This window comes from Electrophorus electricus, chromosome 17, assembly GCF_041902795.1.
Source record: "Electrophorus electricus isolate QZ-2024a chromosome 17, ASM4190279v1, whole genome shotgun sequence".
Taxonomy (NCBI): Eukaryota; Metazoa; Chordata; class Actinopteri; order Gymnotiformes; family Gymnotidae; genus Electrophorus; species Electrophorus electricus.
This window is the reverse complement of record NC_137513.1, coordinates 1,244,241-1,314,672: the sequence shown is the minus strand read 5'-3', so window position 1 is coordinate 1,314,672 and position 70,432 is coordinate 1,244,241. Positions and strand designations below refer to the sequence as shown.

The 70,432-nt window shown below is 44.8% G+C and overlaps 4 protein-coding genes across 4 annotated transcripts; 2 read left to right on the top strand and 2 right to left on the bottom strand.

Annotated features, from left to right (window-relative positions):
• Positions 1-134: 134 nt before the first annotated feature.
• ypel2b (yippee-like 2b) lies at positions 135-3,335 on the bottom strand. The gene is made up of 4 exons (XM_027032387.3): positions 3,149-3,335; positions 2,684-2,727; positions 2,335-2,443; positions 135-1,668 (listed from the first exon to the last, which is right to left on the bottom strand). The coding sequence occupies exons 1-4, from the start codon at positions 3,263-3,265 to the stop codon at positions 1,579-1,581; spliced, it is 360 nt and encodes a 119-aa protein (XP_026888188.1). The 5' UTR covers positions 3,266-3,335; the 3' UTR covers positions 135-1,578.
• On the bottom strand, positions 3,335-14,490 carry gdpd1 (glycerophosphodiester phosphodiesterase domain containing 1). The gene is made up of 11 exons (XM_027032388.3): positions 14,042-14,490; positions 13,556-13,598; positions 13,243-13,378; positions 13,017-13,062; positions 12,580-12,701; positions 12,347-12,436; positions 12,116-12,249; positions 10,321-10,380; positions 10,168-10,219; positions 6,569-10,034; positions 3,335-3,378 (listed from the first exon to the last, which is right to left on the bottom strand). The coding sequence occupies exons 1-10, from the start codon at positions 14,175-14,177 to the stop codon at positions 9,891-9,893; spliced, it is 963 nt and encodes a 320-aa protein (XP_026888189.1). The 5' UTR covers positions 14,178-14,490; the 3' UTR covers positions 3,335-3,378; positions 6,569-9,890.
• A 3,067-nt stretch (positions 14,491-17,557) lies between these two features.
• Positions 17,558-21,121, top strand: tmem120ab (transmembrane protein 120Ab). Its single transcript, XM_081700219.1, has 12 exons — positions 17,558-17,626; positions 17,755-17,873; positions 17,961-18,077; positions 18,180-18,239; positions 18,720-18,815; positions 18,919-19,008; positions 19,156-19,221; positions 19,443-19,504; positions 19,594-19,686; positions 19,846-19,910; positions 20,123-20,191; positions 20,638-21,121. Exons 1-12 carry the CDS (start codon positions 17,558-17,560, stop codon positions 20,752-20,754), a joined length of 1,023 nt encoding a protein of 340 aa, XP_081556345.1. The 3' UTR covers positions 20,755-21,121.
• Positions 21,122-21,590: 469 nt separating this feature from the next.
• tyw1 (tRNA-yW synthesizing protein 1 homolog (S. cerevisiae)) lies at positions 21,591-65,914 on the top strand. Its single transcript, XM_035534245.2, has 16 exons — positions 21,591-21,787; positions 22,349-22,479; positions 22,723-22,851; positions 23,682-23,783; positions 24,655-24,849; positions 25,113-25,391; positions 26,223-26,336; positions 32,320-32,443; positions 37,118-37,170; positions 37,259-37,377; positions 39,005-39,114; positions 41,562-41,739; positions 44,137-44,272; positions 49,127-49,237; positions 56,223-56,390; positions 64,292-65,914. The coding sequence occupies exons 1-16, from the start codon at positions 21,781-21,783 to the stop codon at positions 64,511-64,513; spliced, it is 2,178 nt and encodes a 725-aa protein (XP_035390138.2). The 5' UTR covers positions 21,591-21,780; the 3' UTR covers positions 64,514-65,914.
• Positions 65,915-70,432: the final 4,518 nt, after the last annotated feature.

Below are 70,432 nucleotides of genomic sequence, written 5' to 3'. Positions count from 1 at the left end.
TGAAATAATGTAGTGCTACCAAAATAAGTGCATATCTGCATCTGCATCAGTTTCAGTGATCAGTAATGAGTAATCCAACTGCACTGAGGTCTACTGAAAGCTGTAGCTCTATTAAATAACAGAAGAGCAACACATGAGGGAACAATGTCCATGTTTATTCTCATTGAGGTGAAGCTCCAGTACGTCATTTTCTCATCCTTTTATAAAAGACACGAAAATCTAAACATATTCCAAGAGTAAAAAAGGTAGTAAATACTGAGCGCCCTGGCAGGCCTTCAGACGAAACACACGGTTAATAAATACCAAACCTTACACATGTCTATTTACAGTCTGAAAATGCAACATATGCCATGATGCTTTCCATAATTCTAAATGAATACGTTTGAATATATTATCTGTCATATGAATAGTATGAATGTGTTTCACCCTCAGGAGGAAAGCTGGGATGAGCAGACTCGTCACACCAGCTCTGGATCTTCTCAGCAAGGAAGCCGAATTGTCGACATATGGGTTCTTTGGTTGATTTGGGGGACACCAAAACCAAAGGTGTTTTCACTGTTACTCAGGGTTACTCACTGTTACTCTTTAGTTTGTGTTTGTTTGAAGAACCCTTCTTAAAAGGAAACAGTATTTCAGGTTTACAGTATTCTAGACTAAAGGACAGCTGTGAACCCCTCACCTTTATACCAATACGCTGCTGCTAAAAAGGCCATAATTAGGTAAAAAAAAGAGCTCAAACCTTACAGACAATAGGGACCAGCCCAAGGGCCAACAGTGGACACAGATGTGGGAGCTCCAGTACGTCGCCATGGAAACGGCTACGTGCACAAGTTAGCAGTTTTAGCAACGCAGGGGAAAAGGCCAGCTATACAGAATGGGCAGGATTTTACGGGCATGTCAAGAAGGCAGAGGCAGCTCAGGGGCAATCTCTGTCTACAGCTCAGACTCAGACAACCAATGGGACTTGTTCAGCCATTCATACGGGTCTCTCTCATTGGTGCGTCTGTCAGAGCCCTATTCATACGGGTCTCTCTCATTGGTGCGTCTGTCAGAGCCCCGTTCTGAGCCCTGTCCTCACTGGCTTCACTGGCAGGGCCCACGCGCAGCCGCATTTAGGAGAATCACCATAGCCCCCCTGACACACACACACAGGGCTGTCTAAAGCTCTCAGTCCAGGATGGGAGAGACATGCAAGTGTTGGTCTAGGTGTAATTATCTACAGGAGTGTGGGTCTTGCTTTATGAGTTATATAATGCACTTGTGTATTCGCACAGCCATTTATTCCGCTGAGATGCGCTCGCGCACACACACACACACCACACACACTCTAGCTGGGTCTTTCCTCTGCATCTGAGACCCTTTCTCTTATGCCCTAGCCCCAGAGGTGAGGAGTGAGTGTGTGTGTGTGTGTGTGTGTGTGTGTGTGTGTGTGTGTGTGTGTGTACGGGACAAAAGGCAGAACACAGGAGGCAAGGTAAAATCGAGCTGGCATCACTCATTCATCCGCAGGTCCAGTGCCTGAACTGGCTCCGCCCAGATTCCGCCCCAGCCTGTTCCTGAGGCCACTCCCCACGGCTTTTAGTCCCAGCCGTTGTCCTTGATCATGTGCGCCAGTTCAATGATGAACTTCCCTTCCTTGTACTTCTGACTGCTTTCGAAGGCGTGCTCCTGGAGGAGGGAGGGAGGGGCTGTCAGACCTGGACAATCTGTGAAGCATTCCAGCATGAGCTGGAGGCAATTCTGATCTTCCTGCCAAAATGACGTGCTAACTAACAAACGCGCATCAGAACGCGTTTGCTCAGGGCTGCTTCATGTCTCTGAACGGCATGTTGTTGCTGGTGTGTCTGAAGCACACGACTGGGCAGTGGGCAGCCCTGCTCAGGTTTCACGGCGAGGCTGTTCACTGGGTCGCTCGGCCACTCTGACACCGAGGCAGTGGGCTGACACACAGGGCGTGCTGACACCTGACCCACTTATAAATAAACAGGCTGCCTCAGACTCTGTGCAGGAGGCACACGGCCTAGAGACAGCCAGATTGAACGGCTCGAGCTCGACGTGGAATCCGGCGTGGCCAACACGCGGCAGTAAAATCAGCAAGTGGCGCAGCTGCCGGGCAAAAAAACCAGACGGCACACAAGACGCGCAAGCCACCGACGGATGTGTGCTGTGCCACTCTGTCCACCCGCAAACACACCGTCCTGCCTGCACCAAATCAGAGCAGGACAGCGTGCAGTCCGCCACGAGTACCGCTACGACGGCCCGGACGGCCCATGTGTCGCTTGTGGAGAGACGAGGGGCGTAAACGCAACTGTGAGTTTGTCACTGCTAACTCACATATTTCCATCCCAGAGTGGTTTTGCAGTTCTCACAGTAGATGTCAGCAACAGCATGGAGGCCAGTGAGGAGAACTCGCTCTTCAGCTGGTCCACAACCCACATTCACCCTATGAGAGAGAGAGAGAGAGAGAGAGAGAGAGAGGGAAAGAGAAGAGAGCAAAACAAATACAAGCATACAGAAAAGGGTAGGCACAGAGAGAGAGAGAGAGAGAGAGAGACAGAGAGACAGAGAGAGAGAGAGAAAGGAGAGAGAGAAAGGAGAGAGAGAGAGAGAGAGAGAGAGAGAGAGAGAGATTATATAAGAATATGAGCAGAGGTCCAAGCTCTTCATGATAAACTGTACTTACACAGAGTTGAAGAGATAGGCTCTGCCTTGACTTCCTTGGAAAGACTGCAGGGGGGAAAAAGATTATGATTTTCACACAACAGATTTTTTAAAACTGAACCATCTTTTTAGAACTGTGTACACTGTGAGGTGTGAGCTGGCCATCTCTGCGGCCTTGGCTGTCTTTGCCTCCGATTGGTTTGCCAAAACAAAAACAAAAAAAGCCAAATGTTTGCCGGGTGGTGTTCAGGCTGGTGTTGGTCTCAGCACAAACCAGCGCTCCAACCAACACGACCTGATCGGCTCCAACACCGTTTTAGTTCAAAGCAGGAAACTAAGACACTCTGAGACTGAGATTACCGTTGACCTCAGCAGGATAGGAAAGAATAAACAAGCAAAACAAACCCAGCCACTGTCTGCCGCCAGAGCACTTCTCCATTAACACGGTTCTGTTCTTTCCCTAGCCGAGTCTGGTAACCGCGGTTACCTTGGAGATGAGCTCGTCGTGGTTGGCCAGGTGGGCCCTGCAGTGGATACAGCTGTATGTGCGGTGACAGGTGGGCAGGTAGGCCTGGAACGTCTTGGAGCGCGTCATGGCGACCATGGGCGGGGTCGGCGGGCGGTGCGGGAAGGGGCTGCCGGCCCAGGTCGGCTCGCAGGGGAAGCACCGCAACACGCAAGTAAGGGCCGTGGTGGGGCGCGGGGGGGGACGCACACCTGTGGGAACAGCACACCCGCATTCTCACGTCACCAGCTTACAGAGCAGACGCGCCGGCCTGCCGGGTCACGTGGGAGAGTGGGGGGAGCACGTGTGTACACTTCATGCGTTTGGCCTGCTCGCTGAGTGGCAGCTGTGGTGCGGATGCCGTGCTGATCTGCGCAGGGGGGGGACCAGGCGGCAAAGCCCAGCACCACAGTGGCTCATGTATTCTCACTATTGTTACTCAGCCAGAGGAGTGGGGCCGAGGCATAAAGGGGCTACTGAGAGAGATCTCACACACACACACACACACACACACACACACACACTCACTCACACAGAGCCTCCTACACACCGGCAGACAAACTCATATATCCACAAGGACGCTTGCATACGGACGAACTGTAAGCCTGCCCTCTGCAACCTCGTCCTGAGCCTATCACCCCATGACCATGCCCTGTGCTGATCACACTCTGAGCTGACCACACCCTCAGCTGACCAAACACTGAGCTGACCACGCCCTGAGCTGACCACGCCCTGAGCTGAGCAACACGGGTGGGTTTCGGTACTCGGCCAAGGGCAAAGCCACACCCACAATTCACCCAGAATGCCCTAACAGCTTACAGTGCTTTGTCAGCCAGAAGATGCCGTGTTTGCTGTTATTATCAAAAAAATGGTTGTCTTTACAGGGAAAAATCTATGTTTGACTGAGGGCCAGTTCATACCGCCTTCCTACTGCAGCAGGGGCCATGGGAACCAGAGACGTGTCCCCAACACCCCAGGACTGCTGCAAGGATCCACTAGTACACAACCATGAAAACAGCTTAGCAGGGAAATGTTATGAGGGTTATGAGAGGCATGCGAATTCCTCTCCAATCAGTTTAGCCAAATTCCATTTTATAGTGAGACCTAAAATGACAGAAGAATGAAATCAGGGAAGAGCAATCTGAGAAAACGTACTGCCCTGCCTTCGCACCGCAGGACTTCTGGGTGGCCCGTAGTACGGATTCATCATTTCATGTCTTATTTCAATTACAGAGTGTTTCTGAGTTTCTTTTACAAGATTTAAACAGTATGTACTTCCATAAAGACACTCACATACAAAGGAAGAGGCAAAGAGTGTGAGGGAGGCAGACAGACACAGAAAAACTCGCGAAGTCTCTGGCAGCAGTAGGTTTAACTACTGGTGTCTGGCAGAGCTGTAGACCCCAGACAGACAGATGCCACAACACCGGAAACAAGCCCCTGAACACCAGCAACAAACTGAAAACAAACAAAATAGCGTGTATGCCAGATCATTCCCATAACACAACAGAGTGGGCTGTGGTGGTTGTATACTCACAAACCATTGTGACCTGTCATCGCTGAGCCCTGTGGTGTCATAACTGACAGAGCATCCTTGATCAGTGTTGCGCGATGGAAGGTGACCAGGACAGCTGACCCCAGCTGACACAGGGCTCGTGCCTCTGATCAGACACAGCGACGCTAAGTGAGCACGCGGCCCTGAGCAGAACGGCATCACCCATTTCTACCTTCTCCACAAAAGTCTGTACTTGGAAATCAGTTTAACATGACTTCATATTAACAGCTGTTTTGTTGTCATAAAAGTAAGATCTAATACGTCTCTGAGCGGTTGACAGCAGTCGGACGGCCACCACAAGCTTCCTCACGTGAGCGGACCAGTGAGATACCAGCAACAGAAGCGCTCGGAGTGCGACGGAAGCCCTCGTGCTTCCCCTTCACAGCTGGGAAAGTGGAGTAGGACCAACAGCTGATGCGTTGCATGACAACAAAACAAAACAATCAAAAACCGCAACCAGTTAAACTGCTTCCAGCTATGAGGTGCACTGCAGATATTTAGAGCCGTTTTCCCCTGTCCCATCTGAACGTGCAGACTGGAAAATGGTCAGTTTCTGTTTTTGTGTTTTTTAGAGGAAGAAATGTATGGGAGTGTCACGAAACATCGGACGAGTTAAAATGTGTGTTTTAGTTTGCAAATGTGAAACTATAACGTTATTTTCTTCCGCTCTCAAGCTTCTGTCTGGGGGAACAATCTGGATCTGGTTAGCGCGTGTCCTGGACTTGATTAATAACAGGTTGTGTATTAGGATAACTTTTATCTTAAACATTATGACAGTTCCATGTACTATGGCCTAATATTAATCTATGTGCTCGTTTCACAGCAGTTTAGCAGTTTTCTGAGTGTTTGTCTCTGGTTTGGTAAATGCAAAACTGTTTGGCGGAGGAGGCGTGACTGCATTCCAGGTCAGCTGGCAGTACCGGACACACATGTATATACTACCGGACAGTATGTGTATACTGCCGGACAGTGTGTAAGACAGCCTGCTAGGCACAGATGTGTGTGTAATGGACAGTGTGTAAGACAGCCTGCTAGGCACAGATGTGTGTGTGTACTGGACAGTGTGTAAGACAGCCTGCTAGGCACAGATGACACTGCTGCATAACCTTGCCAACCCAAACATGCAAAACACAGGCAATCAAATCCAGACTTCAAATACACCGCAACCCATGTGCGGACGGACACGAGCGGAGAGTTATACCGCATATATGTACAGACACAGAAACGTGACCTTCTCTGCGCAAGCAATTATACTTGACAGGCGTCACACTCGATCCTCCGCACACGCTGCAATGCACGCGCCAAGTTCTGTAAACAAAAGGTTAACCGGGTTTTGTGTGTATTTTAAAGAACACATTACTGCCTGGCGGAAATAACCTGCAAGAATGACCACTCCTAACATGAGCTGTGCCTTTTCAACTATACTCCACAACAGCATTACTAAAATGACGCAGGTTGTGCTGCAATCGAACTAGCCCAGACTATCTACGCAGTCATTAAGATTTGTTTTGGTACCCAAGGAAAAATCGACACTCAAGCGACAGACACCAAACTGGTCTGGAACGCTTCATCTGCAGAGGGGCCCGCGTGCGCTTTCCTGACGTCGATGCTGGTGGCGCAGATCACAGCGCGCTCGTGACGCTGGTAACGGTCTGTAATAACAAACCATCAGCACTGCGGACTTCGCCATCCCCACGTACATACATATATACACCCAACGAAACACAACAGACACCCCAGACACGTAACTGATGGAGGACCATTACGGTCTCCAAACGTTTTTCAGTAAAATCTCAGTACCTTAAAGTTTATGGTTTGGCAACACAGATACGTGACGCCAGTGTTACCTTTGAAAAGTAGAAAAGGGCCCTAGAAGACACCTCCTTCCCTGTTAAACGAGGTCTTTTCTGTAAATGAAGGCTTTCGGGTTTCTTTCAACGCGAATGTTGTGGGTCTCCTCTGCTCGCGCGGACGTGGTGTTCTGAAGCACGGCGCACGAGCTAAGTTTGACGCGCTCGAGCAGGATCACGCCGCGCGCGCGTCTCCCGCAAACTGACAACTGCCTCCACCAACCAGGAGCGCGCACAGCGCGGCAGCGATGCTCTGATTGGCCAAAGGGTCGACGAGGCGGAGCAGTTATCTGCGACCCACCTGGTCAAGCGAGCTGCCTCGGCGGAGCCTCCGTTAGCGCAGCGCAATGCTGGAGTCGTTTTCTATCAGGGAAATATTGTTTGGTCGCACGATCGCGTTTGCACTGGCCTACGCGACGTGTGAAATATCAGTTCAGAGGCAAAAAAAAACAAGATTTCTCAGGCTTGACATCCTTAATTGAACCAGGGGTAAATCAACCAAAGGGCGAGAAGTTAAACAACAGATAGATACATACATATTTAAGGCAACGTAGGATGCGATTTTAGAAAAGTCGAATAAAGTTTTAGCTCATTTTAGGAATGCTGGCCAGTTAAACAGGTCCTACATCGGCATCAAAGAACGGACGATAACGTCACCTGCTAAAGATGAACGTGAACACGAAGCGCCCCCTGGTGGCCATTATTAATTATTAGAACAAGATCTAACCCGTCGTTGACAACATGAAATGTCATTATCATGCCATTAACGAGACAAGGTGTTTTTAAACACCTTCATTTAAAAAAATGGGGAAAATACATATCCCTGCAATATTTGGCTCAATACAGCACATACAGTATACATTCAAGCAGTGTTCTATTGTGCTGAACATGTTTCAAAATAGTGTTGTGAGAATTAAAAAAAAATTCTAAAAGTACACACACACTTTTAAAGAAGCAGAGAAACAAAAAAAATATGTACTTTAAATAGGTATGTTGAAAAAGATTCAGAATGCTTGTTTTTTTAATTGCCATTTTAATGTACTATTAGACAAGAAAAGATAGAATTTCATCTTATAAATTTATTTGGAGGGTATAACTTACAAGGTTTATGATTGCACTAACCAACCATCAGTCATCTGGGGTAGGGCTTCCTACTCCATAAGGTTACATTTTGCACTATGCAAAATAAAACAAATTAAATTCCACAAAATCTTTAAAATCAGCAGCAATCAACATTATTTAGTGAAATCCTTTAAATTCATAATTGCTTCTCGGAATGTGCAACTGAATCTTGTTTCAGGATTAAACAATAAACAGAATGTAACTCACGATGTGTCACACACAATTCCTTGGTCATATTGTAACACTACCTATCTGTCTCCTGCATGCACAACTGGCCTTATACATCTGTGCTTTCACTTTTTTGCTATGTGATTTTTGGCCAGCCCCTTTCCAAGGTCATCAGAAATCACAGGATGCTGACCTGCCAGAAAACCCTGCACAGAAAAAAACTGCTCTCTGTGCCACCGGTCCCAGGCTGAAGGAATAGCGAGTTGCACAAAGCTGTCTGATGATGTGCACATCCCGCACAAATGGTAAAACATTCTACCTTCAAAGGCTTAAGCGCTGTGCGCAGCTGCCGCTAGAGGGCGCAGGTGCAGTAACTAGTTAATTCGACGCATATAAGACGACATCAACATTCCTTTCAGTACTCTCCAAAGCGGCAGAGGGACACTAACGGTTGGCGCCTCCTGCTGGTGTGCACTTTATACAAAAATTAGAAAGCCAGCAAAATTAGTATTACATCGTTTCCTCTTATAGCAGACAATATCTTAGAGGAATAACATCATAATAATAATAATCATCATCATCATCAGACTTTTTTGTACAGACATCATTCAATGACGACTCAATCTGAATGTTATACAGCCACAACATTAAAACCACTGAAGGTGACGTAAATTACACTAATTATCTCGTTTCAGTGGACCCCATCAAGGGGTGGGATATATTAGGAGGGTAAGTGAACACTGAAGGTGATGTACTAGAAACAGGAACAATAGGCAAGTGTGAGGATCTGAGTGACTTTGACAAGAAGCAACCTGAGATGGCCAGACGACTCAGTCAGAACATCTCCACAACGGCAGGTTTTGTGGGTGTTCCTGGTATGTAGTTGTTCATCCCCACCAAACGTGATCCAAGGAAGGAGAACCATGGACCCGCAAGGCTTAGCGATGTGTTCCAGCCTGATGTGCTGCCACAGAGGCCTACCTCAACATACAGGACCGGAAGGAAGTGCTGCTAAAGTTCTGGAGTTCACGCCTGGATGGGTCAGAGACATTTTGGTGGTACATGGGGGACCTACACAATACTTCAGGCCGGTGGTTTTAATGTTCTGGCTGATCGGTGTAAAGTATCACTTTCCCCAATTCACCATTAGCATGTCTGACTTTCCTTCACCTTTTATTCCTTAAGTCTGATCAATTAGCATGGCGTTGTGCACAGCTGGACACCACAGCAGGGCGGCAGGCAACACCTGCAAGGGACCCTGGCTCGGCCTTTGACAGTCTACCTACAACTTTTACTGCCTACGAGAAAGGCGCAACAAACCCTTACAGCTAATCATTTAAATACAATGAAACACTTTCACAAAGCTAAAGAGGTGCTGTGGAACTGTGCTTACTGTAAACCCACATTGATTAATTACTCACTGCTGTACAGAAGAAATGCTCGTAATGACCACATTTGCTTGTAAAGTTTAAATGTCAACTACTTATTGATCCTAAAGTGTGTGATGTTTTCCTGGTTGCATCTACGCCGTGTACAGGACTCAGATCACATGACTACCTATGTCATAAGTAACAGAATAAAAAGTTAATCTCCAGCATTGTCGGCAAGTCTAGAAAAGAGCTGCAGCTTTCCTGTCACAGTATTTCAAAATCCAACAATAGCTAATATGATTTCTTAAGCATTTATGGAAAATATTCTACATACTATCTTTTTAAAGGATATATCTGCAATGACACTCTGGTGAAACAGAGCTCGAAATAGACGCTACACTACATATTGGTACAAAAGTGATTTTTTGATGATGTGTTCCTGCCACATGATCTACTGGCTGGTTGGAGATAGCTATTAAACATCTGAGACAGTCGATCTTATTCAAGTGGTCATCACGTTCTCAGCAGCCTCTCCTGTTACATCACACTAATGCAAATGTGCAAAAACAAGAGAGGAAGATACACTGAAAGGCCTACAGAAAAGGTAGGGAAAAGGCAGTAGAAAACAAACAAACCTACACTGGAGCTATCTGGCTGCTTTAAGAGGTTAACTCAGGTTTTGGAAGGTCGGTCTTCTCCATGAACTCTTTCAGCTTCGTTGGGTAGTCAGTCATCACACCTGTAGCTCCGAGGTCAAAAGCTCGTTTGAAGTCGTCCTCATCATTGAGCACCCAAACATATACCTGTGGCAGGAAACACGCGTACAAACGCAGGCGCTTCAGTAATGGTCACTTTAAACCCAACTTTACACACAACCTGTCATAATGAATTATCTTAAATTGCTGTTACTGTTATTGTTGAAAACGCGATGCCAACCTGTATTCCTCTAGCAGTTAGATGGTCAAATAAAGCTTTTCTCATGAGCAGGCTGTGAAAAACATTCGAAACACACACATTAGGTCCACGTCAGTGGGTGAGAAACACAGAAAGGCAGGGATGACCTCTGACATGACCTGGATTGGAACCCACCTGTCTGCAAGCCAAGTGATGAAGCGTTCACTCCGTGTGCTCTGCCTGGGGTCCCGTAGTCTAAAGAGAAGTGAAATCATTAACAAGGACCCAACATCGCTTCAGCGGCAGTGCGCCCTACTGCTCGCCTTTCAATTGCAGCTGTGCCATGTGTGGCTGGTTTATGATGTGTTAGCCTGTTTTCATCTGTGGCAGTAAGGTGCACAGCGCACACATCAGAGAGGAAATCAACCTGCCTCTCTCTTCTGCAAAATGGATTCCTGCATTCAACTTTCCAGCAGTGACTGACGTGAGAAAAAATGAAGAGCACTTGGGCTTTTTCTCAGGGTTTCCACCAAGTCCTGCACAGAGGTCCTTCAGCAGCTGTTACTCTTGCTGGATTCATGTACACGCATCAGATTTAAAACCTTGATCGCATACAAAGCCAAAAATGGACCAGCCCCTCCATACATGACACTGGTCAAAGCCCGCTCCGTACCTCGCGTACTTCCAACCTCAAGTACGGCTCGGCTTGAAACACTGTGCTTCAGGTCTCATAGAAGACAAGCATCGAGACTATTTGCTGTCCTGGATCCCAGATGGTGGAATGAACTTCCGCTTGCTGTCCGGACAGCAGAGTCCCTTGCAGTCTTCAAACGCAGACTGAAGACGTGTCTATTCGTGGAATATTTAAATGTCCACTGACCCTGCTCTTATATTGACTAGTAACTATTAATTGTTAAATTAAACTAGTAATTATTGTAGGGTATTGTTGATTACACTGATGTTGTCTAACAAACTCTAGTTCTTATTGTTTATTACACTTATCATTGTTTAAGATAGAAGTACAAATACATAAGCTCTAGGTATCAGCATTGATCCCTGTATTCTACAGTATTCTAGTTCATTGGTATGTTGGACTCTAACCTACTGTACTGTACTAGGATGTACTCTATGAGGAAATGACAAAGCACTTTTGTAAGTCACTCTGGATAATAAACGTTGTAATTGTAAATGTGGTCTTATCTTACAAAGTGGACAGGGCCAAAGAAGCCAACCTCATTTTCAACACCATTTTCCAACATGATATTCATACCTGATGTAAGAAACAATATCATACAGGTTTCACTGGTACACGTGAACATGTGAATGTATTAACGGTGCATGGGAATGTATTAATGGTGCGTGTGAATGTATTAACAATTAAACATTTCTTAAACAGCCACTGCTGAACGTTAAACAGTTCGTCATTGCTTCCTGTTTGCTCTACACGCAAAAACAAAAAGAAGAATCCTGCTTTGATTTATGACAATATGATACTGAACAGAACATTAGAGATTTATAGACAATATAGTCTCCATGTGGCAACACCAGTATATCATCAACCCTGTAGCTGTGTAGGTGACTATTTGAATGATACTGAATGTGTAGTCTTCACCAACATCTAAAAATATCTTCTGCATTATACTAACAAAACAACAAACATTAAGCATTATTAGACTGTAACAACACTGTTCACTATGAACAGACAATGCCGGTTTTCTGCTCTCCACTCTAATCCCTCAGTGACACCGTAAATGCCCGGTGGCATTCTGGTCTTCTGGGTGTGACACTCTTGTTCACAAACATTCAAACACAGACAGCCTTGCTGTAGTCTACATTTTGGAACCTGAAAAATGGCTGAATATAGTTCATAAGAGAACCTACATTATTTAAAGACTAAGGTTCAATTTTATTTTGTGTTCTTAAAAGAACTAAGCGCCGTGACTGCATTTCCTGACTCGAGCGCGCGAGTGCGGCAGCGGCGAGATCTCACTTGGTGGTGATGGAGGGCATGGGGATCTCCAGGAACTGCTCCTTCAGCGGGACAAAGGGCAGGAGCCCGGTGTAGAACATCCCCAGGAGGAGCAGGACACGGGACAGGCTGAACAGCACCGGGATCCGTGGGTTCTGCCGGAGAAAGAGGACACGCGGCGATAGCACGCGGCAGCATTGGGCTTACTTCAACAGACATGAATGAAGCCTGCCGCTTAGCCAGGGCTCTCACCTCTTTGTAACACTTCTGCACTATTTGATCTCTGGAGTTGCCCCATACGGTCAAATGCTCTCTGTCATATTTTATGACCATCTCAGAGACCTTTAGATGATATAAAGTCAAGATGAGCCTCTCGTGACACCAGCCAATAACCACATCTCCTTTACTGGCACTGGTCTTCTCTCATATGTCACAGGAATGGCACCGTTATTGCAGCGGCGAGACTCTGGGGACGGACCACACACCTTCCTAATGAGCCTGTCGTCATTCACTTTGATGTCTATGTTAATGGGGAGGCTCGGGAAGGCCTCAAAGACATCTCTCAGCAGGGGGATGCGACGGCTGCCGCCCCCTTCAACGAAGCACTCTGCACACATGAAGACTTTCACCAACAGCCCATTCTCACACTGTAACAATGTAAGCAAACATGTTTGCTCACCCAAAAAAAAAAAAAGTTGACCTAAATGGTTTTCCTTATAATTGGCAGCCCACTGGATCGTGCCGGGTCAGGCCACTGGATCGTGCCTGGTCAGGCAGTCCAAACATGGCTAAAAAGCTGGCCATACTGATGTTTGGGTAACTCTAAATGGCACACAAGTCCTGAACACTAATCAGACTACTGCATATCTTACTCATGTGAGACCACAGGAGTAAACCTGCATCTGAATTCCAAACCACTCACCTCGCTTGAAAGTAACCCCAAGCTTACACAAGTAAGGTGGAAGATCCTGAGAGAAACACACACACACACAAACACACTTTTTAAAAGTACATATCATATTCCACTTCTGCACCAATAAACACGTTGTCATGCTGGTCAACGTAGAATCTAACGCAAGCAGACTGCAAATGTCAAAGGGTCACCGTAAGAGACGGATCAAAGGTCCCCAGTGCCTTCTCGCACTCACAGCATAGCGCACATCTGAAATGTCTGCGTCAACACCAGTCAGTCTCCTCAGGTTGGAATCATGTAGCACCACCACCTGCTCGTCCTTGGTCAGATGGCAGTCCAGCTCCAGCATGTCAGTGCCAAGCTCCACAGCACTACGGGTGGGGTGGGTCGAAAAAGCCAGAACAGGAATGTTTGCTTCAGCCAATCAGTGAAAGGAGGGGCCACAGATAACAGGATCTAACAAACAGTTCACTTTACACCAAATGTTCTTTTCTTAAGAAGACTGTGCAATATATTGCAATATAATGTGACTGGTGGGGAAATCATACTGCCTAAAGGCTGCCATTGTGTTCTCCAGGTTCTCCCCGGCACCTGCGACCAGAAGAAGACAAAGTCTAAGGCAACTCATCAAACCAGGCGTGTAGTTTATTTGCTCCACAGTAGCAGTCATACTGACTTGGTTGTTTAAACTGTTAATGTGGGTAATATACGCATGAACTTTAATCAAGGCAATAAGACAGGGCGAAGAATATGGTGCCATATCTGGAGTAGGTTTGTAGCTGGTACGTAGTCACCCAGTTTAAGACGACACAAGTCCTTCTGAACACGAACTCAACGCAAACAGGCTAAGAATCAGCTGGAAATGTCACTCTCTTCAGTGATAATTAAACGTAGCTGAAGAAAAGCCAACCAGCGATACATGTCAAGTATTTTTGACAGAACACAGCAATCGAAACAAGCAAAACCCATATTTTTCCGTATGTTTCAGACGCATGGGGAATGGCGAAGGGGCCGTCTAGTGGAGACCCACTCACCGCCGCGGTGCGATATGTGTCTGCTGCGGAATGTCTCTCGCCTTCTCCGGTGAAGTAGTGACGGACATCTCAGTAATAGCGCGGAGGTGAGGACATATCCCGTAACCGTCGACAAAACATACACCACGGCACTCATATCTATGATTACTGCCACACAGTACGACAGCAGGCAGGCAGGCTGCAGTAACACGGTGCACGGTAGCCAGCTGGCCAAGTCTGGACTAGATTACATCTACCACTATGTACTCAGCTAGAAGCAGTCGGCTTTTAAACTGCTCAATACATTATTTCATTCTCTCATAAAACAAACGAGTGCAAACATATGCTAAAAAACTACTTCTTAATTTTCAGAAAGTGTAAACGTCTGAATTTTACCTGAGTCATAACCTACTAATTTCCCCGCCTATGGGTAGCAGCTGGACGGTGAGGACATGCCCCAGTTCCGCATGCACTGCGCACTCGCTTGTTTGGGTTTAGAAGCTTTCTGATTGGCTGAATGTGAATAACACGCACCGACCAATCAGAATAGACTGTATATAATCGCGTGTCTATAGCTAGTCTGCAGAGCTTTGTTTTCTGTCTAGGAAACATCCAGCTGCTATATATTGTGAACTCTTGCATTAGATAGAATGCACTAGTAACTGCCACGGTTGGTGAGGGTTAGAGTAGCATACTCTGTTCTGTAACTATTCTGCTATCTTCGATGGAGGAACTTCATGGAAACAGATGGGCTCTCTCCGCATGACGTTATCATCTCCACACCTGTCAGTCCACGCAATGCCAAGCTAGAGCAGTCGGTTTAGATGAAGAAGCTCCATCTCTCTTTCCTTCGCACTCGTACAGGGCAATGCAGACAGTGCCGAACCCCGTTTCAGAACCTGGGTTGATACACTCCTCAGAAAGACATACTGAACTCTGCAGGTGCAGCCTGGTCTGTTCTGGAAGGCCAATATTTTAGAGCAGGGAGTTGATTGTATCTCTGTAGCAGTGCTGTCTGTCGAAGATAGATTTAAACAATCTAGTGAAATAACAAAAGAATAGATTAGTTATCCTGCCCAGGATGGTATCACCATGGTTCTTATCAAGAGTGCAAGACTAATGAATTCAGCAAGTACACTTCCAGATACTCCCCTTTAATTCCTCCACATACTCCCCTTTAATGCTGCTGCCTACCTCATTTTTGGTAAAGAGCAAGTTAACTGTTTCATTAGACTTTCATTAGGTGCAAATGTAATATTTTAATTAAGTGGTAGAAATCTTTAAGAGGTTATTTAGTCTATTCCACGGTCTGTTAAATAAGCATACAACTTTGATTTTGATTCAGAGAATAATGCATTGTAGCATTAGACCAACTGTACTGGATTTTTAATATGGGTTTAACAGAAAATAATCTCTAGAAATGCAGAAAGATTTATGCTACGCTGGGAGAGCATCAGTAGGTGTACTGAAGGTAGCCAAGTCCAACCCTATCAAACCACACACTCGCTGTATTTTCACATTTAAGTGTTATGTTGTTTGGTTTGTGCAGAGATGATGGCTGATAGCTGACTGCAGTAGGAGCTGGTAGGTTTCTCAGCACTAACCTTTTCTAGCATTATAGGCTCATATGACACAAAAAAGATCCATCCACTTTTACAAAAAGATGAATACTGTACAGCCACAGATGCAACATAAGTGCATTTTAAAGAACGTATTGCTTTTGAACACACCTCTTTAACAATAAGGTTACACACAGGGTGTATAACCTTATAAAATTAAGAAACTATAAAGAACATTCCTGTAATACGCTTTGTTAGGAACACTGAGACACTGCCACGCGTCCCTGGTCTCATACTAATCACACACCTGATTACCATTCTCCTCATTACTGCTCCCTATTTAAGCTCCCTTCCTTGGTACTCTCTTTGTGAAGTATTGCCTTTCCATGTTGCATACCGAGAATTCCAGGTACGTATTTGTCTTCCTGGTTTCCAAATCCCGCCTGTGTTTCAAACCTCGTCTCCTGCCTGACGCCTGGACACCTTCCAGATTGACTACGAGGACCTGCCTGACTCCTCTAACCTGCCCTGTTCTTCAATAAAACCTCTTGCATTTGGATCCTCTCCCTCGTGTGTGTGCATTCGTATCACCCTTGCAAAGTATCAGCACCTTTTTTGTATAACAAAATGAGCAGGCTTGTATGTCATGAAATGACAGTAACCTAAAACAGTGTAGAGTAATATAATTTCACTGTAAACAGACAGACATCCAGCAAGCGTTCCAAGTTGTGTAGATTTGTAGAGCACCAGAAAAGTGACAATCTTGTTACTTCTGTTGAGGCAAATGAGTCAACAAAGTCAGAGACAAACACACAGCGCTCTAGTGATTCAAAGCTCTGGGAAACCTTTTCCCATCTATATCTCAGAGGGGAAAAGATGATCCCCTGCTTGGACTCGGCTGGCTGGTTAGCAAAAGGAAAGCTGTACATGATACCAGGTGCTATTTGGCTCTCCCATGCTGTGGTGTACGAAGATGCATATCTGACCTGCGTCTGAACTCTATGACCTCCTCAGCAGTTACCACAAAGACTCTTTGTAGGCTAAGAAAGTGGTTAAGGCCCAGAGGCACAATATGTGAAGTATTTGTAAAGTACATATTGTGAAGTATATGTGTAGTAGAGTCACTGAGGAGAAGGATACTTCCTCTCGCAAAGATAATTTCATTCTATCAGACATCTGCAAGAACAAAAACATGATGCCTTTTTTATTTGGGTTAGATGATGTAATGACATAGTCAGACAGAATGTTCTGAGAAGGGAGAGCAACCAGCTGATCACACTATTAGCACAGACCTCTCCACCCATGAGAAGTTCTTTAGATAACCACTAACCAATGTAAACTTCAGCACATATTCTTGCACAATTTCATATATTATCTAACCAGCCTTTCATAACAAAGACACAAGTCAATGCTTGGGAAGGGTAGCCCCCCACAAATTGATCAAAAGTAGAAGCTTTTTCCTCTGAAGGTTTGCAAAAATCTTGCCCAACAGACAAGAAGAGACTCCAGTTTCTTCACTTGGATTTTATAGCTGTCTGGGTTTTATTGTTGTCTTTTACATAAGTAATGACATAGATTAATGTATTGTTTAACCAAGGTGTATTACTGGAGTGGTGGCTTCACTCAGACAGAAGCTGCACAGTACATGCCATAACTTTAGTAGATTCTACAATTAATAATGGTTAAAACCACTCACTTTGGATCGTGCTTGGATTTACCTTCAGTATTATAATTTAAGATCATACTTGTAAAACCATTATTATAACAATGTGTAATATATTCCAGACACAAGCGTGTCAAAGGTTGGCAGAGTTGCAGCTGTCAAAGTTCACCATCAGTCATAAAAAGTCCATTCCAATCTGTTGTCTTCAGTTGTGCTGTTTTGTCAAAAAGCTCTTTAGGAAACTAGCGTTGATTTGGGATTTATCTGCAGCATTTACTTCAACCGCATCAACTTTCTGCTCTGAAAAAGATGCAAATGACAGCTACACTAACAGAAGCCCTTCAAGAATGGGAGAGTCACCAGAAAGAGTTCCAAGTGATTCAGGTAAGACTTCAAGCTTTGTCAACCAGAACACAGAATCCAAATAACAACATTCTCTTAAAAAAAAAAAAACAATCTATAGGAGTTTGCCTGTAACATTCAGTATAAACACTCATAGCAGTTGTCCTCAGGAGAACCATCAGCGTTACATGCAGAATCTCCATGAGGTCTCTGAGATGCAGAGTTGCATCTCTGCCACCATTGCTCATCAGCGGAAGAGTCTGAAGGACTTCTTGCAGTCTCTGAAGACGTGAGGAGTGAATAAGTGTCAAAGTTCAACTCTTCCTGCTTTGCTAATGGTTTAATCTCAATTAAAATGTTTTTTTTAAAATTACATTTGCAGCAAAGGGTTAGCAGAAGAAGAAACAAAGCATGTGGAAGAGATAAAAGAACATATCCAGGAGAGACAAAGTATCCTCTCTCAGATGGAGGCTTTCCTTCCAAAGAAAAATGGGTAATGTGGTATTATCAGCTAGTCATACGACTGTCTTCACAAAATGCATGGTTTATGGGGTGCTGTGAATTCCGTCTCCTCTTTAATCCCTCTCTCCTAAAGGATATATCTCTGCCTCGTCCTCGGGAATGTGAATGTCAATCTTCTAAGCAAACGATTAAAGTAAGCATCATCTAAATCATTCCTTTTTCCCGGCACGTAGCCATTATGGATGTAAGACATCTAGGCTAATGCTTCAGTCCTGGAGCCTTGCTGTCCTCTGCAGGTTAGCACTTTACTTGCTTATAAAAAAAAGAAAGAAACATGATCCATCTCACAAACAGCTCAATAATGAGTAAACAATGACCAAAGAAGTGCAAGGGTATTGTGGGTAAAAGGCAAAGGAACCCTGGTTTGGAAAGGATTTCTGTATTACCTGAGTTTGGACAGTAGGCAGAAGGATTTCCAATGTCAGCTGGGTAACATTTATTGGTACTGTCGGGAGGGGTGGGGAGGTATCAGTTGCAGATATGCACTGATCTGTGAAATTCAAATGTAGCCTCCTGTGGACTGTTTGAAAATACAAAAATGCCCATGATCCTTTACGTCATAAAGTTGCATGAAGAATTGAAGCATTCTGTCTTCCCTGTCACTGTACCGCAGGGCTGCCTACAAAGATGAGTATGAGAAATTCAAGCTGTGCGTGACTGTAATCCTGCTTTTGCTGGCTTTCACGTGTCGCTTTTTCGTCACCTACAGGTCAGCCTGCATTCCTGAAAGATCCTCAAATAATCCTTACTTAGTCTAAACATGTGGACCATTCATGTCAGTTCCACTGGGCTTGTTGCTTTGTGTCATGTAGATTTGTGGACGCACTCATGAACTTCCTTCTGGTCTGGTACTACTGCACTTTAACAGTCCGTGAGAGCATTCTCATCAATAACGGGTCCAGGTCAGTTAGTCACCTGGAGCTTATGGAAATGCTACAGTGTTGTTGGGTCAAAGGCTCTACCAACAATCAATTGAAGATTTTACTTTAAACTGGTTATCAGCAGCAGCAATCGAAAGAACAGTCCAATGTTGCTCATGGTTGTTTCAGGATCAAAGGCTGGTGGGTAGCTCATCACTACATCTCAGCTTTTCTTTCTGGGGTCATACTGACTTGGTAAGTAACTTAAACAATTATTCATGTTATAGCCTACCTCTGTGTAGCATCTGACTGCTTATGTTGTCCAGACACACGACTGTTATTGCATTTCCATGTACTTCATATTGATAAAGCATAACTATTCATCTCTTAGACCGTAGCTATAGTAGTCCTCTAATTTCCATGTACTATGGTTAGATTGAGAGACTCCTGAGACGCTGTGTAATTTTCTTCCACAGGCCCGATGGTGAATTGTACCAGATGTTCAGGAGACAGTTTCTTTCTTTTTGCTTGTACCAAAGTAAGTGGCCAGCACATTCATGTCAGCACTGACCTTCTAGAAATGATTCTGCAGACGTGAAGTGAGTTGTGTCCTTCCGGCTCCTGCAGGCTTTGTGCAGTTCCTGCAGTACTACTATCAGAGTGGATGTCTTTACAGACTCCGAGCACTAGGGGAGAGACACAACATGGATTTGACCGTAGGTAATGAAGGAATTCAGTAGGTCTTTTGTCAATAGGGCATATTATTCTTTTCAAAATGCCCATAATTATCTGTCCTTGTGGTGGCATATGTAGACTCAATTAATAAAGCTTTAAGGTCATTGTTCTCTGAATACAGTGATGAATTCATCTGCTTTGCAGAGGGGTTCCAGTCATGGATGTGGCGGGGTCTCACGTTTCTATTGCCTTTCCTGTTCTTTGGTCACGTGAGTGTCTTTCTCTCATAGAGTAAGTAGACGTTTATGACAGAAGAAACTGTCATAGTTTCCCAGAATAAATTATATGGCTTGAAAAGGTGAAGAAGATGAGGAATACGCTTTGATTTGCATGAGGAAAATTGTCCCTTAATCAGTGTTTATGTAGCTTTGTGTCATTCAGTACTGTATGAAACTAAATGCCACTGTTGCCTGACTTTCAGTTCTGGCAGCTTTATAGCAGCATCTACCTGCTCAGTATGGCTCCTGTTCCTGGATGTAAAGAGTGGCAGGTCAGTTGTTTCCATTGTGTCCACCCTATGATCATTTAAAATGCCAGTTCCATGAGACCAGTCGATGACAGTAGGTGACATTTGTATATTTAATAGTACAGGATTGAACACAAATAGACATCTTAGCAGACTGGCAATGCTTCTTTTGTAATGTAAGTGAAAAACGTATTGCCTCCGTCCAGTAGTGCCTGCTCCAGCACATCGGTGTGAATTTCCCTCTTCATCTACCTGTTTTGGCACATGTAATTTGACTCATATTTATCAGGTTGACTACATGTTAGAGCAAGAACGTTGAACAATGCAGAATTCTGGTCTTCTAGGACAAGAGTTGGGTGTTCCTGTTCCTCATCGAGTAAACAGGAAAATTACTTGAACCCCTCCAAAACAAACAAACAAACAACAACAGACGTTTTATTACTGAACCCATCTCATCTTTTCTCTTCTAGGTTTCTGTATGTGGGCTTAGCTTCCTTGTTTTATTCATGGGCAATTTTTTCACTACGATCGCAGTGGTCCGACATAAGCTGAAAAACACGAGCCTGAACCGGAGTAAGAGTCGCTGAACTGGATGCCTGCTAATGTAATATCCATAATGCATAATTTAAAGTTGCGCATGAAGTTAGGAAATGCTCCTCTCTGCCATATTAACAGGATGATGTGGAATAAGCAAATGTGCAGAAGAGGTGTAATGCTATTTATAGTATTACACTGGAATGCTATTTATAGTATTACACTGGAAATAAGCAGTCTTGTAATATGTGAGAGGATATTTAAACATACTAGGTCCACACTTACCACAGGTGGTGTACTGCTTACATCCAGTTCAGCTATTGTTCCCCTCCCTCAATGGAAAAGTGAACAAACATTTGTTAAAAATACAATTGAATTGTAATAAGTTAGTTACATTTAAAGTGAAATGTGTGTTATATAACCAAATGGTTTATTTTATGTTTGAAACAATTACTCTTAAATGGAATAAATGATAATAAGTAAGGTGATATGTATTTTAAATGTTTTATTATATTGAATATTATTATTTGTAAATATTATATGCTCATATATAATTTATTCTTAAATGGTAATATTAATATTAGAGGTTTCCCTTGATTATTAACAAATTACATCTGATTTGAGGTTTGCTGAAATTGTTTAAAGGTAGTTTTCATCTTATTAAACTAGGAATTACTGTAGAGTATCTAAGATACTGTTACTGTATCTTAGGAATGTGACAATAGCTGTAGGTATAACCACCTGTATGTACTACTAAAATAAAAACACACATATAGTATAACATTAGTACAGGTAAATGTAGTTACTCTTAATAGAGTGCACTGTTTACTGTTTACTGTTTACTGTGACTCGACCAATCACAGACCTGGAATGCCCATTTCCCATAATTCCACCGTCAAAAGCAACATGGCAGCGTCCTTTTCTGTGCGTTTCGTTTATGAACTGAGCTAAGTTAGTCAGCTGCTTGTGTCGAGCTACAAAGTTGGTATTCTTTATTTGTAGTTGTAATAAGTGTGATGATTATCCGCAGAGAATTATTTTTATTCTAAAAGTCTTTTTATCTTTTCGCTACGTCTGAAATGTCAGGTGAGTGCTCTCAGCTAGCTTGTGTTATCGCGCTTTCTGCTAACTCGCGCGCCAGCCAGCTAGCACGAGACCTCGCGCGCCGCCGCAGCGCTGCAATAACGGAGTCACGAATAACGTTACGGAGCAGACGAGTGAGGATATAAGGTTCAGATTTCGGATACGTTTAGCCTTAGTGGAGATTCGTGTCCTCTTTCAGAAGCTGAACTAGTTCGGAGCTAACGTTAGCCTAGCTGAGTTACATTTGTTGGCTAACTGTTAGCTAGCCTAGCTAAGCTACGTTTGAAGTGTGTGGTGAAGTGGCTAAATAAACTGTGCTTTAGGTAATGGGTTACTAGCAATACTTGGCGTACGAGCGATGTCCTGTGCTTAGCTAGCCAGCCGAATGTCACTAGGGTTATATTTAGCTAGCTAACGTTATGCTTGGTTGTCTGAAACACTGGCAAAAGTAGCGAAGAGCTCCACTGTAACGACAGCCAGGCTATCTTAGTTTAGCTCAGCTTATCCGTCTGCACTGGCTCGGGAGTCCCTGGAGGACTTGACCTGCTCTGAACTGTTTTGCAGGGACGTGGGAAAGTGCTTGGGGCTATGCCGAAGACTGCCTTTTAGCCGTGTGGCAGAACAGACTCTGCGTGTACACTGTTGCAGCTGTTGTTATCGGATTATGGCTCACAATAAACATGACCTGGAAAAAGGTATAAATGTATTTTGTTTAACACCGTATCTACAATACACTACTGTCGTATCGTCAGCTTCGTGCTTGTTAAATTAAGCCAAGTGACGAACGCAGCAGGTGTTTGCCCAGAAGACGCCACATAGCTTTGTTGTTTGGTGGCATTTGGATATGCAGTGCTTGCACAATGAATGGTAAATGCTAATAATCTCCATTCAGATAGGCATGTTTTCTTATACAAAGATTTGTATGATTATTTTTACAGAGGAAGCCTGTCAAACCTGTAGATTCCTGGCTTTACAAATCTGGAAAAAAGAAAATTTCAGAGAAAGAGAAAGTCGTCAGTGTTGTAGGACTAAGGATATTCTATGGATCGCAGACAGGAACAGCAAAGGTTTGTAGTATACTTTCTAATTAAACCCATTATTACAGCCTTGGCTACTAGTAAAGAATTCAGGGCCCATAATGTGCAATATGTATTCAAACTTACACTCATAGAATTGATTAAACTTGTCAGATGTGCCCCAGTAGACCAGCGGCATGGCAGACGCCTGTTGTGATAAAGACCACCTGTCCTACTTTCGTGTGATATCGGGGAGTGTAACCGTGTTTTCTTTAGATTAGTTCTCCTGAACTTGTTCTTAAACACTCGTGTTTGCTTCTCGTGGGAGTAGTACTTTAGATAGTCATATCCATTTCCAGACATGTACATGGTGATTTCAATCGGGTGTATTAGTGCATGTGTTCATTGGCCCGTCTAGAGCTTGTTTTTTACACAAGACTAGAATTAAATTTACACATTTATTTTCTTTACCCCAAATGTGGAGTCCATAATTGTCTTCCTTTTTGTTGCGTACTAAAACTGAGTATAATGTAGCTAACCAGTAAGGCGTACTTACGAATACCATTTGGCATCATGCAAAAAAACATGCTGAAATGATCACGTGTTCTTGGTTTACATGTCAATTCAAGTTTGTATGAAAATTCAAGTACACTCCCTTATATGGTTTGTGAAGCTTCATGAATGGACAATAGCTACGTTAGCCTTGAGTGCTAAACGGAAGAGGCAGAATTTGGACACCAAACATATCTGCTGATGGTCTATATTTGGGCTAAGAGGAAAATTGTGCATATTGGACTTTTGCTGCACAACTCTTGTAGTGCCTATTTTAGTGATGGGTTGAACTGAGTTGAAAAGTAACCAACTTGAATGTCACTGCTCAGGGCTTTGCCAGAGAGCTTGCCGACGATGTCCAAAATCTGGGTTTCCAGTCTGAAGTGATTGACATGAAAGATTATGATCCAGAGGACAGAATATCTGATGAGGTGAGTTGTCACGATTCCTTTTATGTGTATTGACTTGTTTATATGACTGTGTCAGTCAGCATCAGTTTATTTTAGGATTCTTTAAAATTGTACATGTCAGTAAGTAGTCATCTCTAAGCATTCCTTGATTTTAGTCTGTGAGGACCAGCACTTCATGTGTTTATAGTTTGCTGTTACGTCATATACTCTTAGATGAACGACGCTGTTAACTTGAATTACTGCAAACACTCCACACTTGGAGAAAGTGACCTGACCCCTTCACAACATTTACATTTACGGTATTTAGCTAACGCCTTTATCCAAAGCAGCTTACAATTATGACTGAGTACAACTTGAGCAATTGAGGGTTAAGGGCCTTGCTCAGGGGCCCAACAGTGGCAGCTGCACAGTGTTTTTACTGCTCTGGTCTTCAGGAGCTCTTGGGGAAGGTTTTGAGAGACATTGAGGAGATGTGCTCATGTGGGAAGCAGTCTTCTGCTTGTCGATTACGCATTCACTCAGCACTGAGTAGTGAATCATTCTCAGAGACGTTACCAGTGTGAAATGCTGCTCACTGTCAGCTGGGGAAATTGCTTGCCAGTGCAGCAGTAAATGTGGTAATTATCATCTGTACTACAGGACTTGTTGTGGTTTCATGATGAGAATTTTTGACACATGGTCATGGGCTTACCATTGGTCTTGATGTGATGTGTAATAGGCAGCATATTGAACTCGGTGCCTTGCAGGCAGTCTGGGCACGCTCAGGAGAGCGGGTTTGCCTCACACTACATAGGACGAAAAATAACCCTCCCTTAGCTGGTTTTTGGTTGAGGTTTAGTCGAGCTCTAGTCACCATGTTATGTTTGAAATGGCACTTCTTGTCTCTCTCCAGTGCACTAGTAAAAGGATCTGCGTGTTCCTTGTGGCTACATACACTGATGGCAAGCCCCCCGAGAGCGCTGACTGGTTCTGTAAATGGCTGGAGGAAGCATCCACTGACTTTCGGTATGGCAACACCTACTTGAAAGGGATGAGATATGCTGTCTTTGGCCTGGGGAACTCTGTCTATGCTGGCCATTACAATACGGTGAGAACCTCCTCCTGTTGCAGCATAAAATTATGCACGTTTATGTACTCGGTTACTATGATGAATCCAATGCTGTTCTGTTGTTTATTTTATGTAAATTATATACATTTTATTCTTCTCCAATGCATCCCATTGGAGGATTTGGAGTCTCAGCCCCTCCCCTGGTTTCTTCCTCAGGCGTTTGTAACAGTGCCCATTACAAGAAGCTTCATTCAACTGCTTATTTGAATGCCCTCACAGCAGGTGGTGTTGTCTCACGGCAGGTAGGCAAAAGCGTGGACAAATGGCTGTGGATGCTGGGTGCGGCACGAGTCACGAGCAGGGGAGAGGGCGACTGCGACGTGGCCGCGAGCCGACACGGCAGTCTGCAGGCTGACTTCCAGGCGTGGCGGACCAGGCTGGTGGGCCGCCTGCAGGCTCTGGCGCAGGGCCGCAGGAGACCCTGCAGCGGCAAGTGTAAGAAAGGCTCCTGCAAGAGCACGAACCGGCCGGAGGAAGCAGCAGAGGACGGCGCCTCGCCTCCGGAGGGCCACAGCTCGGAGGCAAGCTGCTTCTCGCGTTGGTGTGCGTAGCCATGGCAACGCGCAGGGTTTTGTGTAGTGCATGGCAGGCTGGCGTAGATGGGTTTCGACCGGCAGAGGTGCCAGTTTCAGCACTTCCGAGTCATTCTCGCTGCACTTGGGCCCTCTGTGCCTTTTAATCAGCTCAAACAGGGGAACCTTTTCCTCATCGTGCGTACTGTTTATACATTTTCTCCTTCATGCTTTTTGAAAAAAAAAAAATTATACTCTTATGTTTCAGGATATTTTTTTCACCTCAATTTACCACCAAAAATAATAAAACTTATTTAGTAACTGCATTTTAATAAATGCACCATTTTGCTTTTTAAAAATAATTGGACCCCTTAAAATAGTAGAGAAATGCAGTTTGTCTTAAGAGTAACTCCACATGCTTGCAGTGCTGCGGACATGCTTAAGTCTTTTCTTAAAGCCTTCTTCCTTTTATTACTGCATATGCTGAGGCCTCATCTGTAAGTGTGCGCTAATTCCAGTGTGTGCCACTAGGGGTCGTCTTCTAGCAGTAAAACCATCACGCTTTCAGCTCAGTTCATTTAAAAGATATGTGAGTGTGTCTAAAGGGATCAGAGCTGACCTTTCCAGGTGTCCCGCTGGACTGCTGAAGGTCCTTTCCTCTCCAGACAGCCAAGACAGCCTCAAACAAGACATCCTTTTATAATTTGAGGTCAACCAAATATTGCTTCTGAAGATAACAGTGCATTGCTTGTAGAGGCTTTATTGTACAAACATATTTCTTATGTGAATCCGGGTCATTAGCACCGTAGCTTCCTGAGAGTTTTGTCTTTGACTTTGCAGGAGCTGTTTGAGTCCAGCAGTGATTCAGACTCTTCAGGGGAGGGGGAGACTCGGGGCTCCGTCATCGACATGGAGGACCTCGGCGACGTCATTAACCACATTAAAAAAGCCAAGGTCAGCTCTTCTACACCAGCAGGAGTTTCTCAATTAGCAACAGGCATTCTTTATCTACTCGGCATTCCTTGGTTGTAATAGAAAAGTAAAGCCAAGAACGTCTTTAAAATTCAGACTCGAGATCTGTCTCTGTCTGACAGTTCTGCGCCGTCTTTGGTGCAGGTTCACTGCTGAATTGTCGAGTGCTGTTTACTCTCTGTAATGGTGTTTCACGCTGTATTTATTTCTTGGAGAGATGTAATGTTGGCAGTGCAGGCTACAGGAATGCAACTAATGTAGAGCGTTTGTGAAGAAGTTTTTATATGGTTTTGAAATGTATTGCTGAAAAGATCCCAGAAACCTTGCAGGTGGTCTTTTGTGAACAATGCAATCAGTGCATTAGAAATTCAAGCGCTTGTTACTGGGCGGTCAGGAGCAAGCATTGCATGTGCTGTGGTCTTGTTGGTGCTACAGCATGAATCTCTTTGACACAGAAATGAACTCTAGCTGTCATTCAAAAAGCAAGATGCTCAAGAACAGAAGGTCTGATACAGGTGAAAAAAGTTAGGCTTTATAAACGTTGCCTCCTGACACTTGTTGCGCTGACAGGTTGCAATGAAAACTCAGTTCACAGAGCGCTGAAGTTTTGAGGCTTGATAACATCTGCTATCCAGTCAAGGGGTCCTGGGTCTTTTTTGTATGCCTGGAATCAGGGTATGGTGGGTATTCTGTTACAAATGACTGATTACCTGTTAACAAATGCATCCATAATCTAATCCAAAGGAGAAATCTGAAAGTAAGTAATCTGATTGCTCTTGGTTAATTTTGGATTACTTTTTAACCCCTTAACTGCCAAGGAGTTGTATAACACTGGTCCCTTAGTGCCAGCCAGTATGACAACTGACAAGCTCCCAGAAGCTAATGTGCAGACTTATGATCGACTCAGGAGATGTGTTAACGATGTCCATATCAACAACATGTCCCTTCTCCAGCTGTCCAGTGTTGCTGAGAAGGTCGTTTGCTGAAAAATGTCCAGTGTCCCTGAACTCCTGTCAAATTGTTCAGCTCCACCAGTGTAAACGTCCCAGATAGGTTTAAAGTTATTGGGCATCAGTGAGAAACAAGTTTTTTATACCAGACCTGTGGCACTTTGTGGGACTGTGCTGATTTGTGGACTTGTCTCTTTGATCTTTTTGCTTAGAAATGTCAGAGTTCTCGGTTGAGAAGTGGGGTCATCTTGAATGTGTATCATAATCAGAGTTGTTCACTCCCACTGCATAATAACTAAAGTGTACGTAGGAGTGGATCAGCTGATAATGACTGTGGGACAGCACACGACAGAAATGTGGCCTTAACGTCTGCCTGTTGGAACTCCAGTAACCTGTGATTCATCATCAACTACACCCCAAAGGAAATGTATAACGTCATATGAAACAAGTACTGTGGCCACAAACACAGTTCTTGTGCCAAATGAAACAAATCCCGTGTTGACAAAGCTATTAACGCTCACTTTGTGTTGTGCATGTTAATGGAGCAAGCAAAAGCACAAAGCTCACTACCAAAATCTCACCAATGCACATCTGTTTCCACACCCAGAATGCACACAGGCTACAAACACAATGCACAGTGTGCTTTTTAACCCTTTAAGTAAATGCGGACTATGTTTGATGTTGACATTGTTTCAGCGTGACAGCAGTCACAGCTCGACAGGATGGAGCCGTTAAAGATGAGGGGAAAATGGGTAAAAGGAATCCTTGTTAAGGATTTTAAAAACGTGCCAGTGATGTTTTCAATAACGGCCTTTGTGTTTTCAGTGCCATCCCAGCAGATGGTAAGTAAACATGGCCATACTACATGTGTGTTGCAGTGGACATGACTTGAACTGCAGTACTGTGTTCACTTACATGTGATTTTGCTCAGAAGATGTGACAAACTGAAGGTGTTTCTCAGATGTCCGTATATCCAAAGTAGTGTTGACTTAAACAATCATTTCGGAAACACTCATAATGTGGTAAAAGATGTGAAAATGAACTGTTAATGTTTTCTGTTGCATTAATGTGTAATTACCATTTCTCTTTCTAGAGGAATTCTTTCACACTAGTGGAGTTTTAATGAGTTGTTTAAAGCATTTAGGTTTCTGCTCTGTCCTGCCCCCAGACCTAGGTGCTAATGGCTGGAAGGGATTATGGTGGGAGAGGCTAATGACAATATAGGACCAGCAGTTCGGGGGGGGGGGGGGGGTGCTAGTGTCTGGAGAGATGCTATGGTGGGTGGGGCTAATATCTGGAGAGGAACTGGTGGAAGGGGCTACTAGCAGGACAGTAGTGATGGTGGGCGGGGCTAATAACTGGGCAGGGGCTGTTTCGGAATGAGCGAATGGCTGCATAGAAACAGCGGCTCCATTGAAGGAGACAGGGTGGCAGATGGTTTGCTACAGTAGACAGCAGCTTTAGCAGGCGCAGAAAGGATTTACGTAACTGTGAACTGTGATCACCAACGCCCACTGTGCAAGCCTGTGTGGAGGAGTGATTCATGAGAAGGGAGCAGAGAGAAATCTCCCCCCCCCCCCCCCACACACACACACGCACGCTCACACCTCACACTCATATGTAACACACACTGAGAGACAGAACTGTGAGTATCCCCTTTCCTTTCAGGATGGGCGTTTGATCTGAGGTTCAGGGGCCCAGTGAGTAATGCGATGGCTTGAAGCACTGTTTTGGGAGAGACGCACGGTCTCGTTGACTGATAAGATGGCTTTGTCTTGTCGTAATCCTGTGTTCCAAGTGCTTTGATGAAAAGCTGCCTTAAATGCTTGGAATTTAAACTTGCACATTACTGTGAGTGGTTTAATAAAGAAGTTTGTCATTGTTATAATATGCAAGATTCAACATTTCAGATTTCTGACATGATTTATAATGCATTTTTAAAAAGTATTTCATGTTCTCTCACATTTATGAAGTCATGAAATTCCTTTGATATGTGATGAGGCTTCTTTGATTTTTTTTTTTTCCTTCCGTGCAATAACGCAATGCCATCTTGCCTTTGATTGTAATAAATGATCAGAAGCTCACCAGAAAAAAATCCCTTTTGCAAGTCTCCGTTTCTACAGTAATGTTTTCATGTTGTGATGTGAACGATACTGTTCAGGTTGTCATTGATATGGTGAGTTTGTCTTTCATAGTTTTGTCTCTCTAGTGGATAGAGCAGCATTGTTGATGTGCTTGTGTTTTTGTTGTTGTTATTGGTTTCTCAAAGGCAATGGAACCAAACAATAGTTCCCGACAATGTAAAATGGTTTTTTCCCAAGGAATTTGAATTGGTCTTCAGTTTTGACCTGTTAGGGTTGAGTGGGCAATGGCTGGCACGTGTCCAGTTACAAGCCATAGTTAATTACAGCTTTGACCAAACCAACTCTTCTTTTACCACATAGCTAATACAGTCGCTGCAGTGTAATGGTTTCGTTTATTTGGTTAGATTCCTGAGTAGTTTTGGTCCTGACACAAGATCATCATCTGAAAGCTCAGGTATCTATTGCGCCTTAATTTAAGCTTGCAGAGCCGGTCTGTAGAGTGGCCCCATCCCTCAGGTCTTCCTCAGGACACTATTAATTGATTTTTGCACGGTACTTGTTCATAATTCTATTTTTAGGTTTTGTTCTTTCTCCCTCTCTGTAGCGACACAGTGGTTCTGTTGTTTGTCAGGCTTCACAAAGCCAAAGTGCTGATCCAAGTTTTTGCCTACATCTCACACTGACAAAGGGTGACTGATGCTGTATCCAATTTCTTATACCGATATCCAGCTTCTTACTTCTGATACAAATGGACCATGCTCTTGTCCTGCTTTTGACCACACAGGACGGATCTGGATTGTGGCGAATGTTTTGTTATGCTGTGTGTGGGGAAGAAATCAAGCTCTTGTCCATAGCAGGCTCCTAGCCAATACTAATTTGGTATCCATTTTTCAGAGCAGAGCCCATTCACGGTGCTAGGAGGTCTTTCACATTCACAGTAAGTAGACAACAGATAAGGACATTGCCTGAGTCACTTAAAATTAATCACATTTTCAGTGGTACTGACTGACTGTGGCAGCTGTTGGTTCTAAAAAGGTTTCTCTGTGCAGTCATTTTCAACCTTTTGAAAAAATAAATAAATAAAAGGTGCTTGGATGGTGACCAGTCATTGAAGCCAAAAGGCTGTGAATCTGCTAAATGGTGTAATTGTGAGTGTGAACCCAGGCAATGAGTGGGGAATGCTGGTTCATCTTTAGGGTTCGCCTGACTCATCCGTGGGTTAAACTCTGAAGCACACCGTCGTCTCTTGGCGCGTGAATGGCTTGGTTGGCGGTATGCCAGCAAGGTGGTGTATTGGCCAGCTTGGGGGTGGGTGGGTGGGTTTCGGGGTGTCCGTCAGTCCGGGTCTGCCAGCCCCCCAGGACTGGCCTGTCGTAGGCCACCGCCCATGTGCCACTGTCGCTCGCCATGACAGACCTGAGGCAAGAAGCGCTGCGGCGCTGCTGTCAGCCGCCACCCAGAGGCCGGGAGACCGCGGGGGGCTTCCTAACTGACGGCTCACAGTCTGGCTGCCTGTACAGTATGTGTCAGCACAGCACGACAGAGCTCAGGGAAGGGTCATGGGCTACTGGTTTGCTAGTATAGCAGCCAGAGCTCAGCCTGTTTCATGGTCCTCCAGGGAGATTGTGTGCACTCTAGCAGATCATTGTTGTGGCAGGAGAGAGAACAGGAGGACAAGTCAATGTGGGTAGCACCTGCACCTCAGTTGGTTCTGAGAGAGAAGATGACATGGGCAATTACCTACTTAAATGTAAAGGGAGACACAGCATATCAGGTTGAAGTAATGCAGTGTGAAGAGGCCTTAAAGTCTTCTTTTGGAGATCCCTATTTCTTCATATATACTGCTTGGCTGGTGATGCATGTGGAACAAGTCTTCTGCCCGGAACTCTGCCGTTTAGTGGCCAGTTCACACAGGAGCTAGAGCTGTTAAAATGATCTGTGGCTCTTTCTAGGGATTCACTGTTTTTTCAGCACACAGTAAGAGCTTATTTATCTAGTGACAGAACGTGTTTTAGAGAGCTCATCAGACATCTGCGTGCCTGTGGCTCTGCCTGGTATGTCCAGCCATGGAGACCGGGCACCTGACACCTCCTGTATCCTCTGTGTTGTGTAGAAGATAAGCACGATGAGCCAAGACTTTGCTTGCAGAGAAGTGGTGAGAGTACCATTTATTTTACTTCATGTAAGGTTTAGAAAAAAAAATTGCATTTCTGTGCTGTCCTGCTAGCTTGAAGATGCACGTGTCATTGTGGAGGAATGTATTTCATCAGACTGACCAGCAGGCCCCCACGTTCACCTCTCATGGATTTGGGTGATTGGTATCCAGAGCTGCTTCACTGTTCACAGAGAGATTTTTGGCCAAATCCCTTTTGCTGTCTTTATGATTCACAAATAAATGTATTCAAGCTGTCATTGTTGACTAATGTTCAGGAAACTGTTCTTGTTATAGTGTTACTAGTGCAGGTGATTTACAGGCTGAGAGAGTTTGTAGGTTGTAGAATAAATTGAAATGCACGGTCAAATACACGCTGTTTTTAGCTGGATTAATTAATTGGAGGAACACGGCAGTCTGCTCTTGGAAGCAGGTTTAATGGGTTAGCATGGAAAGGTTTCAGAGGTTTTCACTGTGTACTTTCTCCACCTTTCTCCCTTTAATTCATTATTAGGTACCATTTCAATCTGCAGCAGCTTTTTTTTTTTTTTTTTTTAGCAATACACCTTATCCATTAATAATGCATGAAAAGTGCAGGTAAGAGTCATGGGATTGTTTGTGTATAACCGCAGTAAAATTGTACCTACCGCTTCATTATTGCGTGTCAGTTATGGACCCATGTTTATCATGAGAGCTGCACATGTGTTAGTTAAAGCAAATGTCATCCGTGGCCAGGCGGGGTTGGGCGACGTCAAGACAGGCTGTGTTTTGTGCTGCAGAAACCAGAAGAGGCCTCTCTGGGGGGAAGGCTGGCGAAGCTCAATGGAGTAAGGAAGACTGAGGAAGAGGAGGAGGAGAGGGAGATGCTAACGCCTGCTCTGAGGGAAGTGCTCACAAAGCAAGGTACAGCCCGCTGACATCAGCTATTTCATTCACTACATTGCTGTAGTAGCAATGCCAACATGCAGAACAAGAAACTCTGAACATTGTCAGTCAATGTTCACGTCTGTTTATACTTCAGAGTTGTGTGCGTCACCATCAGTGTGATGAACGTGATGTTATTTGAGACTTGGTTTGTGAATTCGCTATTTTTGATACATAATAAAACAAGTTGTTTTGCTTTAGCGTCGTTTAGAAGATGATATCAGAAGCGCTTTGAAATGTAAAATCGGCCATTCTAGGATTTTTAGGGCTTGCTTTCATTTAAGACTGGGATGTGGCCTGTTGTCTTTTGTTTTAGCAAGGTCTGCCATTCTGAGTTTTAGCGATGAGAGAGGAATTGTATGAATACTTGTGCAACGCAGACACTGGTGTCAACAGCCTGTAAAAATGTTACATTCCTTCTGCCTATTGGGGCATCAGGAATTAAGCTCTAATAATTAGTTTTATACTGAAAAATACACTTAGATCAATGATTTAACTAAAACAAGGTTTTTATTCCAAACAAGTGTAGAAAAAAAATACCAAAAGTGTTTAGTTTTTTGCAATTGTTCTTAGTTTTCAGTAGATCACTCTAGACACCTTGTGTGCTCTCTGATATTTAAACATGCTGTATCTTCCATGCTTGGCTGTTTTCAGTGTGACATTAATTGAATATGGGTCGAATACAGTGCCCCTCCTCAGCTGCACTCCTTTGAGACGCTGGGTCTCTGATGATAATTACACAGACCTCCCTTCCCCTACAGTGGTCTGTCTGTCTGTCTGGTGGAGGAGAGAAGTGCTCTGTCTGAGTTCTGTGACATGACTTGCTTGTACCAGGCCCATGGCAGTTCGTAACAGCTCTTAATGATGCAGCAATATCCAATTACCCCTCTCCTGCTGGAGCTCTCCTGAGTGTCCAACTCTGCACCTTTCATTAATGCTGCCTGCCTCCTACTCACACACACACACACACACACACACACACACACACACACACAGAGCTTGTATAGCTATCACAGCCTGCTGGTGTGGAGTGTATTACACCACATGAAAATACTGGTACAGAAGTCGTCTTGGTGTCATGCTTATTTCTGAGGGTAAAGTCATAAATAAGCATTTAGGGAGGGTTTGACTTTGGCTCCAGATACAGTTCAGGGTTACAGCAAATCACCTCTGTGAACCATTTTATATACACATAATTACTATGGAGTTCAGCAAAGAAAGAAACTCCTCGTAACAGCACCTGCCAGAAAAAGCTCCTCACTATCTCCTATGGAGCCCATGCGAGAAGAAAAAGATTTTAATGATATTCCAATGCATTTGTCCTGCTTACAGAGTGTAATCATTCAGAACACTTTGCTATGTTGTTGACCTGTTTCCACTGCTCTGCACTTCTTTTGTATGGTGGTGGTGGTTTCTCTTACACCGAGCACTGAACATTCTTAGATTCTTCTTGGATGTATTTTGCTAAGATAGATTCATGGATTAGCGAGCTAACTTAAGTTCAGTTTGAGGCAGCACTGAGTTGGGCTGAATAAACTTAGAGTAGGTTCAACTCCGGGCTACCTTGAGTTGAACTGTTATCACTAGCTCATGAATTCCTACTTGCCAAGGCAGCTAGCACTCCCCTGGTACACTGGAATAGGGGAGATTGCATGACTCATGCATTACATTTTTCTCCTGCAGTTTGTCCTGTGTAGGGAAATGCTTTATAGCCGTGCAAGTGCTGCGTTAACGTGTATGTAAAATGGCTAGTGCTGTGTTAATGTTAATGGACAGGGTTAGGTCAGTGGTTAAGGTACTTGACTTGTAATCAGAAGCTTGCTGGTTCAAGTCCCACCACTGCCAAGTTGCCACTGTTGGGCCCCTTTACCCTCAATTGCTCAAGTTATACTTTGCTTTGGATAAAAGCTTCAGCTAAATGCCGTAAATGTAACGTGTGTTTTTAAAAAAGCTAGTGCTACACTCTGAACGGTTTTGTGGCTGGTGTGGTCAGTCTGGTGTGACGCCACACCTGGGAAGGCATTGGCCTGGAAGAGTGAGATGAGGTCAGTATGAAGACCGCTAAATTGAGGCAGTCAGTGAAACGTCAGAGTTTAAACGATGCCCATTGTTGCTGGGGAAATGTGTGAACTTGGACTGGAAGTGAAGGTGACTGGATTTGTAGAATCTTGCAGCTTCTTCAAGTCAGCAAAAATTCCCCAACATTTAAACCTCTAGATGACACCTGTGATGTCGTTATACATGTCGAGGTCACATGACAGTGTTTGAGCTCAGTTGGTGTGAATTGGTGTGAAACTTCTAGAGCAGCACTGTAACGGATATTAAGTGGTGTCCCACAAATCCCCCTCCCATTCAGAGATGGTTGTTCCAACCTGACATAGATGTGTTCCTTTTTTCTTTTGAAGCAGTTTTCTGCTTTGTCACCCCAGAGTATGTTTGTGCATTCTGGTGGATTTGCATCTATGACATTGTGTTCATTCTTTTCTTTTTTTTGGCTCTGTTATGCAAATGTTTGAGAGTGGGCTGTCTTCTTCTAGGTACTGTTGTGACTCCTTAACAGTGGGAATGTCAGGTTGTTGGCTTTAACGCCCAGATTATTGCCCTTATATGTGGGTTGAATGATGAACCTCAGTGACATTACACAGTGCTCGTAGAACAGTGCAGTGACACAGGAAATGGACTAACTTAAGAAGACACTAGCACCCTGTTCAGACAACATTGGCCCATATAGGTTTCTCTCATCTTATTTTTAAAAAGTGCTGGAATTCTCACTTTTGTCTGCTGGTTGATTTAAATGTGGTCTTAGTCCTTTTGTTTCAGTACATATTGTTTGTAGGCTTAAGAACGTTCCAAGTGCTTTGATTAGGGTGTGAACGGCTTGGTGTGATTTAAAGGGTTAAATGAAAGTATTCTGTTTGATGTGTGGACATCAGAGAGGTCAGGTGGAGCGGTTTGTGTCAGTTGGCATTGATCAAGGCTAGTGCAAAGAAAATGACTCTAGTTTTGATTCACCCACCTTCAACATCTGTGGTTAGTTTCATGGCCGTGTCGATCATGACATTTTGGTTCATGGCCAATTTAACACTGGCACAACGCAATTGTTGTTTAAAATATCTGCTATTTTTTTTAAATGTGTTGTTTGAAACTGACTCTTACAAATATCAGCCACACTGTATTAGATGATATCTCCTTCAATTTTTCACATCGTAATGTGCTCAACAATCTGCTGGTTTATTCAAAAACCAAAATGCAGTCTGGCTATGTTAACATAGGGGTTACAAAAAATGTCCTGTTAAAATGGAGCTTTCAGGTGATTTGCACTGATTTGACATCTGTTTAGGAGGTCTCCATGAACTGCAAGCCCTGAGCAGTCTTGTCATGGCGTTTCATGCTTAAGCTTGGTGAAGGCTGAAGTATGTAAGTGGATAACTGTTCAGCTCTGTCATTATATTGCAGGAAATACATAATAACATACCTGGAAATTGTACATCGTGTGTTACACTTTGTAAAATGCTTTTACACTTTTAAATGTTGTTTTGAAGGAGAATTTAAACATTGGAAGATGAAAATTATTCAGATTTCTGGACACATCTGAAATATAAGGGATGAATATTGTTTTCCATTTGTTAGTTACTGGTGTGGTAGAAATGATTTAATAGTCCCCAAGGGCTGTGCCACGAGCTGTGTGTCAGGTGTCAGGGCAGTAGACCCACCTGGTCAGTTGGTAAGGGTTCTGGTTTGTGAGCAGATCCCCTCAGAAGCTTCATTCACTCTCCTATATTCACTCACTCATTCACGTACACCAACTCCTCTTAAGCTTGCGTGTACATTCTTGATAAGAGCAAGACTTTTTTTTCCCCCCTAATGTTTTTCTGTATTCCCTCAACTAGTCTCCCTAAAGCCAGGCTTCAGTGAGCTTAATAGACCATTATATGTCAAACTGTGTGAGATGATGCCAGTAAAATCTGTGTGTGACTGCGATAATCATGTGTTTTTAAAATCAGACTGTATGATAAAGATTCTCTAATGTTAGATGTGCGATGAAAGGAAATGACATCAGCGCGTTTCACTTCACTCAATAACATCCTCTCATTGGTGGCTTGAAGACGAGCCTTGTAGGACTGTCACACGCTGCGATTTTGATCTAAAGTTTCATTACACTGCCAGAAATCAAATCAAACATAATTGGTCACAGAGTATGTCACATTGTGCATTCTGCCTCTAGTCCTAATATTCATGTGTGATGCATGACAGCAAAATCAGGGTGATTTCCACACAATGTGAACCTGGTTTAAGACTCCCGTTATGAATTTGTGAAGTAGCACCAATATAGACACTGATAAAAAACACTGCTCCTAGTGTATAGGAGGGCTTAAAACTGCTCCTAGTGTATAGGAGGGCTTAAAACTGCTCCTAGTGTATAGGAGGGCTTAAAACTGCTCCTAGTGTATAGGAGGGCTTAAACGCTGAGGACACCTTTCGTTTCAGTGTATGAGTACGTATTGTACTTGTAATACCAGTCTAGCTTGGACCCAGAGCTCGTCATACATACCGACCCATTTCTGGACTAGTGGACTGTTACACCTGCTTAAATATAATGAATAATTAAATATGCTGTTTTTTCCTTGTCTCGCTTTTTTGTCTTTTGTGTAGGATATAAACTAATAGGAAGTCATTCAGGGGTCAAACTGTGCCGCTGGACCAAGGTACGCTTGAAATACCAATAAAATCTTTCTTCTCCAACAGCAAGGGAGCTTAACTCAGTTGAATAACCATTGATCTGTCTGTTCCCAGTCAATGCTGAGAGGCAGAGGAGGCTGCTATAAACATACTTTCTACGGGATCGAGTCTCACCGGTGCATGGAGACCACGCCAAGTCTGGCCTGTGCCAACAAGTGTGTGTTTTGCTGGAGGTGAGTCAAGTGTTCTTTCACTTAAACAGCTCATACATTTAATGAAGTGGACCTCCTTCAAAATTGGAGTGCAAAGGAAGATGAGGGGACATGGATTAATGTTGACACCGCTGAGGGAGGGACTAGAGCCAGCACCACTGGCTCTCACTAATGGACATAAAACATCTCCCTTAGACAGGGGTCTTACAGGCTATTGAGGTAGGCTCTCATGGCCAGTCCATGAGGCTGGTCTGAAGGCTGGCGTTAGGATGAAGCCCTGCTGACACACACACCTGGAGTTGGTTAGTAAGGTGCGGCTGCAAGCTCAGTTGAGATGGAGGACGCCCCGGTGCGCAGCCATGTAAATAAATCTGGGATGTTTTTGAGTGTCTACCATTCTGCTCGTATGCCCACGGTTTGTTGTCAAGTTTACCTTCTTAGTCTGCAATTTTATGGCTTATGGACATTATTAAAGTAGACGTTTCAAATGCTTCGCAGGGACAGTGAGGTGGTTTTGGTCCAGACTGTCGCAGGGACAGTGAGGTGGTCCGATGCGTTTCCCTCTACACCCCTATAGAATGTCAACATCATAAACGATCGTTGTGCCCATGATTCCCTGTGCATCCTTTCTTGTTTTTGAGGGGGATAAAACAAGGGAAAATATCTCACTCTGGCCCAGAAGGGAGGAACCTTTGAGTAAATGGACTCGTTAAGTCTCCTCTTCCTCCTTCTCGTCCTCTTCGTTCCTTGCAGTGGTTTTTGTTGTGATAGCTGTAAGAGTGAGGGGGCCAGATTGGAGGGATTAGAGGGAGCACTTCAAGCCCCCTGGCCAACAGAAGCTGCACGGAGGAGTAATGATCACACCTGACGCGTAGCCCACAGGACCTGCCTGGAGAATTCAGTGTAGGTCATTAAACAGCTCATTATTGTCCCCTTTTGGTCTTTCAAGTAATTGCTGGCATCATAGGTCATTATCACACTGAAAGCAGGATTTGTGCAAAGTTCTTCTTATATGTGCATACTTGTCCCATGTAATAGAAGTGCATGCACACCCAATATGTTCTTTTTGATCATCTCCAGTGTTTGAGATCCTTCAGCCCAGGACTTGACATCTGACGCTTTTGGTCAGTTTTAAGAAGTTTCACTCTTGGAGTTAACAGATCTGGTACTGAGTGTGACCTCCCCTCTTAATAATACTCTTATCACAGTGGTTGGAAGATACAGTTTGTATAAACTTTTCTACCTCCCTTACTGTTGGTATTGTTGCTAGTTTTAAATATTGTAGTTAAACCTCTAACCATAAGATTTTAGCATCTGCTCAGAAATCAGACTGATTTGAGAGGCATGCATAATACAAACTAGGCACTTTTATATGGTGATACTACTTTATTGTAGTAAGGCTAATTTTATTAGCTCTCTCTGCTGACTTTTGACACTGTGGACCACAATATGGGTCTGCAGTGGACTCTTCTCTGGAGATCGGAATGGAAAAACGTAGTTGTTCCTTGTCGCGAATGCCCTTTTCACTGATGTGAGTGGTACTGAAAGGGTCACTGGAAGCTGATCTGCTGGGCCGGCGAGGTGGGCCTGTGCTCTGCCTGACACATGGCATGTTCATCATGGCTGTCCTCTTGTTCTCCCTCCACAGACACCACACCAACCCGGTGGGCACCGAGTGGCACTGGAAGATGGACCCAGCTGAGAAGATCCTAAAGGAGTCGGTGGAGAACCATCAGAACATGATTCGGCAGTTTCGAGGTAATTGCAGCCAGGGGCATTGTTGCATAAGACCCGGACTAAAGCGCCTAACCCCTCTCTTAGCACTTAGAAGCCCCGTTTCTCTTCTCAGACGTATCCCAGCCTCTCTTCTCTGTTGGGATACTCTATAGAAAAATGTCTATTTTTCTCATAGTAGTTAAAAAAGACTGTTGGATTTTCATATTCATAGCCCAAAAGATGAACGCTCAACTCGAATACCTGTAGAAAGTTGCAGGTCGAAAGCATAACACTTTCTGAGGACAAACGGAGGAACGAACAGAAAATGTCAGCCGCTTTCTGTTCGACTGCTAGACACGGGGGATCACAGTGGCAGTATATTGGAACATAGCCTAGGTTATTTTTTATGCTGCTGTCATTCATTTTAATTGTGGTTCTTCAGACTGATCTTGGACCTGTCACCTTTAACCTTGTCATGGGGATTTGTGTCCTGCTTGGTTCAGCATTGAAGGTCTTAAAACCTTCGATGAGCTGTAATTTGGCTGCTCTGCTGTCACCACTGCAGTGGTACGGTACTCATCGTCCCCACTGGTTTCAAAACAGTGGGTCAGTTAGGAGACTAGATGTGATGGTTTTGGACTGCCAGAATGTTGTAGAAAATAGGACACAGAAGGGTGGTGGTTTTTTACTGTGTGCATAAAAAAGTGAACTTAGAAAAATGCAAATGCTGAGTCATGATGTGCCCTAGAAATGTCACATTAGTTAAAACAGTTGTCGGTTAAAATTGATTAAACTTCATACACACGTGTGAGCCATCCAGTGTTGAAATATCATTCTCCTGACATAGTGGGCTTGCACAGAGTATTTCCAGCTTCTGAAAAGCTGGCCACACCTTTTCTTAATTTAACTTTTGACCCCTGATGCATTTTCTTCATAATCTCTTCACCTGTGGACTGTTGGGTTCACCATATGGCTCTGATGGAAGTGAGTCATTGCCTCTTGGGTGTAAACATGCTCCCTCTTGGGGTTGGAAAAGATCCTTTGGTTTTGCTGCCATTGTTTTACCCTTCATGTGCAAGGGAGAAGGAGGCAGCTCACATGCTTGGTGCTTTTTCTTCTTTCCCCTTTAGTCATAGACTGAAATATTCATCATGGCCTGACAGACAGAAAAGCAGTGCGTGTTATGGGTGAAAGCGTGCTCCCTGTGACGTGAGCTTGGAGTGGAGCTAAATATAGAGGCACAGGTCTGGCCAGCTTTCAGGTAGTTTGCTGAAGCAGACTTTGGTTTCGAAGGGCCTGATTACCCTCATTTCAGACAACTCTGGACTTTACTGCTTTAATGACAATGCTGAAAAAAACACTGTTGGTAAACATCAAAGCAATAAATCATCTTTTAATATTTAAAAAGGAGGAACAGTCAGGTCCTAGAGGCGGATTTCAGTCTGGATCCAGCTTTGATTTCACCACTCCATCTCTACCGTCTCCTTGTTGCCAACATGTACTCAGGCTGCCGTTGCCCCATTAGTGCGTCGTGTAGCCTGCATGCCGTGATGACCCAGGCAGTGCAGACGAGCACAGCAACACGGGGCCAACGTCAGGCAGCACCTGCTGCATCAGCATCTAGAGATGCTTTAAGAGTGAGACCAAGCAGAGGATTATTTGTAACCGCTTCAAATAAAACATTCATGCCTTTTTTTTTTTTTTTTTTTTTTAGAAGAACGTCATGTCAGTTTTGATTTGGCGTTCCTTTTGTCTCCTTTTCTGTTATCTGATACTTGGGAAGTTTTTTTAGAGGCAAGACGAACAGCTTAAGATCAGTCCAGAACTTGACATTCGACGGTTGCAATAAGTTTGAAGACATTTCACTCTTCGAGTTAAAGAAAATTCAGTCATACGTAATACAATCTTGGCCCTGCTATGTGGTGAGAGAACTTTACTGTCCTAATGCTAATTTTATTAGCTCTGTGTTAATAAAATTGTCTGACTTTTGACACCATGGACCACAAAATGCTTACTGACTTTCATTTACTACTCATCATTTTGCCCACAAGGTCTGTTCCCTCTGTGTGTGCTAACTCTATTGACCAGAACTATAAAAATTCATTTGGACAGGTTTGATAGGTGATTTATTCAAACATCTTTTTAGCCTACTCTTGTGTGTGGTATGTTTTGTTTTTGTTTTTGTTTTTTTTTGTTTTTTGTTTGTTTTTTCAGCTGTTGTGTGGTTTGTTTTTGTTTTTCACCATTTTCTCCTTTTGCTCAGCACACTGACCAAGGCGAGCTGTTTTCTGTGCTTCGCAATGAAATGTTGCTAACATCCCGGGTGTTGGTGCTGTTTGTGGGTGTTCATGTAAATGTCTTGATTTTAGGGTTTGCCTCCTTCCCCCCCCCGCCAGTGCTTTGCTCGTTAGGGGTCCCAGCTTCAATGAACGTAAAGTTGGCTCACGAGTGCAGTGGCACTGATGGAGTGTGTGTTTGGGCCGTGGCAGGGGTCCCGGGGGTGTGGCCTGCACGCTTGGAGGAGGGCCTGGCAGTGAAGCACTGTGCTCTGTCTCTGGTGGGGGAGCCCATCATGTACCCGGAGATAAACGCCTTCCTGCGTCTACTCCACCAGCGCCAAATCTCCAGCTTCCTGGTCACCAACGCCCAATTCCCTGATGAGATTAGGTGGGTTCCACCGCATTCACTATATCCTTAGTATGTACCAAGTTTATGCTTAGTTCAATATAATCTGTTAGAATTTGTGCTTCAGAGCGTATGCATGATGGAGTGCTCTGAATTATACATCAGCAAATTTGAATGTATTGTCTTTGTCACATTTTCAATTTGGCTGCTGTTAAACTCCATCTTCTTCTGGGCTAATGTGAATGCCTGTGTGCGCTTGTGTGTGTGTGCACGCGTGTGTGTGTCTGTGCGCGCGTGTGTGCACGCCAAACGTGTGGGTATGTTGCTACAAGCCTCCTTCTGTATTAGGCATTGACTCTGAGTCTGGTTAGTCCAGGGGCTACTACAAGAAACAAAACTAGCCCAGCAGTGAGTACTTCCTGATACTGTTGTCTAACCCCCGAGTCCCAGGGAGGAACACTAAGGCAGCTGCTCTTTAATTAAGCCTAACGTTTGCCTTAAGCAAATTAACGAGACGAATCAAATGCCTTTATTAGATTTTCATAACACAGCCGGCATATTTCAGTAATGTTGCTTTTAAGGGATAAACAGTCTCACAAGCATTTTGTCTATTTACAGAAAGGATAAGTTTAGCACATAAGATTGCTAAAAGTGCCTTTTATCATGAGGGGTACAGCACGAGTAAGACCCTACCTTTGATTACAAGATGGCAAGTTTAATGCAATGCACTGCTTACAGGGCTGCCTCAAACTGCAGTAAATAAACTCCAACTGCTACAAAATGCAGCAGCAAGAATATTAACATGTACCAGAAAATATGATCATTTTAGACCAATTTTAGCATCACCCCTCTGGCTGCCTGTTTCCTTTAGAATTGATGATAAACTTTTATTACTAGTTTTAAAATCTTTAAATGGTTTAGCACCTTCATATATTTCTAAATGCCTGAAGAGTATGTTCAGAGTCTTCATGTACTGGTAGCCTCCTCCAGATCATACAGAGAAGCAGCCTCAAATATTTGGCACATTACCAACAGAAAGCAGCACCAACAGAACACATTACCAATAAGCCAACAGAACGCAACACACCAACCAAACGACAACACCAACCGAAACACATTACCAGCGGACAAGTGGCACACGACACCAGCAGAACACAACACCAAAAGACATTCGTCAGACTCCCTCTGTAACTATTTTTAAAAAATGGGTAAAAACATTTATTAACTTAAGAGTTTAATTAACTTTTACTATAAGCTTTTTGCAGTTGCCTTTTTATTTCTTTACATTAATTTTTTTTTATTATATTAATCTTTATTATATTAATTTCATTAATCAGTTTTTCTATTAATTTTATAATTGTGTTGATCTGTTTTGATTTTGTATCTACAGCACTTTGAGCTGCATTTTAGTTATATTTATTTCACTTATATAAAGTTTTTATTATTATTATTATTATTATTATTATTAAATAAAACAAACCCAATCTTCACTCAGCAACCCAGCACAGAGAGCTTTCTGACAGTGATGTCTGTTTACAGACAGGGTGAGAGTTGCTGTGAGATGTTCTCTGTAACAAACTGCATGTGAATCAGATGTGGTTTTCCACTTTCATGTTACATTTCCGTATTGGTTTGTCAGCGGTATGTTTTGAAGTGGTTGCTTTTCTGTGCCATGTGGTCTGTGGTACAGGGGAACTGCAGTATTGAAGAGCGGTTGATCTCCTGTGGGAGGCTGAGCAGCTCCTGCTGTGTTTGCTGCGCAGTAGACAGCTGTTGTCCTAGACGCTTCGGCCCTAATCTGCATTTATGTCAGATTGGGCCGATTCAGCTCTGTGCTGTTGGCTGTCACAGGCAGTCGGTGTGTTATCACTCATGGCCTGCACACATATTCATGTTTGAGCACCAGACCCCTTGTTAGATGTGTCTTGTGTTTAAGATGCGGGGCTTATATAGATCACAGTGTATTCCTAGGAGTCCTGCATCTTTTTCCCCGTGCTTGAGTGTTGCTAATGAAGGTGCTGTGATCTCTTTGTGGTAAGCTGGCAGGGCTTTTCTCAACCGTTAGCCTGAGTTGTCGTTTCATCATTTTGTCTCCTTTTTGGATCTCCTCTCATTATTTGCGATCTTTGTGTCGGACAGCAGGATGCATGCAGTCCATTACAGCTCATTTTCCCTGCGTGGAAAGCGGATGTGCGTGTGGAGAAGTGCGTGCTTGTCCTCTGCTGGAGGGTTCCACATTTGTCCTGATCTGATCACACGATGCCTACTGGCCTTCAGGAATGGAACCATTATTCATTTATGCCAGTCCTGAGAGGTACTCAGCCCTTGGTGACAGGATTAAGAGGAAACCTGGCCACTTGTACTGATGGGCGAGAATGGATTGATACTCAAGTGTAACCTCTCATCTGTTTCTCTCTCATTTTCTCTCTCTCGCTGCAGGAACCTGTTGCCCGTCACTCAGCTCTACGTCAGCGTGGATGCCAGCACCAGGGACAGTCTGAAAAAAATTGACCGCCCCCTCTTCAAAGACTTCTGGGAGCGCTTTCTGGACAGTCTCCAGGCCCTCGGAGAGAAGGTGAGGGCTGTGCACTGGAGCACTGACACCTCATTCTCATACGTGTTCTTATATGTATTCGCTTTTCACCAACACCAACCAGTTGTCGGTGGGAGGGGCCGGGGGGAGGGGCCGGGGGGGTATTTGGGCAAATCGCTCTGCAAACACTTTTATTTAAATAGTCTGTAGAGAGAATAATGTGCAGTATACATATTTTAATATACTGCACCACCAATACCAATTCTTACTAAGAGAAACAACCAAATGCACCATCGAGGTTTGCGAGGTTGTTGAATGTTTTTTTTAATTTAATTTTATTTTATTAACTGCTATTGGAGAATGATTTGAAGTCTCGCTGTACATTGTACATAACAGATGAAGGATTTTTAAGCTTTTTGCTTTTGTGTGCCTTTTGCTCCTGTTTTGATTGGTTTTATATTCCATACATCAGTTTTCCATTGTGCAGTTTCTCATGAGGCCACAGGTTTCTATGCGGAATACTGGTCTGTGGAATTTCCTCAGTGGTATTTTTCTGTGCTGGAGCTCAACAGGAGCAGGATGCCTACAGAGGAAGACGACGCCTTCATATTGATTTTGTAAAGTTGGTAGCAAACTATGAACCTGCAGCATGAAGCCTCTGATTGATTTCCATTCTACGGTGGAGCCGTTTTGTTTGGCCCTGACGTTCACAGGACCGCCATTTCTCCACACAATCAAATGTGTCATTCATACTGCAGGGTTGGGGTAAGGTATGGCAGCAGTTTTTGGTCTTCTGTTCTCTAGACGTGGGCTCAGCCTGAGGAATGCACAGAGGTGTTCATTTCCCTGAGAAACTCAATACAGCTAGGCTGCGATTTTTAAAGACTGTTATGCAGAATTGCTCCTTAACACTCATGTACTGCCCTGTGCATACTGTGACTTATAATGCCTTGTCTGAAGGTGTGTGTTTGTGTGTGTGTGTTTGTGTGTGTGTTTGTGTGTGTGTTTGTGTGTGTGTGTGTGTGTGTGTGTGTGTGTGTGTGTGTGTGTGTGTGTGTGTGTGTGTGTGTGTGTGTGTGTGTGTGTGTGTGTGTGTGTGTGAGAGAGAGAGAGAGAGGGAGAGACAGACACAGAGATTGAAACTATAAAAATGGCAGATTTCTTATGTAGTCCGAAGAATGACTTCCCATGATGGTCGTCAGATTGTGTGGAGGCACTCCCCTCTGTACCGTATACACAAGTTCCTTTCAGTACAGTAAATATACCACCTTTCAGAGTTTCTATGCTAAAGTGTATTTTCTGTTGATAACCAGGAGGTACCAGTATGAGCTTACCATGGATACAATAGTTTTAGTGCTTGTTTTTGTTTTTTATTCTTTAAGGCATCTTTATTTAATCCAAAATATCACTGAAAGCGATATTATTGTTTCTCACAAGGTTTAGGAAGCTTCATTCACCTTCTCTCTCATGGTTTTTCAGCATCATCCTCTTTCCACTTTTATCTCCTGCCCACAAAACAAGATTCTTTGTCCAGAATTTCCAGTGTACGCAGAGGTCAGATGTCTGTTTAGCTTCAGGCCGACTGCTTCAAACCTGTAAGTCGCCATCAGTTTGCGCCTGAGGGAGTCTGACAGAGCGAGAGCATGAGCGTCTCACGTTTCCCCGAGGGAGTCTGACAGAGCGAGAGCATGAGCTTCTCACGTTTCCCCAAGGGAGTCTGACAGAGCGAGAGCATAAACGTCTCACGTCTCCTCGAGGGAGTCTGGTCTGACAGAGCGAGAGCATGAGCGTCTTACGTTTCCCCAAGGGAGTCTGACAGAGCGAGAGCATAAACGTCTCACGTCTCCTCGAGGGAGTCTGACAGAGCGAGAGCATGAGCGTCTCACGTTTCCCCGAGGGAGTCTGACAGAGCAAGAGCATCAATGTCTCACGTTTCCCCGAGGGAGTCTGACAGAGCGAGAGCATTAACGACTCACGTTTACCTGAGGGAGTCTGACAGAGAGAGAGCATCAATGTCTCACGTTTACCTGAGGGAGTCTGACAGAGAGAGAGCATCAATGTCTCACGTTTACCTGAGGGAGCCTTCCCCAGCGTGAGCAGCAGTGTCTCATGTCCATGTCTTCAAAGCACTAAGGAGGGTAGCATGACAGGCGTCCCATATCTTTGCCACTTAAGATAATTACATGGGCACTACTGTCTTATGAAAGACTGTCAACATGTCCTTTGTCTTGCGAAGGACATGTAATGTGACAGTAAGGATATTTTACTACATTAATCGAAAGGTAACTGCTATGCATCTTTGGTACTGATCTAATTATTGTGTATGTTCTGAACCTTGATGGAGTGAATGGGTTCTTTTTCAATTAAGGTCCATCTGAATTTATGTGAACATTCTCTACAGCAGGGCATGGTGTGTCCAGGACATGTAAGATGCAGAGGCGGGCTCAGAGACAGGGTGAGAGGCGTCATTCTTTTGCTCCTATTCGACACCTGTCTCTTCAAGCCAGAGGTTTTCATCTCCACTCCTGGGGCCCTGGTGTCCCTGTCTGTGTGGCAGTCTGTCTGTCTGCGTGTTGCCCCAGAATGGCTCCTCAAAAACAAGATGTATCAGGCTTTTCCAAAGTTGGCCATTCGTTCTTTGGGTCGAATGCGTTTCTTTTCTCTCCAGCTCACTGGACCTTCTGACCCGTTGCAAGTGTCAGCTCATGCACTGCTCTGAGCCTGCTTCACCAGACTGGCTACCAGCCTCAAAAAGGGTCTCCGTTCACCTCTCTTACTGCTCTTCTACAGGACACACTGCTCAGGTGATAAATTGGCCGAGTGCCAAGAAGCCCAGTGATGAGGCGGGTCTGAGCGGCGATCTTCCCCAGCACTGAGCTCCGCAGGGATGACAGAGGAGTGATTTTGTTTGTTTGTTTCCCTCGGGCGTTTACCCACACCCTTTCTGTTGCTCTGCGTTTCAACACCAAGCCTGGTTGTCCTGGTCAGGGGAGGATCAGTTCCTTCCTCCATCTTGGTAGCACTGACTGATGACATCTGGACTGTATGAATAGTTTATGGCTGTTCTGGATTCGTGAAGCATAGCGGTTCCAGCCATGGGCAGAGTCTCTCCTCTCCCTGCACCCTTAATGATGGAGGCGTGTGGAGCTCGAGACTGTTTCAGAACTGAATGCAGAGTAAAGAGCCATCAACATTCTGCCCAGGTGCTCAGCATTGCTGCCTGTCTCTCTGCGTTGCTGCCCTTCCTGCTCAGGTGCGCGACATGACTGTCGCTGAGCAACTCTTCATGCAATGGTGAGGCGTTGGGTTGAGTGGTGAGTCCACATATGTAGGAGCTGTTGCACACATACTAAGTGTGTCCTTGGCACTTCTCGCTCTACTGGGATGAGCTGTGTCCACCCAGCTGGGAATGAATCGTACCAGACTCCCCACACTTGGAATCCTCCTCACATTCTGCCTCCTCTTTGCTCTTTAAAGGGAGCCTTTCCTGCTCTCTAGGAAGCTTCAACCCTGAGGGTTGCCAGAGCATGCCTTGTATTTAAGCTGCATATAATGTGCATTTAAGTAAAGGGTGGGGGGCTTATAAAGTGTAATGGCTCTTGTTACTCTAAATGCACAAACATTATCTTGTGTAGCTCTGAATGTGTGGGTTTGCTCAGCTGTTCATTTCGTCTGTCTGAAGTCATAGTTTCTAATTTCTATATGTGGTTTTATTGCAACATCCGACTGTCTTCCCCGTGTGGGAGGCGAGGTCGTGGGTCTTAAAGCACCCCTCCTGTCCCAACCTAACAGCTAGCCATCCGTATACTGCTGTGTCCCAGGGTTGAATTAAGTTTCACTGCATTTATTTCTGTTTAGTTGAACATGTACAAATCCTGTAGGTGGTAAATCAGCACAGGGCTTTTGCTGCACGCGCACACACATACTTGCAACCATCTTTCCCAGCTGATGGCTGATGAGTTTTCAGTGTCTGATTCATTATCGTTTTCTCTCTCTGTCCACCGCATTGTTTAGGTCTTTTTAAGGGCTAAGACAATGCTGACTGCTTGTTGGGAACTCTTCCGGCCCAATAAGAGCTGCAGGAGTGGTGGCTGCCCATTATTCCTGGGGCCTTCTTAACAACACTGGAGGGAGGACTGGTTTTCACTCATGCAGAGATGAGGAAGAACTGGTCTGTTAAAAAAGGCGCTGGTCTTTTATGCAGTTCACTTAATTGACAGGCTGCATAGTCATTGTTATAAAAATCAAACATCGTCACTTGGATTGGTGCAGTGCCGTTCAAAATAGAGTTTCGTATATTCTCACCAGTCACTTTACTGGATGCCCCTAACTTGCAGCTGCATTTAGTGGTCACTTTGAGGTGCCACTGTCCTGTAGGTGTACATTTATAGACTGCACTCCATCTGTTGTCATGCACGGTTTGCCTGCCGCCCTCTGTGCTGCTGAGCCGAGGCCAGGCTGTGACCCAGGACCACTACTGACGGATTTGTGTGGTTCTTAGCACAGCAGCAACACTGCTATGGTAGCAGTTCTTAGTGACAGTGACCATGCATCAGGCACAGCAGTGTTGGTCACTATTGGGTCAGAAACTAGCCACTGATAAAGGAACAGAGTCTCCGTGTGTAATGACATGTACTGTAATCTCTAACTGTACACTTACAGAATAAACAATTAAGTGAGCAGTGAGTGAGTGAATGTACTAACAAGAATGAAGGGACAAATATGCATTAAACATGGACTATGGGAGGACTTGGAGTTCACGTTCTTCATCATGTAACAGAACAGTGTGGAACATCGTTAACGAGGTTAAGGATGTCAGCCAAGCGTAGCTGCTGCAAATCTGACCTATGACCTCTGACCTGTGCTGATTCGGTGCAATCGTCTCTGCTTTCGCAGAAACAGCGTACGGTGTACCGACTGACCCTGGTCAAGGCTTGGAACGTGGACGAAATGATGGCGTACGCTGAGCTCATCGCCCTGGGCCAGCCAGAATTCATCGAGGTCAAGGTACGTGATCAGTGCTCTCCCCCTCATTCCCCCGCTTTCTCTTTCTTTCACGCTATCGCTCTCTCTCTCTCTCACTCCGTCATTTCTCATTGACGTTCCCTCACATTCCTTTCTCATGGAGATGGGCGTCAAGGTTACGGTAGAGTCCCACAATTTGTCCTTTATTTCATTAGCAAGAGATGCAGATAATGACTTGTTAAATTAGCCCTCTAAAGGAGAGAACAAAAAGTTCTTTCACTTGGCCAGTTGGTTTAGTCACGCAAGATTAATTTTGTTGGGCTTTGGAAACAACGTCTTAATGTAATGCCACTGCAAGGCCATTCTATGTGCATTATGTGGGCAGTGGTAGCTCAGTGGTTAAGGTACTTGACTTGTAATTGGCTTGTTGCTGGTTCAAGTCCCACCACTGCCAAGTTGCCACTGTTGGGGCCCTGAGCAAGACCCTCAACCCCCAGCTGCTCAAGTTGTACTCAGTCATAACTGTAAGTCGCTTTGGATAAAAGTGTCAGCTAAATGCCATAAATGTACACGTCCAGTCTGAAATTTCAGAATATGGTGTGCTTCCCATGCCATGGCTTCACTTCTCTATGCGTTTTTATACTTGATATGTTCCAGAACATCCAGCAGTTTATGGTGTGTAGAACAGGGCTCACACCATGGAATGTTAGCATATGACTTCTGAGTATGATTAATTATTTCTGGATACATAATGACTTTAATTATTTGTCACACTGAAAACACGAACACTTAAGCTTCCAATCCATTTTTATCTGAGACTGCTTCTCATCTCTTGTGAAATGTGGAGACCGTGGCTTTGAAATATGCCACGTGCATGACATGAATGACTTTTTAATTACAGCATACAATCACCCATCGGCAAATGGTGACTGTGAGCGTCACCCTCAATTAGTCTGTCCTAGTGATTAATCCTATAGCTAATAATCATCTCGTATGCCGCTCAGTTTCACTGGTCAGCCGACCCTGAACAGGAAACGGAGTAAATACCAGGATATGATGCGCCTTGATACGTTTGGATGTTTTTGTGTTCAGACAGAATTAGATTTGTATTCAGTATGCTATCAGAAATGTATTGCCTAAACTCATTAAATGAATGGTGTTGAGTAATGGGTGAGCTGGTTTAGTAGAGGGAACAGTTCTTTCTCATTGTGTTTTATGGACAACTCCATTTCTGATGAAGAGAGAGATTTGCTATTCCAGCACTGCTTTGTGTATTGAAAGTCTGGTGAGCTGTAACAGCGACTACATCCCATCCACTTCATGAAGCAATTGAGTGATTACAGAGATACAAGCGCTCTTTCATTTTAGCACTGGGCTTTAAACAGACAGAGGTTTAGTTTGTAATTAAGTTTCTCACCGAACCCCCCCCCTCTCTGGGGTTAGAGGTAGAGAAGCTCAGAGCAACCACATCTGTGGAACAGTGCTCTGATTGGTCTCCAGCCTCTCACCTTTCACTCTGATTGGTCCCCATCGTCTCACCTCTCTGGCTCCGTGTGTGGCTGATTGTAATGGACGCCCGTGGTAATTCCTGCAGGTGGTTTTAGCCGTGCCCTGCGCCAGTCTTGGCCCTCTCTGTCTCTTGCTGTAGCTGAGATGGGGGAACTGCTGCTCGCCCACGTCCGTGTTTACTGTGACCCCTCAAGCAGCCACCCCGAAGCCGGCTGGATCGGCGCAGCCCGTGTTCAGAGCGGAGGCGCTCCAGAGCGGAGTGGCCTTCCACTGTTACCTAGCAACAATAATCGAGTTGCTTTGATGGGCTGAGGATTTGTATGCTTGCAACTCTGGGAGGAAATCGAGGCCATGGAAGAATGCGGGAATTTCCACTGAATATAACCGGAGCCTGGCCCTCTGAGACTCAACACTGCTCTATAATAGACTGTTTCCACTGGATTTATGGGATAATGTTATATTCACTCGTGTTAGTTTCTCTTTTATTTTCCATCCACAGCAGTTGGTCACATTTATGTTGGGTACAATTCAGGGTGCCTTCACACCATCTCTCTGGAGTGAGGTTTAAATATTAAAGAACTCATTTATTATAATGATCACATTTTGGTTTCTTGATGACCCTAATGACAGAAGAGAAATTAATGTGCACGTTTTATGAGCAGATGTGATTAATCCACATGACTACTCCCACCTCTACAGTTAAAGTATGAGTAATATCTTATTATCTTGGGGGCCAAGGCTCCAGGTGAACATTTTAAGGACTCTCGACAGTGAAGGTCTAAGGGTAAGGGCCCGTTATGCTCCATCTACAGGCAGGACGTTACTGTGGCATGTAGGCCCAGCTCTGCCTGTGCTTTGAGGATTAATTCAACAAAACCTCGTTTAATCTTTGTTGCTGACAGCAGGTCTTGAGCTGATTTATCAACAGATAACCCTTTTCCATTTCTCTTTACGGCTTAACGCATACCCATTTTAGGATTCAGTCACTGGAAAAGATTTCAAGATCTGTCAGTGTCAGTGGTTTATTGTGTGATAATCAGACCAGGTTTGAGGGTTGTCATTTGCATATAGATCGGACTGGTTTTTGTCTTTGCCTTAGTAGTGTGTACTGTACAACAAACTGCAGGAGGTCTGGAGCTCTGAGGAGCCAGTGAGCCTTCAGTGCCAAACTAATGATACTGACTCGCATATATTTTTTAAAAAGGGGCTTTCTTATTCAGACTAAATCTTGTCTAGCTTCCAAAAACTCATCATCTTTATCACAATGTTGTTCTTGTTCTTCTCCTGGTTTTCTTCCAGAAAATGAATGTCACATGCAAGTGCCATTTCTACTGTCCTTCATTTGGATAATGATGTGCGCCCTCGAGCTGGTGTGCTAGTGCGGCACAGGGCAGTCGGCTCTGGGGGTAATGGCTTTAATAACCGAGGACTGGTGAAGGAATTTCAGTGTGCTATTTCCTGTGATAACTCGTCCTTCATGAATTGTGGTGTGTGTGTGTGTGTGTGTGTGTGTGTGTGTGTGTGTGTGTGTGTGTGTGTGTGTGTGTGTGTGTGTGTGTGTGTGTGTGTGTGTGTGTGTGTGTGTGTGTGTGTGTGTGTGTGTGTGCTACTGAAATTTAAAAAGAAGGTGTTAAGTGTGTGATGATCTGATGTGTTTTTCTAATTCTGAAAGTCCTTCATTCTGTTTTACTTTCTTTCCAACAAATGCTTGATTGAGATGGCGATTGCCTTCTTTTATCCTACTTCTGTTATGGCCCTTAAATAATGCTGAAGTGCGTTTGCTGCTGCGCACAGCAACACTGTATGTGCATGTGTGTGTGACCGAGCACGCACCATTAGTGCATGCGCGTGTGTTGCCTGTCTTTAGGTGTGTTTCTAGTGCATGTTGGCTGGCTGTAGGCAGAGAGCTGAAGGCCAGAGAGCCAGCCAGCTGCGATGGTATGTGAGTGAGGGGGGATCAGTGCTGCCCCCGCCCTTCCGTCACCTCTGTTACCGCTCAGCCTTGGGCTCACACTCTACAGCGAGCTTCACTCTGCTGGTATTTTAGTTTTCCACTGTGTATCGCTTCTACATTTAGAGTTAAATGTCATATAGTCTCCTGGCACATTTGTAATGTCTATGAAGGCTTGCGTCAGATTCTGCGTTAGTTTCCATAGAGAATGGGTGTGCTGTATTTGTTGTGCTGTGCCTGTGATGTGTTCTAACTGAAATGTCATGTAGTTTGTAGTCGGACTGTTTTACTCCTGCCACAACTGTTAAAGCATCAAGCTGTTTTATGAGTTCATTGATGGTCATTCCTGTTTGATTAGAAGAACATTTTGATCATGTCTGTAGGGATATAAAGATGTCAAACACGTGAAGCAGGCTCCCACTGTGCTGATGAGCCTATCCTCATTTCCATGGCATGCCTCAGGTTAGCATGTGATAGCGTTGTGAGCTTTAATTAAGCAGTGAATGAACGTCAGCCACCAGTGAGGGAGGCCCAGCTGAAATTGGACTGAACCTCGACAGGCATTTTAGTCCGTGGAGCTGAACAGTAGGTGTCTGTGCTAGGTCTTGGAGTGGAGGTGATGGGTTCCATTTCAGAGACAGGGAGCTGTAGCATTTGTAGTTGGCAGAGTTCCACCCCCACACAAGCTCTCACCTGGTTGATCTGAGCTGCTTTGGAGGTGATTGTCATTCTGTGCCGCTCCACACAGACTGGTTCATACCGGGGCTCCACACAGACTGGTCAATACCGGGGCTCCACACAGACTGGTCAATACCGGGGCTCCACACAGACTGGTCCATACTGGGGCTCCACACAGACTGATATGGACCAGGTCTTGCTAGTTCCACCTCATGCCTTGTATTCCCCACCTTGGAAATAAGGCCCAGCCTAAAGAGAAGGAGTTAGAAAGACATTGGTCCCCTTCACCAAATGTCTGTAAAGTAGCAGTGGCCTACTGCAGCAGTGGAACATCTCTGACATCAAAAAAATTCAAAATCTGTTATGTACGCAGCTTGACTAAGCAGCGGCCACCAGATCATGTTTGCTACATCATAAAGTTTATTCCTTAGAAAATATTGGCACAAGTCTGAGGAAAGATGTAGGCAGTAGTTTGCTCACTGTGGACGAAAGTGTATTCCAGTAATCATTCCAAAGCAGCTTGACCTGAGTTGCTGGGCAGTTGGCATTTTGCATGCGACAATGAATTTTCATAACTGGACTGAGACCAGGTAATGGCTTAACAGCATGCAAAGTCTTAATTGCTGCCTGCATAGTAGGGTCTGTTGCCTACTGTGAATGTTTTGTTATAAACATTCATGTTCAAACAACAGGTAGGAGAGAGTGGGGTATACGACAACAGAGATCATTAACTAAAGAGCCTGGGATAATACTCTACTCAGTCAGGCCGCGTCTTTCTGCACCATCAAAACAATCCCTTTGTTTTTCTTTGTTCATACGTACTTGTGTAGTTTTGTGTGATCCAGAAATTGTTCACGGATTTGCATTATCTGAGAGCCATATGCAAGGAGGTGTTTCAGGACATAAATATTTGATGACCAGCAAAACTGCAGATATGTGCTTCTGGTGATGGCCAACTGTGTGGACGTGACCCACAATCACACAGTGGCTGGCTGTTAGCTGTTATCTATAGGGCTTCTGGTCCCTGTAGGAGGAGCGTGTAATGAACCGAGGGACTGTACGCAGGTCTTACCCAGAGTAAAACCGCTTCCTGCCATACTGCTCTGCCTGGTTCATAGAGACACATTTGCAGCTGATCTCAGAGGAAGCTCTGCGTTTTCTAACATTGTGACATTCAGAATCATATCCATGTAATACCTCCTTCATGTAGTCATTAACATTTAAATGAAGCACTCCCACATGAGGGATGCATTGCTAAGTGCCAGACAAAAAAAGGGGCTAAAAACAAATTAATTCTGTTGTCTTGTTTGTTTGTTTTCCTTGTTTCTTTTATGTGGTTTCCTTTGGCCTGGAGATGATGGTCCATGTCAATTGTTCATTACCGTTCTGTTTGAGCTCGTGACTTTGTTTGTGTGCAGCAGAGACTCCAGCCTTGAAGTTTTATGCTTCAGTAAAAACTATAAAAGCTTTAATGAAACCACACTCATCATATCGTAGGCTCTCCATCTCCAGTGACAATTCAATGAGGCTTGTGACTAGCACAAAGTGAGTAGGGTTTAGTCACATGCCACCTGAAGAACGGAATGAAGGACCTGAAATGGGAGGCGTGCCAGGACAGTTATTTTGTTGCTGCTCTCTGCTCATGTAAAGTCAGATGTGCACCATGTCTACAGGCTGACTGAAAGACGGCTGCAGGCACAGCCTGTAGAGCACAGGCTGCTTTAGCTTGTCAGGAACATTTATGGCCCAGTACTGTTGCTATTGTGGTGACCGTTGTCACCCAGAGGAAGATGGTCCCCCTTTGAGTCTTGGTTTCTTCCTCGTGCTCTAGGGAGTTTTTCCTTGCCACTGTCACCATTGGCTTGCTCACCGGGGGCTTGGATTTGGACATTTGTAAAGCTGCTTTGTCACATTTGTTGTAAAAAGCGCTATATAAATAAATTTGACTTGACTACTGTACATTAACTTGAGTATAGATGGTTTCATTGAGTGTATGAGTGAGGTTGAGTGTATGAGTGAGGTTGAGTGAGGCTGTGTGAGAGTTCATGAGCTGGTGTGTGTGAGTGTGTATGAACGAGTGTGCGAGTGAGGCTGTGAGTGAGGCTGTGTGATAGGCTGTGAGTGTGTATGAATGAGTGTGAGTGTGAGGCTGTGTGAGTTCATGAGCTGGTGTGAGGCTGTGAGTGTGTATGAATGAGTGTGAGGCTGTGAGAGTTCATGAGCTGGTGTGTGTGAGTGTGTATGAACGAGTGTGCGAGTGAGGCTGTGAGTGTGAGGCTGTGTGAGAGTTCATGAGCTGGTGTGAGGCTGTGAGTGTGAGGCTGTGTGAGTTCATGAGCTGGTGTGAGGCTGTGAGTGTGAGGCTGTGAGTGTGTATGAATGAGTGTGAGGCTGTGTGAGTTCATGAGCTGGTGTGAGGCTGTGAGTGTGTATCAATGAGTGTGAGGCTGTGTGAGGGTTCATGAGCTGGTGTGTGTGAGCGTGTGTCTGGGGGAGCTGGATGGACTGATTTTGGCTCCATCAGACTTCATGCAACACCAAGTCTGTCTTGGCTTTGGCTGTGTGTGTGCATCTGGCTGCACTGATATGATTCAGTGGGGCACTTGTATCTTTGTGAATGAAGATAAAACTCGCACTCCTATTCTTTAGCGGCACTGTCTTCAGCTAAATCTTAATCGTGAAACAGTCTTTCAAAAAATTCTGTGAAATATTTAAATTGTCTAGGTGGCTTTGCTGTGTATATCTTGGCTGAACTTTGCCAGTTATTTCCACAGATGAAGCTGTTTTTGGAACAGCCTTTGAAAAATTCTGAATATGACATTTTAGTATTTTTTTCCTACATGAATGTTCTTCATGTCCATCTCTCTTTTCCCACCTTCGTCCCTTTAGGGAGTGACCTACTGTGGCGAGAGTTCCGCCAGCAGCCTGACCATGGCCAATGTCCCCTGGCACGAGGAGGTCATCCACTTTGTGCAGCAGTTGGCCCGCCTACTGCCAGACTACGGCATCGCCTGTGAACATGAGCACTCCAACTGTCTCTTACTAGCACATCACAAGGTACTGCCCCTCACACCTGTACTCTGCACCGAGCCATTTGCCATCCTTGAAAAATAACAAACACGTCTGGATGTAAATTGCTGTAGCTGTTAAGATGCTCCTGGTGTTTCTCTAAATGTCAAACTCGGAAGGACTTCTACAGCACAAACATTAACTCCAGAACAAGGGGAGGGGCCGGTCGGTCGGTCTGTCTCTCAGTTGCCTCTTAATGCAAGATTAGCCTCACTTGATTTTAGAAACAGCAACCTGTTACATATCAAACAGATCCGTTTTAAAATCTGTTCTGCACATTGTTTTATTTTTGAGTATTCTGAAGGTTTATGTGGGCAGTAGGTAGGTCTTTTTCAGAGTTTTTTTTCCCCTCTCGCCAACAAAATGTGTTTATGTGCAAGGTACCCTTAAGCGCGTCCATTCAGAATTGTATGCCATGTTATTGTGATATTTGCACTATAATGCTGGCAGTCCAGCAAATCCTGATTATGATTGTGTTCCATTTGCACTTATTTTCCCCACAGTGGCATCCAGTGGAGTCATTTCTAGACAGACCATGTGAGACTTCAAGCCTCATTGTTGTCTCCTGGCTTCTTTGTTGAACTCCAACGCCCTCCAACCTGATTACTTAAACGATACAAAACTCAACCTCTGAAATGTTGACTGATTGCATCTTAGTTTCTGAAGTTCTTCATTTCTCTGGGTGTGATTTGCTGCACCATTGGGAAAGCTTGGGATAGTTAGTCAGGCAGCGTGGCCTATAGGGCACAGTGAGCACGACTCCATTTTTCCACTTTTCTTAATTCTCTAGTGATACGCTCAGAATGCTTTTATGGTGCATTCATTCCTTTCTCCCCTCTTATAGCAGCAGTGATGGTGAGAGACGTTGAGCTCTAAACATTTCTTATATTCTGATGGGCATCAAACTAGTTCAGAAGTAAAGAATTTGGAGTCTGCGATCTTTGCCAACCATCGACTCTGACTGTCCCCCAAACTGCAGACTAAGACCAACCAGCAGCACGCCCTGCTCGTCTGTGAATCTGGCTACAACTGGCAAAATCCTAATTTGATTTTACCTTGGATTAACCAGACGTTCCTTGTTTGCTGATTTCTGTCATGAAATTTCCAACTATGAGCTATATTCATGTTTCCGCATGGGAGAAAAAACACCACATCCAGTTAAACAGCTTTGGCTTGTCAGAAAAATACCTTCTAACCACCATCAGTTGTTTTTGCCCAGTAAACAGTGTGTGTAGAGAGCACAGAGCAGCGTGGCGTTCACATCTTACCTGTGTAATCAGCTCGACAGCCCAGAACCGCCAGGAGGCATCACCACCGGTACTCTTCCAGTTTCTGCCTCAGGCTGTAGTTTCCTTTATTGTCTGCTCAAATACAAGCGTGTTAAATTCCGTCGGAATGACAGAATCCCTCACCTGCCAGCTGTGAGTAGTGCAAACAGCTGAAGCCGTGCGAGGACTTCCTATACTGTCTCATAGACAGATGCTGAGTGCTACAAGTTTAATGTTTGTTTTTGGTCATGTTAGAAACTACATACCTGCTGCTAAATCAATTCTGCTTGCCTGTGGGCTTATGTTGATGCATGTTGAATGTACATTTCACATTTTTCTCATAGACGTCCAGAAATCAATAGCAGACCATCTTTGATGGAATGACTGAACTAGCATTGTCTGCATCTAACCCGTATGCAAGCACAGCACACGCACCCACACACACATGCACGCACAAACACACAAATGTTTTCCTACTTCAGACAGAGTGTTATGCAGGTGGAGCATTACACGAGCAGAGCATGATGCAGGAAGGGCATCATGTAGGTGGAGCTTTATGCAGATGGGGCACTAGATGAGTGGAGCTTTATGCAGATGGGGCACTAGATGAGTGGAGCTTTATGCAGATGGGGCACTAGATGAGCAGAGTAGGCATGGAACCAACAGTTTCCCTTCCCATTTCACATGCGTCACGCAGCATTGTGTGGGCGGAGCATTGAGTGGGCGGAGCTTTATGTAGGTGGAGCATTACACAGCTGGATGAGGGCTGCTCTGGCACAACACTATTGTATTTATGTCACGTAGCATAATGCAAGCAGAGCATTACATGGGCGGAGCATTATGCAGAAAGATCGAGGGAGAGAGAAATAACTTTGTATTTCCCCAGAGGGATAAATAGTGTTGCAGCAACTGCTCACATAAATAACTAAGACAGGACAGTCACATAAATTACACACACATATTCTCACACACACGCACACACACACATATATATACACACACACACACACACACACACACACACACACACACCCCTATATTTATACATGAATGAATGTGTGTGTGTGTGTACACATAAACATTAGTGGAGTGGAATTGTGGAGGGCTCACCAATTCTAATGGCTGAAATTGTGACCCCATATATATTGGAGCTTGAGGGTCCTGTATTGTGTCTTAGCTGTTCCCAGGACTACACTTATCTGTTTGGAGATCTCAGTTTCTAGGATCTGCTGGATCCATTCTCCCAGTTTGGGGGTCACAGCCCCTAGTGCTCCTGATGACCATGGGAACCATAGTTGCCTTCACCTTCCATATGTTTTCCAGCTGTTCTTTTAGCCCTTGGAGTTTCTTCAGCTTTTCGTGTTCCTTGTTCCTGATGTTATCACCTAGGATCGCTACATCTGTCACTATGGCCCTCTTCTGCTGTTTATCCATCACTAGTATGTCTGGTTGGTTATCCATTACCATTTTGTCTGTCTGTATCTGGAAATCCCACAGGATCTCAGCTCAAACATTCTCCACCGCCTTTGGGGATGTCTCCCACTTTGACCTTCGAACTTATCTGTGCCGGTCTTATCTGTACGGACTGTGTTTCTGTACACTATCCAGCCACTTGGTTATGGTGTTCTACATATGCTCTGCCTGCCAGTATCCTGCATCCCGCTGTTATGTGCTGGATTGCTTCAGGGGTGTCTTTGCACAGCCTGTATCTGGGGTCCTGACTGGTGTGGCAGATCCAGCCCCTACTGATCTTTGATTCAGAGCTTGTTCCTGTGCTGCCATGATCAGTGCCTCTGTGCTGTCTTTCACTCCAGCCTTTGCCAGCCATTGGTAGGATTTCTCCATATCATTTCCACTATCTGCTGGTGGTGCATACCGTGCAGGGCTTTATCCTCCCATGATGATCCCTGTTCCTCCTCGTTATCATCCTCCTCGGGTTTCTGTTGTCTGGGCTTCTCGCTAAGTTCTTCATCACATCATCCTGTTGTCCTGGATGGTGGCTCTGATGCTCGCTAGTCCTCGGTACCCCTCCTTCTGCTTAGTGTACAGTCTCAGAGTGCTGGATTTGGGATGAAACCCTTCGTGCATTGTGAGGAGTTTTTGCCTTGATGTAAGTGGCTTCTATCTCCTCCTTTGGCCAGATGGTGATGTCGGTGCGGTTTCTGATGACTGGTACAGTGTGTTGATAGCCTACACACAGCGGACTTCTCAGGACTTTGTAGGTATTTGGCTGTAACTGCTTTCCTTGTGGTTACTTCATGGTTCCCATTTGCTTGTGGGATTCCAAGGTACTTGTAGCTACCTTCCCTCTCCTTGTCACCATACGACTACACTTATCCAGTCCAAATGACATTCCGATGTCGTTGCTGTGTGTCCTGGTGAGATGGATTAGTGAGTCCATGTCTCGTTCACTTCTGGCGTACAGCTTTATGGCTGACGGTTGCCATCTGTTTCATAGTAACCATTTCTACAACCCACAGAGTTCTTGATGAAGGCTCTTGGAGTCCCACAGCCTCAAGCATCCAGGATCCATGTGGGACATTGAATCACAGGCTTTCTCATAGTCAGTCCAGGCAGTGCACAGGTTGGTCTGTTTGGTCTTACAGTCTTGAGTTACTGTTTTATCTACCAGCAGCTGGGGCTTGGCTCCTCTAGTGTTCTTGACAATGCGCACACACACACAAGCCACTTTACTGGCTGATCACTGTGGTGTATAGAGGGTGTGTTGTGTAGAGGGTGTGGTGTTGTCTGTTGTGCAGGTAGAGGATGGCTGCACTGACACACTTTTCCTTCCTCTCAAGTTTGGTTTATTTGTCACATACACAGTATAACTCGCAGTGAAATAGTTGAGAGTGCTCTGTCCAAACTGAGGAAAAAGAAAACAGGGGTGCATTGAGAAATATATATTCTATATATGTACAAAAATATATTAACAATATATGTATTGTGTGTGTGTGTGTGTGTGTGTGAGTGTGTGAGTGTGTGTGAGTGAGTGAGAGAGAGACAGGTGTGGCTGTACCTGCCTTGGCTGTGATGTAGTTGAGTTTGTAGATTAGCTCTGACTGCATCACTGCATTTTCTCATGTGGACCTCACAAAGCCCACTGTTCCTTTACTGGGGTGCAGTTCCTTCCGCGTTTCTCCTTGTGACTGTTGTCAGTAATGCTGTGAACTTACTGATTTATCCATCCATCCATCCAGTCATGTCCTTTCAATCCCCCTCTAATGTGTCTAGCTCTGAAACTGCACTGTGCTGTGAGACGTGATGCCTGGTTTGTTCAGTCTGGACAGAGTTGTCACACCGTTAGTAGCTTTTTGTCCTTCCCTGGTGACTCACTGAGGTTAAGCAAGGCTGTACTGGTGCTCCAGCTCTCAGCATAGTCATGTGATCCACTAGCAAGTAGCACCTTTTTAAAACACTGTGGCTGTGGACCCTTTAAATCGGGAATAAATCAGTTCTGGAATTAAATAAGTGATTTAAATGACAAGGTGCCGCACTGTACTACACACCTTTTGATTACTCATTAACTCATAAAGACAACCTGGTAAATGTACCGCCACAGCATCGCCATGGCAGCAGCATCATTACCTTGGCTGCATCATCGCTGTGGCAGCATTGCTGTGGAGAATGCTTGCTGGATGTTCCCCATCTCCTCTACTGCTTGGTCGGGTAAAGAGGAGTGCTGAAAGGTGGCCTCTTCCCATTAGAGCAGACAAGAATGATGTCTGAAACATCAGCACACATTTTATTGCCCATTAAACAATATTTCACCCCAAATTGTGGCTGACTATATGGAGAAAGCGAATGGAGATTTAGTATGATCTCATTTGCATAATGTTTGTTTGCAGTAGTCTCATTTACATAAATTTTTTTTGTTGTTGTTTTCATAAATGTGAACATCTTGGCCAGCCCACGGTTTGACTCTTCCTTAAGCATTTCATACCACAACATACGTTTCATATTACATTTCTTGGTTTATGAGAATTTCATGACCAGTTGCGTCATTATTTATGTTGCTGTGCTTTTTAGGCATTTTGTTTAATTGTTTATTCCTCCAAATTTAAATCCATCCCACTTAAAGTTTATTCATCCAAATTTACATTTTTTTTTTCTTGACTGCATAACGCTCATCATAATCACTGGTTAAAATTTCCCTGCTTTAGAATATGATCAATTATTACATTTTCTGCCACATAATGAGAGAGGAATGAAGATCTTAATCTCTTTGATGAGCGAAGCTTTGTCACCATGTTCTTTCATTTTATTGCTCGTTTAGAGGTAAAGTGGCGTGTTTTGCGGGGAATGGAGGAAGCTCGACTGCCCATCTGCTGGGGTAATAAAGGCGTCTCGGACGCCCTGTGATTAAGGGCTGCAGACCACACCCGACTAAGACCTCTAGTCTCTTCCCTCCTCTTCCTCAGTCTTCCCTGAGCTGTCCCCTCTCCCTGCCTGTGGGAGAGTAGAGGAGGCGGTGGGCTTCGCAGGAAGTGCTGTCCATGGATGCAGAGCCTGTGGCCCTCGAGCGTTACAGTGTAATGAAAACGCTGGCTGGCTTCAGGGGCCTTTCAGGCTTTGCAGACTGGAGGATGAGGCAACGTAGTGACGAGGCGAGCCATAGGAGGAGGGGCTTGTTGTGTTCCTGACTGTTGGTGTAAAGCGTCAGGCTGCTTCGAGGAGTCTGGACAGCACAGCTCATTACGAAAGCCCACAGTACCAGCTGAGCTGGGTCTCTCTCACGCTTCACTATCCGGTCACTGGTGACGGTGGACGTGCTTCTCTGTGGTGGGACTCTTCCAGGCTGTTCTCAGACCTGTGAGGAAAGAGTTGTGCCCCTGAATGTGCTAGCATGTCGTTAATTAGGCATGCAGTCTGAGCGGTCACGTTGTGGGCTAACTCTTATGGGACCGTCTGGCCTCGTTCTGCAGTGGCTGCTGCTGCAGTTTGCCACTGGCAGCACTCGAGCAGTTGGTGATGGTTGTTTTTGTTTTGTTTGTTTGGGGGGGGGGGGGTTGGTTTGTTTTGTCACGGGACTCACCAGTGGACCACGAATGTCTGTTGTCTATGTGGAGAAAGTTGAATATTTCTGTTCTGTCAGGGAGCAAGAGCATGGAGATGATAAAATCAAAAGCTCCTTGTCTGGAGTCCCAGTAGTCCACCGTAACCTCCCACAGCTACCAGAGCAACTCGGTCTGCAGCTTGGCGCACATTCAAAGAGATCCTCTCCAAGAAGCAGGCCTCTTAGCTGCTCCGAGTGCCCATTACAGCAGTCAGGGAAAAAGACAGTGTGAGAACAGGTAATCTTGACATGCACATTCTCCCACAAGTTGCATAATGATGTCTGGATTTGTTATTATTTCATGGTGGCTGGTTAGCATGTCTGAGAGTGCAACCAGCACACAGATGACTACACCTCTACGGATCTGGTTGTCTACACCATACGTCTGGAGGTTTGAGTTAGGGTAGGTACGGCCCTCGATAGCGGGTTGCTCCCAGACACCAGTGGAGATGGGAAGATGACTCCTTGTGTGCTTACGCTCACCTCTCAGGACTCGTTTGTTAAGGTTCATTTTCACTGTCGTTCAGAGACGTTCACAAGACTCTGAGTTCAAGTCACGCCACTCCCTTTGTGTGAGGAAAAAACGTGTGCTGCGACAGTGTGATTTTGGACCAGATTGTGTGAGCTGCCAGTCCTGTTGATATAAGACCCTAAGTAGGAAAAATGTCTTTCAAGTGTTACATTTATCACATTTATTAAATAGATTTTCTGGAAAGTTATACAACAGTGGAGAAATGCAGTTTTGTTGTTTCATTTTAGGTACAATTAGTTATGGGCTTTATTACTTAAATCCACCTAAATGTTGAGAAAAGGGCCCATAAAAAAGCCCATTTCCCAACCAGCTAGTGTGGGTTGCCAGATAACCAACATAGTGTCTTCGCGGTTTTTAAAAATGTTTGACTACTTACAAGCTAATATCTTGATTTAAACACATCTCCCTATCCCCTTCACTGGAGAATTATTTAAATTAATAGCTTGTCTTAGTGACAGCTTCTTCTCTGTAACTCCGCTACTAGGTGATAACATGCCCTGCCCTGTAGGTTTACATCACTTTCACACTCCTGGACGCATGTTAGATGTTAGATAACTAATATCATTGAAACATTTTGTAAGACTTGTAATGTTGTAACTTGTAAAGTCCATTTTTGCAGAGAATATGAAGTCATGTGACTTAAGTTGTGACATGATTTGTACACTGTTACTTTGAGACAGGAAATATGCACAGTGTAAGCTCATTTCACAGTATTGGTGTTGGAGTAGCTCGTCCTTTGCTCGGCGGTTGCCTGCCTCAGAGCCCCCAGCTCTCCTGCGTCCCTCGCTGTGCATCTTGGCAGCGGTGGGAGGAACAGCTGGCCTCATTAGTCACAGATGACCTCTGTCAGGCAAGGAAATACACTGCAGGTCTCACCCGCATGTTTGCTAGTATAATCCATCAATGATGTGTGTGTGTCTCTCTCTCTCTCTCTCTCTCTCTCTCTCTCTCTCTCTCTCTCTCTCTCTCTCTCTCTCTCTCTCTCTCTCTCTCTCTCTCTCTCTCTCCATTGCTCTGGGTTTTTCTGTCGCAGTTCAAAGTTGAGGGCGAGTGGTGGACGTGGATTGACTACAGGCGCTTCCAGGAGCTGGTCCAGCAGTATGAGGAGAGTGGCGGCACCAGAACCTTCTCTAGCCTGGACTATATGGCCAAGACACCCAGCTGGGCCGTGTTTGGGGCCCAGGAGAGGGGCTTCAACCCCTCAGACAAACGCTTCCAAAAGAAGAAGACGACCAAAGACCTCTCAGGGTGCTGATGATGAACTCTGCTGCATCTGTTTTTAACATCTGTATGAGATTAATAATTATAGAAAAAACATTTTATATTACACACACACGTAGAGATGCACGCTATGGATTTGAAGGCGTCCCTGAAAGGTGTACCTTTGCTAAGGGTAAAGGTAGCTCACTAGAACTAAGAGCTCTTTAAAGTGTCTTTATGGTCAATAGCATGGAGCAGCTCAGTCAGCGGAGCACACGAATCCGTGTGCGTGTGTGCGTGTGTGCGTGTGCGTGTGTGCGTGTGCGTGTGTGCGTGTGTGTGCGTGCGTGTGCGTGCGTGCGCGTGTGCGTGCGCGTGTGCGTGCGCGTGCGCGTGCGCGTGCGCGTGTGTGTGCGCGTGCGTGTGCGTGGGTGGGTGGCATGGACCATGCCACAGCTCAGTGGGGCAGCTTCATTGTGTGTGTGTGTCTGTGTCTCTGTCTGCATCTGCATGGTGTAGACCATGTCACAGCTCAGTGGGGCAGCCTCACTGTATGGCTTTCAAGAAATGTCAACTGTTTGATTTTTTTTTTTTTTTTAATCGTGGCCATGGAACGTCTGTGCTGGCTGTACTGAAGGCGCACTCAGCAGTAGCCCATAGTGCAGTTCTCTCTCTCTCTCTCTCTCTCTCTCTCTCTCTCTCTCTCTCTCTCTCTCTCTCTCTCCCTCTCTCACCCCCCCCGCCCTTATGCCTCCGGCCTTTGCCCGTATTATCCACGCCACTCGCCCACAGAGCATCGCAGCACTCGGCCTGCAGCTCCTTTCATTCACACACAGTCTAGCTTTAGTCTGGTGGGAACTGCAAATGAAAGAAAAACGCTTCCTTCAGTCCCCATTTAATTAAAATGTCACATCAAACACTGCCTAGTTTTTCTCTGTAAAGTTAACATAAGTGCAACTGTGTCATATGGGTTTAAGAATCTGTGATAATAGTTATTAAATAGTTCTTTATACTCATTAATGTTGCTTTGATGTATACATCACAGTTCTTCTGTTTTTGTTTTGCTGTTGTTTTGCTGAATTCTCCTACTGGGAATGCAAATGTTCTTGCCCTGTTTTGTTTTTTCCTTTTGATTTTCATTTTCTGTAGTTTTCCTTTGAGGCTCCTGTCGTTTTGTTTGGGTTGTATCACTACTGTACCTGGTGCCCGGCGCTGTCTTGCCACATGGAGTGACACCTCATAGTGGTTAATGTGCCTACAGAGAATGTAAACTCTCCGTCTTCCCACACTGATGTACGGACGTGTCCCAGCAGCCTCTTTATGTTTAGATTGCTTTATGACTTGGTGTGTTTCGAATGGAAGCTGCATTTTAAATGTTTGTAACAGAAGGTGACTGGAGTGAATGTGGTACTGAATAAATTATCTCATGGACGTTTGTCTATGTGCTTCTACTGAACGGAGCTGAAATGTGTTTTTGTGGACAGAGAAACCGTGTGACGAGAGCCACGCGCTCAAACACGTCATTAATTCTTCATCCACCACAAAGCATCTCTGCGCAGTCTGCTGGTAGGACTTACCCAAGCCTCTTTTATGTCTGTCCCTAAACGTCGACTCCTGGTTTCTGAGCCACACTTATGCTGTCCTCTCCTCACATTCCATTTTCCCTCCCCGTTTGTATCTCCTTTCCTGTGGCTTTTCCTTTCAAGCCACTGTGATTCATTCTCCGTGATTCACGGATGACGACAGAGCCTGGCTCCTGTACGTCTCTACCACTTCACAAAAGGTCTCTGCTCTCTGAGAGGCACAGACCAACTTTCAGCCAGTGTTTACTAACCCAAAAAAAAGATGGAAAAAAAAATACAGGCTCTTCCCTTTCAGAGCTGCTAGCACCTTTTTAGTTTTTGGGTTATAAACAGAAGAGCATAACTCTATATCTGTCTGTTTGATTCACATATAGCATTGGTTGCTATCTGAAAAGGTTCCTATCTTCTCCCCACAAAGGTGATCTGGGATAATAACATCGCTCTGTCTCCTTCATGTGCTTGTGTGCTCAGTTTGTCACCTGAGGAAGCACTTCACCCAGAACCCTTCCCCCACAGTTCATGCTTGCGCCGTGAACTAGCAGCGAAGCTGCTCTTTGTATCAATGTTCTGTTTCTAATGTCTCTGCCCGGTGTTTCACTGCTGGTCTGTTTTGAGGCACCTGTGAGAGAAACTCTGTGCTCTAAATCCTTTGTCTAAATCCTCACCCTTAAAATCTCAACAACTCTGGTGAACCTTCCTGTTCTTTTCCTGGAGTTTTTAAAGTTTCACAGTTATCTGTTGAGCAGCTCTGAGAGTTTCAGAATGTGGAAGACAAGGACATTTAAGTTGTGGGGGTGTTGAATAAAGGAAAAATCAGTTTAGTTCATTAGTGCTAAAGGTAATTTTTCATTTATTGGTCGAAAGGGAGTAGTTTGACCTTGACTGGAAATCAGTTCTAAACTCTCTCTTGGGCTCCCCACTGGGCTCCTGCCAGAACTCGGGGCCTTGCCAAGGCTACAGCAGCGCTAGTGACAAGAGGCAGAGTGTGTAAGGACAGTGAGAGCCTCCGCTTTCTTTAGCTTTTGTCTGGGCTGAACTTCTAATCTTCACACGGTGTCCACTAATCCAAGACTCCCACACTCCGTGCAGAGCCACCAGACATACGGCAGGATGGTAGGCGCTCTTCAGAATGACCTCATCACTTCCTCCTGAGAGCCAGTGGAGGTAGGAGATCTGGGCGACTCTTCCTTTGCCTTCCCATTTCATATTTGCGGTGAAGGTGGAAAGTAGTCAGAGATTGTCTGGCTGGTGTGAGCACCCAAACACCCATTTCAGTTCCTTCAGTCTGTTTTCACGTGACCATGTTGCTCCAGTTTGAAGAGCTCTTTAGATGTTTTGAGCTCAGCGAGGGATCAGTCGCTGCTAGTACGAGTCTGCTGTGGGCAGGACCATGTGCCTTGACGCCAGCCGAGGAGCGTATGATCTGTATGAGGATGTGTCGACGTGTTATATCTAATGGTGCTTCAAGACTGGCCTTGCAGACTCGTTTCAGACAGGGTCTTCACGCCATCCCTCCTCCTGTGTTTCCTGCCGCTGGTGCACGGTGCAATGTCACAGGCTTGTGCACGTGCGTACACGGTCCTGCTCCTTCGTCTCTCCTATGTGCACTGCGTGAAAGCCTAAGATAAGCAGGAGTGAGAGAACGTGCGATTGCTGGGGGTTTTGTCAAGCTAACAGATTTCAGTACCCGTGGTGCCAAACCGAAAGCAGCCGTCTGCCAAAGAGATAATGGATGAAAAAGACACCGCCGTCCCTGAAAGTCCTGCGCAACGCAGCTCTGAAAGGTGACACCAGAGCACACGGTGACGGAGTCTGTTACCACTCGGATCTGTCCCAGGATGGCTTGGCTCACCTGAGCTCAACGAGGATGGTCTTCATCTTTTCTGATTGCTGTGTGATGGTCTCTCATGTGATTAGAACATGCTTGAGAAAGAAAACCTATAACACCATCAAAAACACCTGAATACTGCATACTTAACACACCTCCGTGCCATATACTTAACACACCTGCATACGGCATTTTTAACAAACCGGCATGCTGCATACTTAATACCACTGCATATGGCATATCTTATGACCATGTTAATGATTTTTGTAGTCAACTCCCACTGTCATAATTAGTCAGTAAAGATTTCTCAGCAGTGCAACTCACATGATCTGACCTTCTGAATGAACTGAGCTCTTTGGAAACATGAGCACTGATGGTGAGCACCATGTCCGGAGCAGACCAGGATAAAGGGATCACCTAATTTTCTCATTAACTGATGTGAAACTGTTGTGTGTCTGTGAACAACATGAATGTTGTTAATTTATTTACAGAGAGATTTGCATGTTAATGCTTACACTGAATAATAATGAAATACTAAATCCTGAAACACGACTGACTCGATGGTGTGCAGTGAATCACAAAGACCCTTGTGAATGGTGATAATCCATTGTAGTACCCACAAACAAAACGGGACCCAATTATCGAAATGGGAAGGTGCAGTTCTGTATTAATACACATTAATACACATCTGTTAGCCTCTGCTCGCATGTGGCCAGACCACGACAGACCAGCATAGACGATTGCCCTGTGTTAATATCTGAGAGGGTGAAGGTTACTGTGGTAGTCTATAAGAGTAAAGTACAGCCGCCTGTGCTCTACTGTTTTCTGCTCAGGCAGGTACAGCCATTGGGGTCAGGTATTAAGTACTTGAGAGTTTATTTATGTTAGCTGCTCCTTAAAGAATAGAGCGTCGCCCCTCGTTCCAGCAGTGACTCATGTGAAGGATTTAAGAGCTTCATGCCACCTTGTGCCTGCGTGTTTAATGAATATGTACAGAACCATCCTGCTCCTGGTCGCCTGGCCCTAATGCAATGTCCAGGTTGCACAGTTACGGGTAATTAGAATGCATGTGTCAGCACTCTGTGTTCGTCTGTGATAGTGCTCAGAGGAGATCCGTGTGTCATTTGGCTGGGCGCGCTCAGGGGTCCTGGCAGCTCAAACGCAGGCTGCCAGTTCAACTGACAATATGGATTTATTTGAGAAAACAGCCTCTCACGGGAGCTCTGCCATGGCCCTGAGTAGCCGGGAGCTGCGTTCTCAGCCTTCGGCCTCCCTGAGACGAGCCAAAAGTGTCCTGGGAGTGTCACTCCCACAGGGAGGGTGGGCTGCCTGGCAGGTCTGAGGCATGCTGAGAATAGGCCAGAGGCTGGAGGCATGCATGCACACCGGAGGAGGACAGGCCCATGCCAGAGATGTGAGACCACGTTCTCCTGGCCTGCAGCACACACCCCGTATGAGCAGGTGGTGCTCAGGCTGCTTGGGTAAGTAATTCCGTTCTTCTCCATCCTTTTGCCTCCATACGTTGGGCTCATGTGGTGGATGTTAGTTCCCCTCCAGCTGGAATATGCACTAGGTGGCGTGTCTGGATGGGGCTTTTATTTGATCAATCCGAGGCATGTGAGAGTCAGCACGCGGTTATGGCAGACTGCTCCCGACCGGATGATTCAGGCCCAGCGTCTTATACCAGCATGACGAACTTGCCACTCATCTCCCTTCCCTCGGCGTCTGCCTGACACGATCACCTCGCCTGCTCTGCGCGCTTTCAGCCTCTGCGTCCTCTGAGCTGCACCATGAACCATGATGCCATTATTACACCATCACACGCTACCCGTTCCACTCAGTTAGCTGTAATCTGACAAGCTATTAGTTTGACCTGCCTTTCCCTGACCGCGGTCAGGCTGGTCGCTGGGTCTGTAATGGAGGCACTTTGCTGGGTGAACCGGGGACGTGTCAATCTGGCTAGACGTATTACCTGCACAGCTATATTACCGTAACAATGCTCTGGATTCACATGTGACATTGGGCTCAGGGGAACTAGGGCCCCCTGTTTTGCTAATGAAAATCATTTCTTTATAACAAATGCCTGATTTCTGCCTGTGCTCACTTACGCACTAAATAGCCAAATAGTTGAATGGAAATGCTGGCCACGTGATTTGGTTTTTTAAAGTAGTTAGTTGCTGAATGTGTGTCATTTCTTTATGAGATCTTAGAATCTAGGATCCTTTGGTGATTTTAAGATTTGCTTCCCATATGGTTTGAATTACCAAGTCACCTTTGGGTCAGCCAATCTTCAAGTATGCCTGATAGTATCTTGAGAAACATAAAGTGAACGTGTGTGTGTGAGAGAGAGAGAAACTCACTGATTCGGCTCCTGTGTGTGAGTCAGCTGGTGGAAGCATTTAGATGACACTGAGCCTGAGAAGTGAGGGGGATTCTAATTATCACATCATAATATCACAGCGCTGTGTGTGTGTGCGTGCGTGTGTGACAATTATTTTGTTTGTGTGTGACTGGCCGAAACACGCTCATAATGTTCTGTCTGTTTTGCTTTTGTTTTCACTAA

Coding starts and splice junctions, on each gene's coding strand:
- ypel2b (XM_027032387.3), bottom strand. CDS start 3,265: ATGGTCGCCATGACGCGCTCCAAGACGTTCCAGGCCTACCTGCCCACC. Junction 2,728..3,148: donor ACGACGAGCTCATCTCCAAG/GTAACCGCGGTT, acceptor TCCCCCCTGCAG/TCTTTCCAAGGAAGTCAAGG. Junction 1,669..2,334: donor CCACTCTGGGATGGAAATAT/GTGAGTTAGCAG, acceptor TCCCTCCTCCAG/GAGCACGCCTTCGAAAGCAG.
- gdpd1 (XM_027032388.3), bottom strand. CDS start 14,177: ATGAGTGCCGTGGTGTATGTTTTGTCGACGGTTACGGGATATGTCCTC. Junction 12,250..12,346: donor TGCAGAAGTGTTACAAAGAG/GTGAGAGCCCTG, acceptor TTTCTCCGGCAG/AACCCACGGATCCCGGTGCT. Junction 10,035..10,167: donor TAACTGCTAGAGGAATACAG/GTTGGCATCGCG, acceptor TTCCTGCCACAG/GTATATGTTTGGGTGCTCAA.
- tmem120ab (XM_081700219.1), top strand. CDS start 17,558: ATGACAGCTACACTAACAGAAGCCCTTCAAGAATGGGAGAGTCACCAG. Junction 18,240..18,719: donor CTTCTAAGCAAACGATTAAA/GTAAGCATCATC, acceptor ACTGTACCGCAG/GGCTGCCTACAAAGATGAGT. Junction 20,192..20,637: donor CTGGATGTAAAGAGTGGCAG/GTCAGTTGTTTC, acceptor TTTCTCTTCTAG/GTTTCTGTATGTGGGCTTAG.
- tyw1 (XM_035534245.2), top strand. Junction 22,480..22,722: donor TAAACATGACCTGGAAAAAG/GTATAAATGTAT, acceptor TTATTTTTACAG/AGGAAGCCTGTCAAACCTGT. Junction 56,391..64,291: donor TCTTACTAGCACATCACAAG/GTACTGCCCCTC, acceptor TTTCTGTCGCAG/TTCAAAGTTGAGGGCGAGTG.